At 39.6% G+C, this 72089-nt stretch overlaps 2 protein-coding genes across 3 annotated transcripts in view; one reads left to right on the top strand and one right to left on the bottom strand.

Moving 5' to 3' along the window:
* LOC133122842 (uncharacterized) overlaps positions 1–2310 on the top strand; it is a 4168-nt gene extending 1858 nt beyond the window's left edge. For both annotated transcript variants that reach the window (XM_061233062.1, XM_061233061.1), the window contains 3 exons: positions 1–84; positions 846–1162; positions 1481–2310. The exon at positions 1–84 is cut by the window's left edge. In XM_061233062.1, coding sequence (XP_061089046.1) covers positions 1–84; positions 846–1162; positions 1481–1845 — 766 coding nt within the window. In that variant the 3' untranslated portion in view covers positions 1846–2310. The remainder of the gene's footprint in view (positions 85–845; positions 1163–1480) is intronic.
* Positions 2311–13346: 11036 nt separating this feature from the next.
* On the bottom strand, positions 13347–54890 carry gabrz (gamma-aminobutyric acid type A receptor subunit zeta). The gene is made up of 10 exons (XM_061231216.1): positions 54603–54890; positions 50281–50359; positions 27062–27174; positions 26423–26490; positions 26062–26279; positions 25670–25752; positions 16881–17018; positions 16456–16608; positions 15827–16020; positions 13347–14056 (listed from the first exon to the last, which is right to left on the bottom strand). Exons 2-10 carry the CDS (start codon positions 50331–50333, stop codon positions 13733–13735), a joined length of 1344 nt encoding a protein of 447 aa, XP_061087200.1. The 5' UTR covers positions 50334–50359; positions 54603–54890; the 3' UTR covers positions 13347–13732.
* Positions 54891–72089: the final 17199 nt, after the last annotated feature.

Raw genomic sequence — 72089 nt, 5'->3', positions numbered from 1 at the left:
GGCTGTGGAAAGACTACTGAGGATAGTCACAGCCAAGGGAGGGGCAACTGGTAGATCCATCTGCACAGATCTGCAGGTTCCAATGTAAGTAATGCGCTAATTATTTTGGTTTTATTGTTTCATCATAATGTAAATCCTTGAAGGTTTAAATCTGCATTGGCGTTTTCTGGCTTATTTGACTAATAATTTTAACATTGTAGCCTCAGAACTAGTAAACTGAAACTTGGGGCCTGATTTATTAAAACCTTTAGTTCATGCAAAACCTTCTGGCACATGCAAAACTAATTCAGGTCATTCCATAAAAAAAATCAACCAAAGGTGTCGAGGTTACCACTCCTATTTTGCTCTAACTTTGTTCTTTATATATTCAACAGAGAGCATGCGCAAAACATGATCCTCATTGGATTTGTCATTCTAGAGATTTATGCCAAAGTCATGACGCTTCAAAATCGACACGCACCCCAATTTCCACTTGCGAGTTACTTTTTCTTTTTTTTTTTGAGGCAGTATCTCTAGAACGACTAATCTAATTATGCTAATGTTTTGCATGTTCCCTCCTGAATATATAAAAAACATTAACACAAAGTTAGAGCAAAAATGGAGTGGTCACCCCCCACATCTGAATGACCCAAATCACAACCAGTGAATGGTGCAAAACAAATAACATGACAAATAATTTGTCATACTATTGATTTTGCGTGTGCTAAAATGTTCTCACATGCTAATGATCTTAGTAAATCAGGCCCTTGGTTGTAATAGAGGAAGTGGTTAGTGGTGCCCTTGTATAGTGTCATCTAGGAGTGAAGCAGGAGCTGGGAAACAGTATTGTTTTTGTTTTCTGACAGGTTCAACCGAACTGAACTTGTATTCCTCATGGAATATGCCACCGCTATGAGTCCAGTTGCCCAGGCCGTGAACATATTGCTGGCTGATACAAACACTCACATGGGGTGGCTACTTCCAACAATCAACCAGCTGATCGTCAAACTTGACGGAATCAAGTTGTCGTTGAAGTATTGTCAACCTCTGGTGGATGCTCTAAAGCTGGGTATTGAGAATCGTTTCAGCCACATGCTAAGAAATCCTGAGCTGATTGCAGCTTCCATTCTTCTTCCCAAGTTCAAAATGGAATGGACAAAGGATAAAGCCACAATCCAAATGGGTAAGACATGTCATTTATCATAAGCATCTTTGTATTGGTGTGCACTTTGACAATTCATAGATTGAGAACCACACATTAAACCCAAAGTACTGGGCCTTTTACTTTTTGATATAGAAGGAGGTGTGGTAATGTTGGCTAATTCACAAATTGATTAAACTAAGAATACATCTGTACTTGAAATATAATCAATGAGTCTACATTGCTAATTTTTTGAGCTCAAATAAGAGGAAATTAACCTTAAATTGGAGTTATGGTATGGTAAGAGAGAGTTACACTAAGGCCCTTGGTTGATTTATATGTTCACCTCATTTATTTTAGGCATTGAGTACATAAAGGAGCACATTGAAGAACGCTCACTGCAGCAAGGTGAAGCAAACAAATCCGATCAGGTTGAGGACAAATACTCTTCCTCCCTGAAATCGTTTCATACACAAGAACACTCCAAGCAACTGGAAGGATACTTGGCCTCTTCAGCAGATAACGTGAGCTTGCTCAGGTCTTTTCCAGCTGTCTGCACATTGTTTGAGAAGCTGAACACACCCTTGCATTCCTCTGCCACCTCTGAAAGGCTCTTCAGCATCGCAGGACTTGTCTCCAGCCCCAGAAGAACAAGCCCGGATTCTCACAATTTTGAAAACCAGCTTCTACTAAAGTTAAACCACAAATTCTTCAGCTTCACGTAATGAGATAATTGATACTTAATTTAAGAGATGGAGTGGAGCAAGCAGGGTGGTAGGAGGAAGAGATAAGAAGGGCAGGAACAGGTTGAAAGGGAGGGAGGGAGAGCTGGATGGGTATGGAAGGATTAAGGTTAGAGTGAAAGATGGGAGGGGAGGAAGAATGGAAGGAGTGAGAGATGGAAGGAAGAAGACTATAATGAAGGGAAAGGAAAAAAGAGTGAGATTAAAGGCAGGAATGGAATCGGAGAGAAAAATGGAGGGAAGATAGAAGAAAGGAAGGCAAGAGGGAGAGGGGAATCGAGTGGTTGTGCCATTTTCTTCCTGACCTAATGTCTTTATGATTAGTGACATATTTCTTCCTTCCATTTTTTACCGTCTTTGATCAGCTTCAGAAAAAGCTGTGTCTTTTTATGTTTGTTTGGTCTTTTTTTTAACTGGTGGGTGTACCCAAAATATGTATTTTTTATTTTTTATTGAAGCTGGCTTCTTTATGTTTAATCTGCACAGAAATAAATATTTTATAGATAAGCACCACAGCATTGCATTAGCATCCATCATCCACTAAATGCAGGTAGAATTCAGCTGTGGCATGTAACTCATACTAGCCACTTTGGTGGTTGAGATCATAGATGATCATTGGGGCGACATGGCTCAGGCAGTAAGAGCAGTGGTCTGGCAGTCGGAGGGTTGCCGGTTCGATCCCCCGCCCGGGCTGTGTTGAAGTGTCCATGAGCAAGATACCTAACCCCCAAATGCTCCTGACGAGCTGGTCGGTGCCTTGCATGGCAGCCAGTCGCCATCGGTGTGTGAGTGTGTGTATGAATGGGTAAATGAGAAGAATCAATTGTACAGCGCTTTGGATAAAGGCACTATATAATATGCCAACCATTTACCATTTACCATAGATTTTCTATGAAACAAAATATTGTAGTTTACAAAGGGAAACTTAATTAAATCAATTTGCAGTGGTAGTACATTGATAACTCCCTCAAGCACTGGGTGCACACTTTGTGCCCATCCACTTTGTCCTCTCTAGCTTCGTCAGTGGGAGAAGGCGAACTTGGCTGAAATCAAACAGCTGAAAACGGTGCCGCATACAAACAACTTCAAAGGGTTCCTTTAGTGACGCTCCACGCCAGGGGGAGCACCGATTCAGATTTTTCGGTTCGGAAAACAAGGAAGACTCCTGGTGGTTCCAAACTTCTTCCATTTCACAGTTATTGAGGCCACTGTGCTCCTGGGGACACTCAAAACTTTAGAAATGGTTTTATACCCTTGCCCTGATCTATGCCTTGTCACAATTTTATCACAGCGGTCCTTGGAGTTCCTTCCAAGACTTTGTGGCTTGGTTTTTGTCCTGACATGCAATGTGAATGGTGGGAATTTATATACACAGGTGTGTGCCTTCCTAAACTGTTCAATTCAATTTGCCAGTCAAGTTCTAGACACATCTCAATGATAATTAAAGCAAACAGGATGCACCTGACCACAATTTGGAGTGCTATAGCAAAGGGTCTGAAAACTGATGTAAATGAGAGATTTCAGTTTTAAATTTTTAAAACATTCCAAAAAACATGTTTTGAGTCTAGATTGATGGGCAAAAATGGTAGTTGTATCCATTCAAAATGAAATCTATAACACAATATAGTGTTCAAAAATGTTGAATACTTTAGTTAAACATGAGATCTTTATACAAATTTTACAGCAAGTTTCCTTTTTATTAAAATTTTCTACTGGAAAAGGCCCTGTGAAAAAGTTTGGGAACACTTTTCTTTGTTACTTTTTAAAAAGATGATTACTAAGGCCCTGACCCACGTGACTTACACCGTAGATCAGGGGTCGGCAACCCTGGTCCTGGAGAGCCCCAGGGTGTGCTGGCTTTCGTCTCCACCTCAAAATAAGCAACCGATTCAGACCCAAGAAACCAGGTGAGGTGAGTTAACTGTGCAATCAACGGCTTTCATTGATCAATTAATGCCAAGTAACAACGAAAGCCAGCACACCCTGCGGCTCTCCAGGACCAGGGTTGCCGACCCCTGCCGTAGATACGACAAAGGACATTTATCCTGACTAATTTTCCTGTTGAACTCAATGGAAGAATTATTCAGGAGAAACAACCGTTGAAGTATCTGTTGCATATTAGTAGCAGCACTGTTGTTTGAGGCACTATTGTGTGATACCTTGGACCCTTGATGACTTAAAGCCATTTAGCAAACAAACGTGTTCCATACTATATCAGCATAATTAACAGCCAAATCTAGTCCCACCCCCCAATTCCCATTGCGATCCCTTCAAATGCAAAGAGTTATAGTATCGCTTATAAGACAACCAGAGAATAAGATATCCAGATGTTATTAATAGGTCACAGACATCAGGAAGTCATGGTATGCAATGGATACAAAACATGACTATTTTATTTGATATCATGTTAATTTGTCTCAAACATTGAAATAGGGGGCTATGTATAAAACGTGCTGTAGTTGGATTTCACCAAATATCAAGAATGTTCAAAGGTCAGTCTAGACATTAACCTTGAACTGGTTGGGTTTCCAGTGAGATAATGATCCCAAGGATACCTTGAAATCGACCATGAAGGAAAGACTGATGAAGGTTTTGGAATGGCCACCACAGTCCCCAGGATGAATATTATTGAAAATATGTACATTTCTGAGCTAGAGCTGTTCTGCTAGGAGAATGGGGGAAAAAATCCAAAAGAGAGAATTGGAAGACTCTCTGGCTACAGGAAGCATTTAAAGGCTGTTATAGCAGCCCAAGGAGGAGTTACAAAGTACTAACTGGTGAGGTTCCCAAACTTTTACACAGGGCCTTTTTCCTTTTTTCATTATTTTGAAACTAAAAAATACAAATAAAAAGTAATCTTGTATTAACATTTGAATAAATGTGTCATGTTTAACATTGTACCATTTACAGGTCAGATTCGCTTCTGTTCACTTAGATATTAATTGTAAAAGGCTTTTTGACCAGGAGTGCCCAAATGTTTGCACACTATTGTACATCCATATTGGATGATGCATGTAGGAATCATGTCCTTATTTATACTTACCCATTTATTGTTTAATTTCAAATCCAATGTGCTGGAATACATAGCCAAAAGGAACATAAATTGTACCAACTGTCCAAATACATACTGACTGCACTGTATCTTGTTGTAACACTAACATTAAAATCAAGCTAGCACTTAATGACATAACCCTTATTCTGTCATTTTCCCTCGCTAATGCGAAGATGCACTTCCAGTAAGTTTTTGTGCACCTTTTAAAGAATCACTAGATTGTAGTGAAAGTGTATCAGGTTGTTAAAAATACTCCCCCTTTCCTGCGGTTTTGATTGTTGTAAAAAGCACGATGAGGCTCACTGATACTTACACTCACTGAGCACTTTATTAGGTATTTATTAGACTTATTTTTTAGACTTCTACTGCTATAGCCTATCCATCCAGATGCTCTTCTGCATACCACTGCTATTCTCTTCTGATGTCACTCATTAACAAGGCGTTTCTGTCTGCAGAACTGCTGCTCACTGGATTTCTTTTAGTTTTTTGCACCATTCTTTGCTCTAGAGACTAGTGTGCGTGAAAATCCCAGGCGATCAGCAGTTTCTGAGATACTCAAACCACCCTGTCTGCCACCAACAATCATTCCATGGTCAAAGTCACTTAGATCACATTTTTTCCCCATTCTGATGGTTGATGTGAATATTAACTGAAGCTCCTTACCCATATCCACATGATTGTATGCATTGCACTGCTGCAACACAATTGGCTGATTAGATAATCACATGAATAAGTAGGTGTAATAAAGTAAAAATGTTCCAATAAAGAGCTCTGTGAGTGTATATACTAATGTCTTTTTGATTGAAGTGTGTTGTGAACTCCAGATTTGAACATGTCACTGTGTAACCATTCATTTTCACTAATTTTGCCTGGCAGTTTTCTTGCCAATGTGGCAGCGTACACTTATTTCATCATGCTCCAAACCAGATAAGACTTAAGTCATTTTGTAATGGGTGACTTTCACTTTTACTTGAGTCATTTTCCAGTAAGGTATCTACGTATATTTGTCAGCTATCAACTGTGTTATTATTCTGCTGCCTCATATGCTGTATCTTCCACTATGCTGACAGATTGAGAAAATAAGAGCCTTCTAAAAATAGGGCTTGAAGTAGTATCAGTAAACTCAATTAAAAATAGAAAATATCTGTACATTTGTGTGATGTGTGAGTATTTGAATGTGTAGGCTATATGGATGTGAATTTTGTGGAAGTGGAAGGCCATATTTATGAAAAAAGTTAAGCCAAAGGAGATTTCAGTCATCAAAGATCCCTCAACACTCCACTAAAAGGCACTGAGCTTCAACTGTGCATTTATTAGGAATCCCGATCTCTGAAAATTCACAACTGAACACATGATTAGAGCAAAGAGCATGAATGCATTGTACATCTGATGTGTATGGCTTGACAGGATAATGTCCATGCTTTGAAAATGTGTTTGTGATTGGTGAGGTAACCCTTGATGTATAAGAAATCTGTGCACTGCTAGATTGCGTAATGCTAACACCTAATTCTGATGTGTGATAGGATGGTACAGTACATACTTATTATAAATCTGAGTTGTAATTGGATGGCAAAGTGCAGAGACATTGAATATCTGGGTCAAATGACTGGATGGCACAGCACTGACATATTAACAGCATCTGTACCGTAGAGTGGTAATCTCACTTTTCCCACTTAAATTTAGCCTAAATAAACATGATATTGTGCCCTGGAACAGAAATGAATAAAATACACAGAAAATAATTATTTTGAAAATTATTTTGAAAATAATAATAATAATAATAATAATAATAATAATAAAGGTAAACTAAATTAAATAACAAATTGGGATTTGCTACAGACGTGTGTCAATTGTGTAGTTGTTTTGGATTCAAATACTTTTCTGTGCTTGATTGATCTTTCCTGGTGCAATTCAGCAAATCAGAAGGACCAGAAGGTGGAGTTCACACTTTATCTGGGGATTTAATCGGTTCCAATACTCCCAATAAGCTCAATAAATTGTAGAAATGTACACTGCTCAAAAAAAGTGAACACTTAAGGGATCAGATCTTGATGAACGATTTATTCAAGTTGAAAATCTTTACTGATGTACATTGTATAATTTGTTGAGAACAAAATTATGAGTGATGAGTCAGAGGATAGTGTCCTGGGAGATCTCCTCCCAGACCTGGATCAGCTCCTGGACAGTCTGTGGCGGTACTTGGCGGCATCGGATGCACCGATACATAATGTCCCATAGGTGCTCAAATGGATTTAGGTCAGGGGAACGTGAGGGCCAGTCAATGGCATGAATGCCTTCCTCATCCAGGAACTGCCTACACACTCTGGCCACATGAGGCCGGGCATTGTCCTGCACCAGAAGGAACCCAGGGCCCACTGCACCAGTGTAAGGTCTGACAATCGGTCTAACAGCAGTCAGGGTACCGTTGGCTATGACATGGAGGTCTGTGCGACCCTCCAAGGATATGCGTCCCCAGACCATCACTGACCCACCGCCAAACCAGTCGTGCTGGATGATGTTACAGGCAGCATAACGTGCACCATGGCGTCTCCAGACTCTTTCACGCCTGTCACATGTGCTCAGTGTGAACCTGCTCTCATCTGTGAAGAGAACAGGGCACCAATGGTGGTCTCTCGTGAATGCCAACTGAGCTGCACGGTGCTGGGCTGTGAGCACAGGACCCACTAGAGGACGTCGGGCCCTCATGCCACCCTCATGGAGTCTGTTTCTGACAGTTTGGTCAGAAACATGCACACCAGTAGCCTGCTGGAGGTCATTTTGTAGGGCTCTGACAGTGCTCCTCCTGTTCCTTCTCGCACAAAGGAGCAGATACCGGCACCTGGGTTGATGCCCTCCTACGGCCCTGTCCAGCTCTCCTTGTGTAACGGTTAGTCTCCTGGTATCTACTCCATGCTCTTGAGGCTGTGCTGGGAGACACAGCAAACATTCTTGTGACCGCACATATGGATCTGCCATCCTGGAGGAGCTGGACTACCTGTGCAACCTGATTGGGCTGGAGGTACTGCCTCATGCTACCAGTAGTGACAAGGACGCTAACAGAACACAAAACTAGAGAAGAATCAGTCAGGAAGGATAACGAGAGAGCAATTGTCTGGCCAACACATGCAAAACCATTACCTTTTTGGGGGTTGTCTTGCTTTTGCATCTCCATTGCACCTGTTGTCACTTTCATCTGCACCAAAGCAGGTGAAATTGATTCACAATCACTTGTGCTTCCTAAATGGGCAGATTGATATCCCTGAAGTTTAACTGACTTGGTGTTACACTGTGATGATTAAGTGTTCCCTTAATTAATTTGAGCAGTGGATTTGAATCCAAAACAATCGGTTAATTGAACCAGCTCTGATTTGATATTTGGAAAATTGTCATAAAAAGAACAACTTTATTATGCAAATCTTCCCATTTTGGCATATGATTATACACACATATGTTATATAGAGAGATTGAGTAGATGGAAAATATTTGGTTTTATATGTACAAGGTGCCCATCCCAAGGTATGATGCTTCTCTTGTCCAATATTACCCCCCTTTGGTAGGAACGTGTAATAACAACTGAATGAAGCAAGGAGTGTGGCTCACTGCCCTGTAGAATATCTTAGCAGTTCACAGCCAATTACTGCCCGACCTGAATGTTTTCTAAATATGAGTATTTAACAATTTATTTAGCCACCGGTAATCTGCTTTCCTGTCCCATTTCATTTAGCATCAACCTGTGGTTTCAAGTTACTGTTAGAGGACAAGGGTTGGAACAATGAGAACATGTTGCTGAGTTATTGTACTTGCTATTAAAAGTCCATATTAGTGCTGCATATAAAATCTAATTGTTGCTTATTGTGCTGAATGTATTTTCCCCAGTTATATATCAAGCACTCTCCAACATCAACAAAACAACTGCAGAAATGAAGTTAATAAAGCCAAGTTTTATTACCATTAAACAATAAATTAACATGCTATATTTCCCAACAGTCTGAACAACCATAAGTCTCCTTTCGTTTATTATTCCTCATATAAACCTTGAGGAGTTTGCAGGTTTATCTGCAGCTGAGAACGATACCACCTCCAGGATGGGACAATATGGGCCAGTTTTACAGACTAGGCCCTAGACAAAATAACATTTTGAACAGAGATTCTCCATACAAAACTCAGTTTAATCCAGGACAAAGCTTTATATGTATATGTGAAACTGGCCCTTTGTGTGTGTTTGTGGATATCTGTGGATTTGCGAATGTGTGATTGTGTGCATGCACATGTATGCCATGTATGCACATGCCCTAGTGTTTGTGTCTGAGTTGTAAATGTGTAGGAGTGTGTTTATGTATTTAGTAGTGAGTGTGAATTAAATTGGGTACATGTTTGCATTTGACTGTTGAATAAATACTGGCCTGAATCACACTCACACACTTGCAGGAAATAAGGTGTTTGAAGACAATTTGTTTACATGTAAATGTCTACAGTGAATTTGTTTGTATATTGTATGCCAGGGATCAGCAACTCATGGTCCTTGAGGGCTGAGAACTGCTGGTTTTCCACCCTCCCTTTACCTGGGAGTGATTTGCAAAGACTGTCTGGCCAATCAGTAGCACTAATTACCTGGGGAATAAAGTCAACAAGGGCTGTACTTCAATTTGAGGACCAGAGTTGATGATCCCTGTTGTTTGGGTATGTTATGAACCAGTGGCAACCAATCAAATTTTGACATGCCTGAATTAGCAGCTCAACAAGATCTCTAACTGTTGAATGAGGTGTGCTTTATTATGGTTGGTGTGAAAACTGAAACAGGGTTGGTTACCACTGTTATAAACTTATGGGTAGACTGGATTTCAGTTTTGCTTCTAGATTAATGGCCTTAATGTAATGCCCTTCATAGAGCAGCAAAGTTGCACACTAATTGCCAAAATAACCATGTCAGATAATCTTTTCCTTGACATTTATTATTAAATGTCCACCAACTGTTTTAATGTCCGGATCAGCATCTACTGGATCCAATGTAATTAATTCATAAGAATTTTGCTTTAAATAGAAAGCAGTAGGTCCCCAAGAGAAATCCCCACCGCAGATAAATGGAGGACACACCCTCTGCTCATCCAGACTCACAATGCTCATCCCAGATTTAAGGGTCACTGTATAAAGCAGCCAAGGTCTGGTCATGAATAACCCTTCTCCTGTGCTGTTCCAGAATTAGCGAAATGAGGTGACCTCTATTCCATGGCCTTGGGAAGCTACAGGATCAGGTGTTTTTTGCTTTTTTAACATCTCCAAGCAATTCAGACTCAAGAAAACAGGTCAGGTGAATGAACTGTATTCCACTAGTTTAATTTATCAAATAAATGCTGAGTAATCACAAAATCCAGCAGACCCTGTTGCTTTCCAGGAACAGGGTTGCAGACATTGTGTCTAAATTATACACAAATTTTTCAGGAACTTCAGGAAAAAAAGCAGGCGCATGCATATACGTAACTCATAAGAGAAAATATTGCTGAACTCTCAGAAATAGGAAGCAGTAAAGCGTTTTCAAAAGCAAGCATTAATTAACATTTGTTTCCAATATGATTGTTTGATATTAAATACTTTAAACAGGTTTTCTATTCACCAAAGATAGCTTATTACAGTACCTATAATCAATAGAAAACCAAATACAATCGTGCATAGTACAAAATGATGGTATTTTGCGGTCATATAATCATATAGATATTTCCTCCACATTACACAGGAGAAAGATATTAATAAACAGTGCTGTTATATAATTAACTAGGGTTGCCTGTGATTTCTAAATGCCCTGCTTCTGAAAAAGTTAAAGAACTGGAGAAATATATAAAACAATATTACAACATCTGTGGTCAGAGGATCATTACAAAACATTCAATAAGGATGACATATAACTCTATTCCATTCACTCGCCAAAATGAATTTAAACAAGCAAATAGCTATATGTTTGTTTTGAAATGCATACAAGAAATAAATAAATAATAAAAGTCAAATTGGACTGTTCCCAGATAAAAGCACACAAGGACCGTGTATCAGAGTGGTGCCAAACAAAAAAAAAAAATGTTTTTGATCATAACTTAAAACACCTTAAATAACTGCTAAATTTACAATTATGAAACTAAGAAACAGACATCCACATATTCATCCCTTCTTTGATTGCATGCTCCTAAAGAGATTTTACACCCAAAACACGCACCGCATGCTGGGACTATTTTCCCTCTACTAAGTAGCATATAGAATATTTTAGTCAACAAGGTATTATATAAGTTATACCTCATTAACAAAATGTGCAGTATATAAAATTATCAATATGAGAGATCACAAAATTGCATACTTCACTGAAATATTCCTAATGAAACAGAACCACCCTTTCACATTTTAAAATCTGCCGTAAAAGTTTCAAAGACAACTGTAAAAAGTACGTAAATAATAATCAGAATCTTTGGTCCTTCAGTTTGTTCTGGTCAAGCATAGACAATTGGGATGCAGGTGTGGTGTAACCTAGTGGTATCCTTTAAATCCAAAGAGCAATGTACTTGTAATGCCCAGTGTTAATTCATATTGAAACACAACATAAATTCTATAGAATTGCTGTTAAAATATTTCTGAAGGAAGGCAAAGTTTTCCACTATATATAGACACCTAAGGGAACATCTTTATCCAAGAAATGCAGAGGCGCAAAGACAGTGGCATTTTATCTGCATTATCCAATTATTATGATGGATATTTTATTCATATCTACATTCAAACTCAGTCAGCTGTATAGTGTACACACAATTCTTTTGCTTTATTTTATGCCTGCATTTCATGAACAATTCATTTTGAATTGTTAATGAATTCTGTCATTAGTGATGGCTAATGTCAGTAGAATATGAGTGTTAAATGAAGCACACAATATGGACATGTATAATACTGCTCAGAGCCACTTTGTCTGCATGGAAACATAATCTCTTAAATGTCTTTTGGGTGAGACATTATGCCAAGGATTTGACCCAATGTATTCAAGGCCCTATTGCACTTATCGCAAAGAGCACCCCTGACTGGCAGTGCTCAAAAAATGCTTTAAAAAAATAAACAATATAATAATTGACATAAACTCAAAAATGCCAACTTGAAAAATACTGTACTTTATGTTCAGTTTGGTTTCATCTGACCACACCTTTGTTCAATCATATTTAAAATGACCAAATGAGTAAAATCAATGGTATAATGAATTTCACCAAGTTGCAGGCAATTTTGTTTGACAATCGGTTTGCCTCTACCATAAGGGTGAGACTTGGCTATAAGTGGACTTTCCAGCAAGACAATGACCGAAAGCATACCTCAATACACACATAAATGGTTCTGTGACAACAAAATCTGTTTATTTCGTAATCCGTTTACCGATTTTCAAGAAAAAATAATTTTCCCCTGGACTATACTTCAGCAAATGCAGTTTTGAACTACTTGTTTTTGTTGCATAAATACATCACTAGGTCATTTAAGTACAGAACTAATTTAAAACATGCCGTACAGGGTTTCCTACCCTTTCCATCTAGGTGTCATATTCAGATAACAGACACTTTAGAAATATTGCTGCCTTTGCATAGGAGAATGAATATTCAGACGTGTGTAAAACATCAAGTGAGCGTTTGCGTTGGACTTCATAAACCTGTAATTGTATTGGCTAATGGGGCTCTGGTTAACCAAATTTTTAAATACATTTGCAGGTTACTAAAATTTCCCTCAGGATGAATAAAGTATCTATCTATCTATCTATCTATCTATCTATCTATCTATCTATCTATCTAGGTTTGTTAGGGTGAGTAATCCTTTTTTGGAGAGCTTTTTCAACATCTTTATGGAACGTATGTGAATAAAACACGTAAAGGTTCATTGCCTTTACATTTTGTTTAAAATTATTTTGGGTTTAATAGAAAAGTAAGCTTTTTCTGATCATTCTTGTGTCTGGACAAAAATATGTGCATATTTGGAGAGATTTGGGGATACCTGAGGACATCTAGGTGCAGTTTTGGGAAAACGAATGTGGAATTTGAATGCCTGTAGATATCTTTACCAAATCTTGTACACACATTGAGAGTGCACAAGAGTCAAGTTTGTGCACAAATATAAAGTAATTCCGGGTTGGTCCTTGAGTTAGAAATTGAGATATTCAGTGTTAAACAGTAAAAACATAAGGCGTTTTGTAATTGTTTAGAATTTTTATGTATCTTTTGTGTACCCTGTATGTACATGTCCATGTGTGTGCAGTAAATAGTTTTCCAGATATTGACACTTTCATAGGACTAGCACAAAATAGGCTGAAATTGCCTTCTAGGGGAAGTGTAAAAAGTGGGTTAAATGAATGCTTGATGTTGGTGGGTTCCAATGAAACATTTCAAGTACAGTATCTTTCATATTTGCATATTAGATTTTATCTCAATATAGTCGACAATGCCACTGTACCTATATAAAACAGTGTCTGCATTCATATGAGAAGGAGATCCTAGAGGAGACAATACAGTTGTACCAATATAAAAGAATAATTCTGTATTCATGGGGGAAGGATACTGTTTATAGGAGGCTGTGGAGATCCCAGCTCCAGTCCCAACGTATTGTCTCCATTGTTCCTGCACCTCCCTCTGTGCATCTACCCCTAACACAGATTCCAGTAGCCAGTGACCATGTGCACACGGCTCTTACCTGCCATCTCACCCTAAATTCATGGACAAAATGTGTCCATTCGCAAAATATCTTTCACACCCATAGTCAGCTACATCAAATACAGAAACACGCCAGCACACACACTTGCACACACACACTGTCAAAGTCTTAAAGATACAGATAATATGTCCAGTAGAGGAAGTTAATGAAGATGAAGGACAGAGGGAAAGAGAGACGTGAGTAGTTATCGATATAGTGTGGATTCTCCACCCGGCAACAGTTGAAGAAGCAGAACGCCTTCTGCAGGATGGACATGGTCTTATAGCAGGGGCCCTGTGGCTCCGGTGGGCTCACTGCCATCCGTTCACTTTCTGAGGGGCTCCTCTTATTGGCTAGCGCTTCCTGCTGCTTCCTGACATGGAGGGTGCTGCTGCTAATGGACGTGACAATCCCATTCATCTCGTCCTCCCGTTCCTGCATCTCCTGTCCGTACTGTAGGCAGGGACAGATGCGCAGGTCAGACACAGCACATCCACACTCAATGTCAAACAGAAACATGTACACGCTCACTGCCACGGTGAAGCTCATTTCCTACACAGCAACCCTTCTCGCATCGGAACTTTTAGAAGTTGTGTCATGTTAATCCGACATTCCGGAAAAGTTGCTCCGGCAATTTGCCTCCTCAAGACCTAGGAACATTTACATAAATGTTCTGTTTTGATGTTATAATGAATAGAAAAATGCAACATGAACTGATCAAGGGTGCAAACCTTGACTTCTTATCACCCGTCTAGCTATGTTGCTTTTTACTACTGGTTAAAATACACTAAATTAATTATAATAAACTACAGTAATTAGCTACACATTACATGCTGTCACTATCTGTAATGGGTTGCCTTGCTTAGTTGGGCAGTACCTCTTAGAGCCGATCCTGTCACATTCATGTCTCCCTCGTGCAGTCGATAATCGCTGATTGCATGAGAATTGGGTAATCAGGAACAGGGGTGCCGCATCTACATAAGCCCAGTCTTTCCAAGAGCTGGGGCTTGTTTGTTACTCCTTCATTGATCTTCTGCACTGTTAGTCTTTTATTTTTGTTTGTGCACTAATGTGAGGTGGGGACAGACTAGTATCATTTACCCGTGATAATATTGGATATGGGAGCTGAACACGCAGCAATCCTTCATCATCTTAGGGGAATGAGGACGGTCTGCCTCACTTCACGTTCATATTTTATTTTTGGGGCACAAATGTCAGATATGTGACAGATGGAGGATGGGATTCCTCTGGGAATTGAATCTTCCTTCTCTCTAGGCCAAGTGTTAGGGTTTATTGCACCCTGCGCTGCACGCTTGCTCTCATAAGCTGTTCATCCACCTAGTTAATTTTGTGTCTTGTGTTAACGGCTACCTTTTTCAGTAAGAGTTTAAAAAGAGTTTAAAGTGGATGGTTGAAGTACTGAGGCCCGCTTGTACTTAGGATGATTGGCTCAGACTTCCTGTGGCTTAGGGCAAGTGTGAGGACGATGTTCTCCCTGTTTGTATATGGAACTTTCTCTTGGCGCTGACAGCCACTTTACGTTTGTTTCTTCATAGCGAGGTGTTTCTTTTTGCCACTTTATTCAAAGCGCAGTGTTTTCCATTCTTGTCAGTTTAGTGGTTGAAAGTAACATCCCTATGAGAAAGAGCGTTGTGCACCTTCAGTACCCGGGGATCTGAGGAGGAGGTCTTCATGGTGGATCGTGTAGTTAGGTTACTTCCGCATGGGTTTCTTGGTGGAGACGCTTATACATTTAATTTGCTTCTTAGTGCAGGTCTATTTTATGTTTTACACTAGGTTAGATACGCGACAGAAGGAAATGATTATAAATAATATTTATATTAATATTATGGTAATGTATTAAAGTGTCTAGAGACTCTAATGAATCTAATGAATAACTGCTCAGCTTTGGTCTTGAAAACTGGTGTTGTCCTGAAAACAGGTGGTGGTGGTGGTGGTGAGCATGACTGTAAACAGTACAATTTTGATTGCTAATCAGACTCAACATTATTTGAGACATGGGTGATTAAAAGGTACTCTCCCAGAGTAAAATTAAATTTACACTGAACATTTTGGTATGATGATAGTGATGTTGATTATTTTGATAGGAGCCATTATGATAATGCTGACTGGTGAAGATGTTGATGATGGAGATGATGGACATGTTTATAACACTGATGGTAATAATGGGGGTGATGTTGGTAATGCTAGTTCAGTTCTCACCATTAGTGCATTAGCTTTGTTGGGCTGGTGTAGGGAGCAGAAGTGGGCAACAGCGTATTCAATCAGAGCACCGAAGATGAAACTGAAACAAATGCCCAGGTATACATCAATGGCCTTGATGAAGCAGTTGGCATTGGGGAGAGACGTACGGGCACCCATCATCAGAGTGGTCATGGTTAGTACTGTGGTCACACCTCAAAAAAGACACACAAACAAACAATAGAATGAGCCCTCTGGAAACTTCACTACTACTTGTTTCATTCACATTACATCAATTACATTTTGAGCAGTTGTGCTCCTAAATGATTACATAGAATACGTTTTATTTGCATTGTATGCTTACAGTACATAGCTATAAACCTTTAAAAAAACCTTTACAATAATCTGCAACATTAAAAACCTTCTATGTGGTTTCGTTTCATGTTAATTGAATAGTGTCATTACTTATTTAATACTGGAGTTTAAAATACCTTGCAGACTGAATGCAGGTAGAAGTGGATTTGCTTGTGTTTTTACTGAGCTAAACAAGCCATTCAAACAGAATTATGTTGGAAGTCAACAGTAATGTTTCCTGTGGGAATGGACAGGGATTTTACCTATGAAGATATGGGAAAGCATAGGAATTTTACCTATGCAGATTCGAGCAGGGACGGAGGACTGGCTTATCCAGAAGGAGACCCAGGAGAGCACCACCAGCAGGCTAGATGGGACATATGTCTCCAGGATGAAGTAGAGGATGCTTCTCTTCAGCTCAAAGTGGAAGATCAGTTTGGGGTAATGACCTGGGGGGTTGCGGGCTGGCGTTCGTCACTTTTATATCGGAAAGCTTCTGAAGAATTAGCATATATTCTGAATTGCTCAATGACATTTTCTTTATTCAAAATATAAGGCAATGAGATTATTTTACACAACAGAGCCAGAAACAGATGTAAACATATAAAAATGTAAATAAATGAAACAGAACTGCTAATTTTAGAACCAGTGCCATTTTAAACATTTGAAAAGCCTAAACTGCTATATATTTCTGTATGCCACTACCCCCCCCCCCCAACACCTGTTTCATAGACCGCTTCTGATTCAGACGTGTAGTAGTCCTCCAAGGTGTATTGTGCCAGTTGTAGCGTGTCCAGACCACTGACAGACTCATTTCCTCTTGTCCAATAAAACATCACGTCATTAACATTATATCCCCCTAAACAGAAGAAACATTTTGCTGCAGCAAATCACTATGCCACATACACATATACTCTACAGCAATGGTTCCCAAACTCAGTCCTGGGGGACCCTTGTGTATGCTGATCTTTGTTCCAACCACAATTGCAATCCCAGAACTTTAACAAGCTGTTAATTTTTCTTAATTATGTGCTATTGATGTTTCAAGGGATTATTTACCCTCCTAAACCACGTTATGGCCACAAATAATACAATTCCCGTTCATTGTGCTTATTGTGCTATATTGCAAGCAAATACATAAAAAAGCAAACTAAAGACTGAGGTAAATCAGGTTCCTAATTGGTGAAATTGTGTACACCTTGCCACTAAACCCAACCACGTGGAAGATGAAAATTTCTTAAACAAAGCAAATGATAACGGGCCAATGCTGCAATGTGTTGAAAATTCATGTAAAAAAAAAAAAGGTGTTCAGGAACCTAATTAGGAGCCCAAAATGTGGCTTAAAAGAATAAGAAAAATGAACACTTTGTTCTGTGACGGCAATTGTGTTTAAGCCAAAAACCATCATACACAGGGGGCCCCAGTTTTGGAACCACTGCTCTACAGTACAACACAATAAATCAGTGATAATCAATCAGCTGGTCACATACAGTACCCTCCAAAATGATTCACACCCTTGATAAAAAGCTATATATACAGTGCAGTCTATAAGTATTTGGACAGTGACATTGTTTTGTTGTTCTTGTGCTCTGTACTCCAGCAACGAAACAGTTGAAATATAATTGTCACTGTGTGGTTAAAGTGCAGACCTTCCACTTTCATTTGAAGGTTTTTACATCCATATTGGGTGAGCCGTGCATGAATTTTATACATAGACGCCCAAATTGTAGGGGACCAAAAGTAATTAGTTTTAAGACATGAAACAATTCCTATTTCTCTAAAACTATTCCACGATTCCTAAACTATCAATACAAATCTCAAACATCCATGCCAAAATCAAATTATCTTCTCAAAAAGATATACTCTTCCATCAGAATTAAACTTTGCCTTCATATGGCAAACACACAAGCATCAAAAACACAAACAATGTAGATTATCTGTAGATTATCTCACACCACTGAGATAAATTCAAAGTGAGTGAGGAGTTGTATACTTATTTTTAGATTTTGATATTTGCAGTTAAACTACTAAGAAATAAGGGAGTGTGAAAATTTCCAAATATTTTATTTGCATTACAGAAAATGTATGATGAGTGAAAACTACTGTACAGTAAACAACACAGTTGAAGGAACAAAACAAGGTAGTCATTTCAAAGGAGAGCATTAAAAAAGGAACTCGGTATCTGCAGCACTATGAACAAAACCTGAAATTCATAGAATATTTTACAATTCACACTACTCAGCATCATTGCTGCTGTCTCTTCTCTGGGCTGGGTCAGGCCACAACATTTTATCCACTTCACACCTGATGTTAGCTCTTCCAAGGCAGTGTGGGAAATATGCCCTGGCATGCCTGATCCATCCTTGGATGGATTCAAGCACATCTCCACAGGCCTCCTTCATGGCCCGTACAGGATTTTCCCACACATATGGGTTGCGATTGTACACCCTCCACTACCATGCAGAGAAAAAAAATGGTGAATATGCAGCCAGAAATAACACCAAAAATCTAGGGTGGTCAGTGAACCAGCCACAAACCAGAGCTGCGCAATAGAAACATAGTGGGACTACTCTGCCCGCCCTGGCTCCCCTTCTTCCTGTTGATGTATGCTGTTTTCCATGTTACTTAGGAATGCAATGAGGTGTGCCGTGTTGTAAGGCCCCAGTGTAACATGGCGATAGAGGACGCCCCGCTGGCTAATGGTGGCACACAGAGTCATGTTGCCTCCTCGTTGTTCTGTCACTTCAACAATGGCATGCTGGCCAATGATATTTATTTCTCATCAACAAAGACACATTTTGGGTTCGGCCAGAGCAAAAAGCTAAAAAATTCTCTACATAAAATATTGTATATATATTGTAAATACAGTAAGGTGGGTACTAGAGTATTGATGTTCTGCCTGGCATATAGTGCTATCAGTAGCATCATCAATGAACAAAAGTGAGCCAGGTTCTGTGGCAGCCATACATGTGCAAGCCATAACACTGCCTCCCCCATGTTTGACAGATGAGGTGGCATGCTTTGGACCAAAATGCTTTGTTCCAGAACTGTAACCTGGCCAGTCTATTGTTGAGGTTCTATTGGTGAACCCTCTGAGGTTATGCTGGCATAGTCTTCTCTTGATGGATATTTTTGCTCATTTATTGAAAATCATTTTCATGGGTATTCAGACCTATGTAATACTGTGGCACTCCAAATTGTGGTCAGGTGCATCCTTTTTGCTTTAAATATCCTTGATGTGTCTAGAACTTGATTGAAGTCCACCAGTGGCAAATTGAATTGATTGAACATAGTTTAGAAAGGCACACACCTGTGTATATAAGGTCCCACAATTCACACTGCATGTCTGGACAAAATCCAAGCAACTGAAAACTGAAAATGAGGTCCAAGGAACTCTCTGTAGACCTCCGCGATAGAAATTGTGGCAAGGCATAGATCAGGGCAAGGGTATAAAACCATTTCTAACGCTTTGAGTGTTCCCAGGAGTGCAGTGGCCTCAATAATTATGAAATTGAAGAAGTTTGGAACCACCCGGACACTTTGTAGAGTTGGCCGTCCAGCCAAACTGAGTAACCAGGCCTGAAGGGAGACTATCTCCATCAATTAGGCCTTTATGGTAGAGTGACAAGATGGAAGGCACCTTCAGAAAAAGGCATATGACAGCCCGCTTGGAGTTAAAGGAGCATGAGGAAAAAAATTGTCTCTGATGAGACAAAAATATAACCTTTTGGGCAGAACTGACAGCACGACAATGACCTGAAGCATTCAGCCAAGTAAATGCTGGAGTGGCTTCGGGACAAGTCTCTGACTGTCGTTGAGTGGCCCAAGCCCAGACTTAAACCCCATAGAACGTCTCTGGAGAGACCTGAAGATGCTTCCCATCCAGTCTGATCAAGCTTGAGGGGATATGCCAGGAAGAATGGAATAAACTGCCCAAATCCAGGTGTGCAAAGACTGGAAGCTGCAAAGTACTGAATGAAGAGATTTTGATTTTGAATACATTTGTTAAACTTTCTAAAAAATGTTTTCACTTTGTCATTATGGGTTAGTGAGTGTCGATTGATCATTTTATCCATTTAAAAATCTACAACACTTGACACTTCTTTGGTCCTTATGTTGAGAGACAACAACAGACTCCAAATGCAGGACCATCACCATCAGGCTCAAGGAGGCACAGTCGTCCATGTCAGCCATTTTGTAAGTTCATTCTGTTTTATAGGCTAGTGGTAATTTCTAGCAAATTATTTCATGATTTAACAGAGTTCAGGACAACAAATTAGAAGTCGGCAACATCATAAATATAAACCAACACTATAATCTATAATAATATAATCAACTCTAGACCTTTTCCTAGCTTTTATGCATGAACTAATGATGCAACTTAAGACACCTCTCCAAGAAACATTTGAGCAGCCAACTGTCCAATTAGTTTTGTTCCCATAAAATTGTAGGGAATATGTATAATAAGTATACGGCTACAATTCCTACACTGTTCACCCTATATAGATGTAGAAACCCTCAAATTAAAGCTAGAAGTCTGCACTTCAATTTATTTCAGTTTGAACATGCTGGTGTACAGAGCCAAAACAACACAAATGTGTCACTTATAGACAGCAAATAATTAAAGATAATAGTCTGCCTTTTAACCTCATTATTCATTGCTTAATTTAAAAACCAATATTCTACTGTACCGAGTCAAAAGATCAGAAATTGTACCACTGTCCAAATACTTACGGACTGCACTATAAAAGGTATCATTTTTGTTAATACGTTGTTTTGCCTCATTCCTTATCCCTAGAGGGAGCTACAGTTTCTACATTACATTACATTATTGGCATTTGGCATTTGGCAGACGCTCTTATCCAGAGCGATGTACAATTGATTAGACTAAGCAGGAGACAATCCTCCCCTGGAGCAATGCAGGATTAAGGGCCTTGCTCAAGGGCCCAACAGCTGTGTGGATCTTATTGTGGCTATACCAAGATTAGAACCACCGACCTTGTGTGTCCCAGTCATTTACCTTAACCACTACGCTACAGGCTGCCCCATAGAGGCCCTCTATAGGCACAGCATGGGCCAATGAACCCCTTAATTGTATAAACTCTTTCTCACATATAGTAGTATGGCTTAGGTCTAAAGGAGCATACATTATTGATTTATAGCATGTATTGTTCAAAGTGAGTGAGAGTAATTGTGACTCATTTACTTTAAAGAGCCCATGTCTTGTCATTTGGGATTTCCTGACGTGCGTTGTGAAGCTCATTAGTGCAAAGACTCCGGCAGATGAGTACCACAGTGCTCAGTGGAGGAAATTAACCTGCTACATTCCAGTCCTCAGCAGGATAATAAGGCAAGAAAACAAGAAAGGCTGCTATATACTGTTTGCTCATATTTAGGCTTCTCATCATTTGCTTATTAAGTAGTCACTGTTACCCACTATTTGTGTTTCAATACCCTTCTGCTGCAATACACGATAAAACTCCTACATACTCCCATCACATCTCATACCATTTGTTACTTTCCTGTCCCAGTCTATCTCTCCACTCCCAGAGTTTGCAAAAGGATTGGTGTGATATGGCAAAGCCACAACTTCTAAAACTTGGTCTGTGTGCCTCCATCCTTGTAACTTTTAACTGCATTGTGAAACTGTAACTGCCAATCATTATTAAATAGTCACATGTGGAAAATACACATGAAAATCTAACACAACAAGCACTGCATGCATTTTACTTGTGTAAAACTTACAGAAAAAAGCATGTGTCAAAAAACTATGTGTTTTTAGTTCCTAGCATGTTGGCTGTTCATGTGTTAAATACAGTAATCACCTGTGGAAAACACACATATGAAAAATACACACATGAACTGCATGCAGTGCTTGTGTTCATTTTTCACAAGTATGTTCACTTTTTTCTCATGTGGAAAATATGTATGTGTAACAGTTTGCATTCCATGTGTATTTTTCACTTTTGGTTGTTCAAATGTGGAAAAACCAAAATATGTGTATTTGTCAGAAAACCATGTACTAATACTTCAAATTCCTGATTTGGGAAAAATAAATATAACGTTATTTGTAACAGTATCTGAGTAAACATGATTAGGGACATGGCAAATGTGCTTACTTTCACTTTAAGGAAAGCTATTTTTATTTTTTTTATTATTATTTATGTTCGGGGGAGATCACTGGAAAACATTGTGTCATGACTTTTGATCCTAATGTTTTTCCCAAAATATACTGTCATTTATCATGGGGATGTAAAAGGCACCAAACTGTAGGAATAACACAGCTGACATGCTAATTGATTTTAATGCTGTACAGAGCCTCAGAGAACCAAAGCTCATCCCTGTTTTAAATTCTATTCAGTACTGCAATGGGCTCTGCACAGTAGCAAACTTTCATGAGAATCTCTTTAGCACAAATTGTTTTGTTGCCTCCTTTAAAACATTTGACAAATGCCACCATTACAGCGACAAAGGATTCGGTTACTCCTGTTATAATTTATGAACCAATTATGGTTTCAGAATACAGCTTACAAAACAGTGATACTGGCCAACATATAAAGTGACATGCAGCACATTCAGTACTTGATCATTGAAGAAACCATGCAAAATACCTGCTGGGAGGTTTCATGTAAGATTCAGATGACTTCCCAAAATTTCCTGCTTATTAAGATGAATAAATTAAGTATGACAGTGATTTTTTTAAGGAATTGTGTCCGGGATTCTATTTGAAGCCAGGCCTCGGATAATAGCCGGGGGCGTGGCCGATTCGGACAAATAAAGGCTGGCCCCCAAATACAAGCCGGGGTAATATTGCCTACCAGTAGGGCTATCAATCCATGAGCACTAGAAGACATTGTTTCGATTTAACTCAATGAAATAAAAGAGCTCTTCTTAATATTTTATATTGTTGGTTGGTTTAATACTGTTGCTAATGAAAAGTCGTACACCATGGGTCTCCAACACGTTGCTCTCAAGCTACCAGTCGCTTGCCGCCCCCTTCTAAGTAGCTTGCCAAAGGCTGAAGCAGTATACATTTAAACACAATTGTTGCCGCAAGCCATTCCAGCCTACGAATTTAATAAAAAGTAAATCAGGCAAAATAAAAAATTAACTCAATTTAGGCTACTTGGCTACGCAATAAGGTTTCCATGTATTTACAGCACAGCGCACGTTCAATGAATGAATGAAAGCGGCTGCCTTGGCTCGCAATAAACAGACAGGTGGAAATCCCGACACTCCTTCAACAACATAAAACTTAACAGTGAACCATCAAATACCCCCCAGATTTCAGTGCCCATTAGTCCCAACATTTAGCAATAGAATCAAACAGTCCAAAAGTAAATTAAATCCCAAACCAAAGCGAAAATCTTTTGACAGCCTGCTCCAAACGAAACGCATGTCTCACTATAAAACGCACTTCAGGAAAAAAAGATCCTTAACTTGCTGTTATCTACGTTAATTTGTTATTGTTCATGAAGGCGTGTCTGGCAAGTTGTTATTTTATGGATTCTGGACTTGCATGTGATTTATTGTGTTTGAGAATATTTGCAATAAACTAAGTCTGTTAAGACTGACACTATGACTTACCAAACGGTGTTTCCTGATTAGCCTACACATTGATTTCTGAACAGTTACAGGAAGTGTAGCCTTTTACTTTATTTCTAAGAATAAAATTCTACAACAGAAGCCTAATAAGAAATAAAGGCCTACCTCGAATACAAGCCTGCCCCAAATAAAGGCCTGTGCTTTGTGCAGCCTAAGTAAATAAAAGACCCCGGACACAATTTGAGGATTTACAGTATTCCCAACCTGATCCTGAGACTTTGATTTTGAGAATTTAGTTTGAGGTAGCTACATACTGTATAACAGCTGAGTCTAAGGTACTAGCATTGCCTTATTTAGAATGCCACATATGATAATGTCAATTATTAATTCAACACTAACATAGCATTATACAGTGCAGTCCATAAGTATTTGGAGACTGGTACAGTTTCTCTTCTTTTGGCTCTTTATTCCAGTACATGGCATTTGAAAATAAGCAATGAATATAATATTCTCTTTTATACATAATGCCCCCATTTTAGGGGACCAAAGTAATTGGACAGTCACTTGCTTCCTTTGTGCAGGTACTAAGAAAGCAGTATACAGTATAGTCTTGCCAATCAATGCCAAGATAGCCTTTCGAAGATGCATCTTGCAGATTAGCCCCTGTAACAGAGTAGTCACTGACACATCCACACCTGCCCCCTGAAGACTGGTTCTGATCTGTTGGACAGGTGTTTGGGTTTTTTTCTTCATTATGGCGAGAATTATTCAGTCATTAACTGTCGAGATCTACCAGCCCCTTTGCAATTACTGCGCTCACCAGTGTTCTCTTTCTTCATATTAATGCTCTAAACAGTTTATTTTGGTAAGCCAATTTCTTATTTCTCAGCACCTGACTAATATGTATGAAAAGGATGTAATTCCTACACGGATCACCCAATGTGGATGTATATACCCTCAAATTAACAGGCAACTTTAACCTCATATTGTTCCATTTCAAATCCAACATGCTGGAGTAGACAGCCAAAGGAACATAATTCCTACCACTGTCCAAACACTTACAGACCTCACGGTATGAATCTATCATAAATACACAACCAGAGTATTACTATCAGAGTTTCCATTGCATGATGGCTATTCTGAATAAGTGAGATGCATTATAAGTCACCATCTAGTCAATACATTTTGTTGATTAATGAAGTATCACAAAATTAACTTGGGTAGGCTTCCCGGAAGCCTCTTAATGCTAAGAACCTCTTTAAATGCATCTTACAATTGCTCTTAAAATAACGTGGGTTTCCCAAACACTCTTAACAAAAGTGTTTCTTTAGACACCCACAGCCCACACACTACGCATTTGCTTTTGATGCATGCTTATAATCACAGCCTATAATGGCCAAAAAAATGCAGTAGCCGCATAGTCAATTCCTTTTCATGTATATTGAAAGAAAATATTGTAAAAAATCGAATAAATGCAAATGAAATAAAAATACTGTTATTGATACATGACAGTGTATTAAATAAAATTAAATTATTGATTATGTCACATTGATAACTTATTTTTATTTAACACATATTTTTAGTTAAATTAAATGCCATAAATACTGCAAGCAATAAATTAGGCCTAGGTTTCATTAATAAAACATATTGCTGCGCCCCAATTGTCATGACTGCACTTCAGAGAATCCTGAGTTGGAATCTAATGCATACGAATATGTAGAGGACAGAGTAATGTTTTGAGAAATAACTAAAAAATGGTTGTCTATTTTCTTAAATTTTACACAGTTACAGAGGGTCAAAATAACACTGCATAACACATTTGTATGCCAATTTGACACAGGACTTCGCATAACATTATATTTATTGCATTTTTACTATATTTAATCCCAGCAAATGGGTCAAATTGTATGAATACATGAATAAGTTAGGTGATGATGAAGTGTTGTGTAATGGCAGCGGGCTTACAGCTCTCCAATTGCAGGGTGCACGTCTGCGTGTCCATGGGATACTTGGTCAGATCCATGTTGCAAGCCACTGTTGTGGTAATTCTGGTGTAAAGGAGAAGTCACAAAAGCTGCTAAGCATCACCCTAATGCCCAAAGAATACCTCTCACTTTCACCTGGTATTCCCACAACACAGCCCTCTACTCAACAAAACCATACTGGCCCCAGCATATCCTTTTACTCCCAACCCACCCTCTTTTTCGTAAAATTATCCGCCCCCCTCTGACCGGTGACTTCATATGGCTTGGTGACACTAAACTGAGCCTCTCAGTAGGGTAAAAACAGTGCTGAAGTGTAGCGCATGGTAAAAAATGTTTTGCTTGATGTGGTGATGGAGAGAGGGCCCAGCTCACCTGAGGGCATACAGAACTGTCCCGTTCGGGAAGATTCGGATCAATCTGTTCTCCACGGTGATGTCATGAAGGAAAGATTTCTTGGAGTCGACGATGAAAGTATCTGGAACCCAGAGCAGTTCCACAAGCCGGCCATCCAAGCTCAGGCTCTTATTTCCGTTGAAGCACAAACGCTCATCTGTCCAGCGCTGCCTCAGAAAAATAGTGGCAGTGTAATCCTGTACAAACACAGAGAGAGAGTTCTTCCTTTCAATGTCGCTATAGTAATTGTATTTGAATTATCTAATCAATTTATTCATCAATTTATGGATTAACCTGACTTTTGAATTGATATATTACGTCACTTATTTACAATGTTTACCATGTTGATTTCTGATATTGTGTCAATGCTGGCAATGTCCAGACTCATTCCCACTGTAACAGGGCCATCTGTGAGGAGGGAGGGAGGGAAAGAGGAGAGAGAGAGAGAGAGAGAAAGAGAGAGAAAATGTACAAATAACAAACAAATAACCACACATTACAACAGTGGTATGCAGAAGAGCATCTCTGAACACACAACACATCATAACTCTAAGTGGATAGGCTACAGCAGTAGAAGTCTAATAAATACCCCTAACCCCTAACCAACCCCTTGGTGCTTGGTGAGTGTATATATAATATTTTTACAAATGTTTTATTTTAATGTATAGTTTGTGTTCATTTGTTTCTAATTGTTAATGTTAAGTATTTTTCAATGTGAAATTTATGTTATTTACATGTATATGCTTTGACAATACAAACTGTAATGTTGTGCCAATAAAGCAACTTGAATTTAACAGAAATTTAATTGAAAACACATCAGTGTTCTGGAACCTTGTTGCTTTCTCGTGTGGATGTTACATCAGCGTTGCAATGTTCAGTTCATTCCAATCACATATTTGTGATCTTAAAACGTGTTTTGATCCCGCAATCAGTGATACAGCATATAAGCAATTTGGTACATTCTTTAATCTGTCCTTACTGTCAAAGAATGGCCTGAGGTATTTATTATATCCTTTCATTAGCTTGTGAATTGTGGGGGGCAGGATATCTCCCTCCTTCACTTCAGCATGGAGCAAGGAGTCCTCCATCATCCTGAAAATAGCCAGCACAATCAACCGATTAGACAGTCTTGAAGTCAACCTGTTCCCATATGTAGAAAAAGTACAATAACTACAAAATACTAAATCTCACTCGTATAACCAAAATCTCACCACATGCAAAAACAGAACCTAACTCACAGAATATATTTTAATCACAGGACCCATGTGGAAAACTACAAAAAACTAGCAATATTCTTATCTGTGCAATACAAATAACTACAATAAAAAATCACTACAGTGAGGTGCAAACATTTGGGCACCCCTGTTTTAAATGTATGTTACAATTAATCTGTATGTAATTGAAAGCAAACCTGTGGCCTCATTCATAAAACGGACTTATGATCAATTTTGATCTTAAGTATGACTTACGCAGAAAATCACGTATAAGAAGCTCATCTCTGTACTTTGCAAATTGTAATCTCAGCATCCTATTGTTACTACTGATGAGTGGTTTGCATCTTGTGGTATAGCCTCTATATTGCTGCTCTCAATGGGCCAGATTTACGAAGCCTTTTGAACCAATTTTTCAGGTAGACATATGACGCATTCTGCCCAGAATTATTAAAGTTCACGCAATTAGTGAGGGTCAAATTATGCATGACATTTCTCCGCCTCTATGGAGCAGGCGTAAAGGGAGGCGCAAGACAGAAACACAGATCTCGGCTTTGAAATAATCTTTGAAACAAGAATCACACTATTTCAACCCCCAGAGCAAGAAATCATCAAACAGATTATTAATAGTAAATATTAATTAATAATTGCAGCCAAGCAATAATTAAGGCTGGGTGTTTGCCACAGAAAAAAATGTGAAGCAGTGATAAGTGACTGAAATAACGTGCTCAACCGTAGTGACAGCAACTGAAGTTTCAAAAAATCAGTGTTGCGTTGCTGGTAGTAAAAGAAATATGAGTAGGCTAAATGCAATGATGTGCTGCTTTTAATCGCTTTTGTCCATCGCTGAAAGAGCGTGTGTTTGTTTTGATTAGTTATCCTCAAGAACAATCGCGGAAAAGAAATGGGGCCTGCCAAAAAAGAGAAAATCCCATGAGACCATACAAATAAATATACTTCTGGGAGAAACAAAATATGCACTGGTACCTCCCACACGACATTCCCATTCAATCTCGGCAATAGTGAAGCTCATTCCAACGTTACATCTCGTGTTTAACGAAAATAGCCGCCACAGCTGGAACGTGTACACATTTTGTCCTGTACTGAATACGTTTTTTACGTACCATTCGATTCATGGATATCGCCACACGCAGTCAAGGCATTCAATGCACTAAGCACCTGTTTTAACTGCACTGTTTAAGATCTGTCTCTTTCGCAAAATGCGGTTTATAGGCAGTCCCATTTGCTAATTGCGCTGTAAATAAAACGTTAATTTCAGGCAGACTGCGACCGCGCCAACACACCCTCGTCAGGCAGCTTTTTGTGCTGCGTGCTTTCTGTACATAAATCTGCCCCTAAGTCTCCTTCGAATGGTTGATTGAGATTCCTTCACCCTTACCCTGTAAAGATTGTTTGTGATGTCACTGACTGATGTTTTGGGGTTTTTCTTCACAGCTCTCACAATGTTTCTGTCATCAACTGCTGTTGTTTTCCTTAGTCAATCTGCTTGATGTCTGTTGCTCAGTATACCAGTGGTTTCTTTCTTTTTCAGGACATTCCAAGTTGTCTTACAAGCTATCCCCAATGCTTGTGCAATGGCTCTGATTAATTTCCCCTCTCCCAAAGACAGCTCTCTGGTCTTCATGTCAGTTTATCTTTTCTAACACAAATGCAGTCTTCACAGGCAAAACCCAAGGCTAAAACCAAAATTAGAGATTCAGAACTATTTATTGTTTAACCAATAAATCTAATAGGACACATCTGAGCAACAAGAAACACCTGTCAGTCACATGTTCCAATACTTTTGCTCACCTAAAAATTGTGTTGTCTGATAGAAAAGGTGTTTTAAGTTGTTTAACAAATCTAAATACCAGGAAATAAAAGCTGAAATTCTGATCTGTCATCTCATGTACATCTTTTGACCTTATATTCAACTGTCTTCAGTGTATAGCAAAAACAAATTAACCTTGCTGTTCCAATACCTTTTGAGGGGACCGTATATTTTATTTTACATACAAGGAAACTATTTATTTCAATACATTTACTCATGTTTCAATGTTTTTATATTTAGTAATCTAATTTAATCATATATGAAAGTGGCCATAACAATAACTTGAATAATGTAAGTCATGACATGAATAACAAGAATTTTTAGCAAAATTCAATAAAATAAAACATATAACAAGTTAATATTTGAACCAAAATAATCTTACTAGATCTTTTTCTAGGCTTTTTTCCAAATGGAGAACCTCTCTCATAAATCCAAAATCTCACTCAGCTCACACAAATACAGATGATCACTCACAGAATGTCACTCATTTCACCCACATACAGAAACTCACTCATGCATGCAAAATCAGACTCACACAAATACAGAATTTCACACAAAAATTCTTCTGAAGAGGTACTAGCACATCCATTTCTACCTGATTGTAAAAATCATACATGTTGATAGATATGTTTCCTGAATGACACATATAAAAAACATATTTATTTTTACATGATTATGGCCCCTTTTATATACTCATGTGCAGAATTTGTAAAAACAATACAAGAAACAGAAAATATAAAATACATCCAGTTGGTTCCAGAATTATTGACACCCTTGATAGAAATGAAGAAAAAAGGTTATATTTAGTAAACAACATGTATAATAATCTATATGTTCAAACATATAGGAAAAGTACTATATGCTTTTATTTCAATACGTTTATTCTCATGTTTCAATGTTTTTAGTAAGTAATCTCATTTTTTCTGAAAACATTGGTGTCAAAATTATTGGAACCCCTAACAATTACTGTAAAAAAAATCAAAGTTAAATTGGCAATACAATTTTACTTAACTGAGTTCATCTCAGTCTAACGGAACTATATTGTGTCATTGCATCACTTCCTGTTTCATTGCAGTACAGAAATTAGGTGACTAAGGTGTAACGCAAAAACGACTGAGGTCAGTTTGTCACTATGGCAATTTTATCCATTTAAAATTACATCTATGACACAATAAAGTCTGCAAAATGTGAAAGGGTCTGAATACATTCTGAAGCCACAGTATAATGAACTTCACAATTGAGTTTTATATTGAGATCATATGAATTGTCTAATATGTCACTATATAAAAAAGGGGCCATAATCCTACAAAAAATATGCTTTCGATAAGTTTCAGTTAAAACATACTAATTAACATGAATTATTTTTACATTTTGCATAAGGGTACACATCTCTCCTCCCCTCCAAATATTGCATCCTCTGAACCGTACCATCCCACATGTAGTCACAAGGGGAAATAGCCAGAAGACAATCCTGACAGCAGTGGATCTGCTGTGGTGCTTGTGCATAATCCCCGCATAGCCTCTCTTACTGGCCTCTTCCCCATGGTCGCCCCAATCTGCCTGTCAGGCTCTCTGCTGCAGCTCTGATCCAGCTCTGATCCATATACGTATCACAAGGTCACAGGTTCACCACTCTCTGCATTTACAGCAGTTTTATCACTGGCCTGCAGTGTAGCAGCATACAGATTCAATACAAGCCATCAACTGAAATGACCCTGCAACCCAAAATATACTTTCCCCGCCAAGACAGATTATGGCTATTATAACACGCTCTTCGTATAACATTATACAGTACATCAAAGGTTTGTGATTTGTTTCCAAGCTCTTCCCACTGGCCTTATATAATCTTGCTCTGTTCCTCAGGGTTTTTGTTATGCACTGTACATTTTTCCATGATTCATATTTAATTGTGAACAAAACACCTACAGCATTTACGACACACGACTTAAGCCCATAAAAAAATTATAATATTCAGCAGACAGAAGGCATCTGTGTTTAACCCTTTGACTCCATCCATGTCCTCTGACTCAAAGGATCCACATTTATGTGACTCTGACCCAAAAAGTATTCAGACGTTTCACCAAATGTCACATTTTAATAAATTATAAATTAAGCATTGAGATTTCCTTCCGTGCGATATTCAGAAACTGAAATTCAGAAGATTTAACCCGTGTGTTCTGGAAGTTCCATGGTTACAAAAATGAAAAAAAATTGCCCTAACAAGGCCACATTGCCTTACCATTGGCCTGTGCTTGTAAGTCATTAAAATAGCTGTGACATTTTCTGGATAAAACCCCCACTCTGTTTAACATTGGTCAGGCTGTGAATCTGATTGAAATGTGTGGGAAATGAAGACTAAAGTATTCTCCAACAGGTAGAGATAAAGTAATATAAATATATAAATTGGGAAAATAATATAATAGTATCCAACTGTTTGAGTATTCCAGTAAGCACTGTTGGATGAATAATCAGGAAGTACAACCTGCGTCACACTATCTAAGCACTGCCTGGAAAAGACTGTCACTCAAAACTCTTCATAGGGGACACTTCTTAGAGACAGACCAACACTCACTTTGAAGGAGCTACATTTCAGTGGCTGAAAGTCGAGTAGATGCGCACCAGTCAACAACATCAAAAGCTCTGCATAAAACTGGCCTATATGAGAACGGAAAGAAAAATGCCATTACTGAAAAAGAACAATCTGAAAGTCTTTTTGAAGTTGTCTGAAAGCATTATAGTGACCCGGGTAAGGATGAGGAAAAAGTTTCACTGTGCTCTGATGAGACCAAGCTTTTTGGAAACAATCCAAAGTGCTACAGTACGAGTATGAGCAAACCAAACAATGCCCAACAGTAAAATATGGTGGTGGCAGCATCATGTGACAGGGAATGGCCATCATTTTCAAATTGAAGGACATTGTTTTAGACTACTAAAAAAAACTGAAGCATGGGAAAGCGAAGTTCACCTTTCAGCAGGAACATGATCTCAAGCACAAGTCAAGAGCAGCATTGGAGTGACTCAAGAACAAATAGGTGAATGTCCTTCAGTGGCCCAGATCTGAAGCACTGTTGCAGTCCAACCAGTCATTCAACCAACCTGAACAACTTGGAGCAAAGAATAGGCAAAAATGACTAACAAACAATGTACAAAGCTGGAACGGTAGATAATACCAAAAAGACCACAAGCTGTTATTGCAGCATAAATATCTGCTAATATATTTAGAATAAGCATCACAAAAGTTGTTTTTAGTATACTATATTTTCATATAGAAATAACTTCATTCATGTGATGTAGGCTACAAGTTCTGCCCCCATTCACCCACCCACCAACCATCCCCTTTTGCTCATCCACCTTCATCTCAAGTAAATCACTTTTGCACACCTTGACTACAAGGAGCAAGTGCAGACAATGTGCAGAAGCCCATTTTGGTCACACTTTACAATAAGGTTACATGAATGAGCATGAACTAATGTAGTTGTTGACATGAATTAATTATATACTAATACATGTGTTCACATCAACTATCAGAATGGGTAAAAAATGTGAACTCAGTGATTTTGACCGTGGAATGATTGTTGGTAGCAGCCTGGTTTGGGTATTTCTATAGCTGCTGATCTCCCAGGATTTTCACACACAGCAGTCACTGGAGTTTACTGAGAAAAAACTAAAAACATCCCGTTCTGTGGATGGAAACACCTTGTTGATGAGAGAGGTCAACGGAGAAGGGCCAGACTGGTCGAAGCTGACAGGAAGGTGACAGCAATGCAAATAACCATGCATTACGACAGCGGTATGCATCTGAACACACAACGTGTGGACAGGCTACAGCAGCAGAAGACTTTAGTTAGTTACAACTACATTAGTTAATGCCAACTATGTGGCATCACATTGTAAGGTGGTCCCTGCATAGCCTGTACCTACCAGTCATTCAGTTTTCAAAATGTTCTTACTCATTCTCTTTTGATGAAGTGTTCTTTGGTGTAGAACTCTTTGATAATGGTGGAATATTATAAAACTAATTCCACATTTTATAGTAATTCATGTTTTTATGAATACAAACATAATAGTTGACACTTTGTCAAGTCTTGCCTGTTATAGCCTTATAGAACAGTGTTGAATACCAAATTCAAATTGATTGGCGTACTGGAAAGCCCCAACCCACGTCATCACTGACATTTACAGTGACACATCACATGGAAGCGTGATACACAATTTAGCATGATCGGGCGACCTTAATTTCCAGCCCTGTGTGTAAGACATAAATGGATTGAGGGGGTATGTACAGTAATAACAGGTGTGTAAGGCAGCACTGGATTTGGGGGGGGTACAGTAATGACAGGCATGTACAGTAAGAAAATGCTTGAAGTGAAATCAGTGAATCACGGATGTGGTTCATTCTCAAGGCCATTTAACAATACCTGTTACTCCACATTATCATCAGCCAGAACTGCCTGCCACTGCTGATTACTGTCAGTTTCAGCCTCACCCACGCACAGCCATCACCCGCCTCTGAATCATAATCAGCCCCAGCCCACATTTCTAGCTAGAATGAACAGTTTCAGCAAGACTGCACATTTTCAGCCAGAGCAGAAATTTTCAGCTAGAGCGGGCATTTTCTGCTAGAATAGTTATTTTCAGTTAAGGACTAGCAGGTATTTTAGTGTGGCAGGAGATGGAGCTCTGATTGGGGGATGAAACAGAGCTCATGTTTGGTCATAGGAGCTGTTGATTAGAAGATAAAACAGAGCTGCTGATTGGAGGATCCAGCTACTTTTTGGAGGATGAAAGAGAGCTTCTGCCTGGAGCTAGTCTTCCACAGAGAGAGCAAGACACAGTATTCTGAAACACAGAAATCTTATTTTTTCAGGGGTCCACATTCTGTAAACCCTGTCATATTCCACAAATTCTTTATGGATTAAAATAGGAGTGGGGTTTATCCATAGAGCATATATAGATATGGAGAAAGTGTTCATGACATCACCCATTCATTTTATATGGCTGGTTGCTCACTGCCGCATGAGGCCCATAAATCTATCGATGCAAAGTCAAGCACTACCCTGGGCAGTCCAGCTACAAAGATTCTCCCATTTTGGCTCTGTCTCGAAAGGAGTTAGAGGAAAGAAGAACATTTTAGGAGTATATATTGTGTGTATACCACTATTGCATATTATATTTGTGTAGTTAACCCAGTTGTATTTTGTTTGTTTGTTCATAATCATATTAATATTTTATGTTTTCTGATGTTAGATTTTTGTTTTCTCATGCTATGATATTGGAGTGACAGAAAAATGAATAAGAAGCCTTGTATCACATTATGTGTTGGCTGTGCATTATAAATTACTTTCTTTTTCTCTCACATATAATACAATGAAATTACGGTTTCATGGTTTCTTCATGTATTGAAAAAAGCTTGAACCCATTTGACAACAGGCATAATCCTGGTCTCTTCTGAAAGGTAACCTTGGTGTTTGTTTTCTAAGAGTCAGAATTAAGTTACAGAAGCTCAACCACAGTGAAAGTGGAAGCTTTTTTTTTTTTTTTTTTTGACTGGATACAGTTTATTGTAGCTTTGGCTGGTACGTAGAAACACAATGGAGCCCAGTAACAACACTGGACAAATCCCCTTTAACATTTGAGGACAATATCACAAAAAATTAGCATTATGCATTTTTTTTTCTAATCTATGTCTCCAAAAAGAGACTCCAAAGGACGAATGGAAACTAAATGATATTATGGTTTGTATAAGGTGTAAAACTCTGCATTTTGCTTACTAAACTATACAACAACACAAGGCAAAAAAATCTGTGCTGTTTTATGCAAGCCTTAAAAATTATATACCATTGGAAAAGTAATGCCATTAGCTAGAATACTTTTTAGTAGTCACTTCTATAACATTCCTGTAGTCGGTTCTGATGAGTGGATTTTTTTTACACATAAATGGGTGTAACGCATATGCTCTCCAACTATGTTACAAATACTGGTCAAAGACGGTTGTACTTGGGCTCATCATGTTAGAGAGAGCCTATACAAAACATAGATAATATAATTTCTATGTACAAGTGCTTTTGCAGAAGTATTCATTCATCCATTATCTTAACCCGCTTATCCTGAACAGGGTCATAGGGGGGCTGGAGCCTATCCCAGCATACATTGGGTGAAAGGCAGTAATACACCCTGGACAGGTCACCAGTCCATCGAACAGCAAACACACCATTCACTCACACACTCATACCTATGGGCAATTTAGACTCTCCAATCAGCCTAACCTGCATGTCTTTGGACTGTGGAAGGAAACCGGAGTACCCGGAGGAAACCCACGCAAACACGGGGAGAACATGCAAACTCCACACAGAGAGGCCCCGGCCGACAGGGATTCGAACCCAGGACTTCCTTGCTGTGAGGCGGCAGTGCTACCCACTGCACCATCCGGGCTGCCTTTTGCAGAAGTATACACATTGAAATGGACAACAATGATAATTTCTCCAGAGAAATTCTAAGTAAACAATGGACAGTTCTCTGAGTTAACACATTTGTATAATGAGAAACTATTATGTATTTGGTCAGCTGGAGACTTGTCATGAAAAGGATACTGACATTACCTTATTTCTTGTAATATTTCCAAAATGCAGAGAAGGTGAGGTCCCACCACACTTGTTCTACTACCCACATGTTACAAAATAAGGCACTGTTGTTGCTAAATCGATGTCATCTTAAAATAGGTTATACAGATAGAACCGTGAGTTTTAACACTTTCAGTGGGTACATGCTTTTACCATAGTGATTGAAAATTACACCCTGACAATGAATGAATGTAAAAAAAACACACCGGCCTAGGGCCCAATTCATTCATTCAGACTTAAGGGGTTAAAAACTAAGAGGAGGGAAAATCAGCCAAAATATGCCAAGGGTTAAATGCAATAATCTCAGAAAACATGCCCTAAGTGAGCTGGGTAGCATTGCCCTAGGTAACCTGAGTTGATACAAAGTAGCCTCAGAAAACTTCACCAAAGTTACCTGGGCAGCAGTGCTGTAATTCAGCCTTTCTCAACTGGGGTGCCATCTGGCTCCCATCAGGGGTGCTGTCAAAAAAAATATTCTGACGTTGCTGACATAATAAAATGAATTCAAATTCCAAAAAACTATAGTTACGCAACTTATCATGAAAATTCAGATCAATAGCCACCTCATATATCATCAAAATTTGTCTCACATGACCCTTTTCCCTATATCACAACATCAACGCCAGGGTCAGCACATGACTATGTAAATAGCCTACTACAGTGTTTTTTTGCATTACAAGAGTGTTTCTTGAAGCATACAAACTGGCATGGAATAGTTTTTGAAAAGAAAGGCTCCAGAATCAGATAACTCTGAATCTGAGTCATCAACTTTATCAACCCGTGGTAGCTCAGCAGTGAGGATAGTAGAGGCCAGCAGCAAGACAAAGAAAAGACAGTACGATGACAGCTACTTGTCGTATGGTTTCAGCTTCTCCCTATGTGCCTGGTATGCGGTTGTCAAACCAAGCAATGGTTCCGAGCAAACTTAAAAGACACCTGACAACAAATCATCCATCACTAGCCAGCAAGGGTGCAAAATTCCTATAGGTTACTTCTGGAACTGTTCAGGCAGGGGAGGGTCCCTGTCACAAAGACCGATCGGAACTACTAGCAGACAGAGGGATGTAATAAATGACAGGCTTTAATCGTAATTCCATAAAAGCAGGTCAGTGCACGGCAAACAGGGTAATACAGGTAAGGCAGTTTCATAATAGTTACAACCTGGTAGTCAATCAGAGGAGGGCAGGAGAACAGGAGGGCTGAAGGGCAGGAGACAGGTCTGGAAGACAGGAGGCTGAAGCAGGGCTTGGACGGACATGGGACTCGGGAACAGGAACTCGGAAGGCAGGTAAGGAGCAGGATGGATTAAATGCTAGACAGTATGAGGACACAAGCTCAAATACAGCAATGAACAAGGAAACATGTAGGATTATATACATGACTGATGATGAGACAACAAGAAACAGGTGAGATGAATACACATAAGGTAACACATATCTGGTGCGGGGGTCATGGACATGTAACCGGGCAAAAGAGAAAACATGAAACGGAATATTAAAACAGAGAATATATATAAATGAGGGAAACCACAGAAAGTTCTGGAGCAGAAATATGGGACATAATGATAAAATCTACCCCTGCTTGGGCTGGACATCCCAGAAATATTTTATTTATTTAACATTATTTATGTCCGGAACTGTCCTGTACAGCTTCAGCACGCTTGGAGGAAGAGAGACTGGAACTGCCACTACTGCCGACTTCAACATCCCTTCTCCGGGTGCAGGAGGTTTTTAAGTCTTTTGACTCCTTGGGTGTGGTGTGAGTTGTCTGTCTGTAGGGCAGTATCTGGAAGAAAAAAAATCTTGGAGAACAGAATCTTCAGTTACCAGGTCTACTTGCCTCTCCACCGTCAGCAGCCCCCAGGCATGCAGCACACTGCAGAAAAACTCTGGCAGCACATCTATGCTGAGTATGGAGAGGTCCACACCAAACAGCTGCCAATCAAGCCCACCACAACCTGTCTCAGTAACAGGAAGTCTCCCACTCTCCAGCTTAGTTCTGTGGCATTTAACAGTCTTTGAGCAGCCTGCAATCCGAATGTAGCCACCCTGCTGTTAAAATCCACCAGACCCTGAACCCACCTGCCCGTCTCTGCTATTGGCAGGTACAAAATTTCCAGTGGTATCTGTCCCAAAAAAAGGTCTCGAGCTCTCTTAGCAGTCCTGCAGGAGGGTGCAGTTAGGGTAGCCTGTGCGACAGCATGGAGGTCACCAGACTATTCATCACCAGGAACCTTCCTCTACAACCACCTCCACTGAGACAGACTCGCTTTGACCACGTCCAGCACCATGAAGGTTTTCATGTTAAAATCTTTCTTTGAGTTTGACAACACTGAAATTATGTACAGTCCCCTCCAAAAGTATTGGAACAGCAAAGTCAATTCCTTTGTTTTTGCAATACACTGAATACATTTGAGGTTGAGATAAAAATATTAACACGAGAGTTCAGAATTTCAGCTTTTATTTCTTGGTATTTACACCTTGATGTCTTAAACTACATCAATAAAAATTAGTGAGCCCACTCCAGAAGCAGCCATGTAAGCCCAAGCCATGACATTTCCTCCACTGTGCTTAACAGATGAGCTAGTATGTTTGTTTTGGATCATGAGCAGATCCCTTCTTTCTCCACACTTTGGCCTTTCCATCACTTTGGTAAAGGTTAATACTGGTCTCATCAGTCCATAAAAGTCCATAGAACTTTTTTGGCTTATCTCTGTACTTCTTTGCAAATTGTAATCTCGCCTTGCGATTCTTACAACTGAGTGGTTTGCATCTTGAGGTATAGCCTCTATATTGCTGCTTTCTAAGTCTCCTTCAAACAATTAATTGCAATACCTTCACCCCTGCACTGTGGATATTGTTTCTAATGTCACTTACTGATGTTTTAGGGTTTTTCTTCACAGCTCTCACAATGTTTCTGTTATAAACTGCTGTTGTTTTCCTTGGTTGATCTGTTTGATGTCTGTTTTTCACTACGCCAGTGGTTTTGTTCTTTTTCAGGACATTCCAAGTTGTTGTACAAGCTATCCCCAATGCTTGTGCAAAGATTTTCCCTCTTTTCTAAGCTTCAAAATGGCTTGCTGTCCTCCCAAAGACAGATCTATGGTCTGAATGTTGGTTTATCACAAATACAGTCTTCGCAAGCAAAACCCAAGGCTAAAACCAAGAGTAGACATTCAGAACAATTTATTGTTTATAGGTACAATAGGTAAGATTTTTGTGTTAAAATATTGTTACAAGACCATTGTAAATCCCTTCCTATCATTGAAAAAGGCTCACTGACATGTTGACTCACCCTCTGCCTGTGTTTATAGTCCCTAAATTTGGGTTTCAAAATATTCAGTTGACTGGCACTCTGAACCAAAACATTGTATATCTGTACAATAATTAAAGCTCATTGGTTGAAAATTGGTTCTAATTGCAACAACCAATGGTGTTTCAATGTCGTGTTTGTTGCTGCAATTCCTCTCTTGACCATAATAAATTTCTACAACAACAACAACAACAATTTCTATAACAACAACTGAATAATTACATTAATTCAGTCACATGTTCCAAAAAATTGGGTGGTCTGATACAAAAGGTGATATGATCTAAGTTTAACAAATCTAGATCACAGTACCAGGAAATAAAAGCTGAAATTCATCTTATGTACATATTTTGACCTGAAACTCCATTGTAGTCGTGTAAAGCAAAAATATCTTTTAATGGTTGACTTCACACGCTCATACATGGCAGTTGGTGGCAATTTGAACTCTCAGAATTGTGACTGCAGCCAGGTCAATATTTTCGCTGGACACTTGGTATGTCCCACCTTATAAGTCCAAAGTCCCTGGTTACTTTTGAATAGTTTAAATGGATTTTGACAATAGACATGTCAGGCTTCAATCATGTTAATGCTTTCGAGTGTGCGCCCAAGTTTAGGTAGCAAATAACCGTGTTGTACACTTCTAACATAATTTACATAGCAACTGAACTCTCAGATCATGCGGAATCACCGATAGCGGGCAAGAGAAATTGATGTAAATTCAGCAAATGTATAACTTTTAAAGCTTTAAATCGATCCTATGGTGGCACTTGCGACATACATTTTCAGTGTGTGCTATTTGCTTATGCTAGCTACTCCAGTAAAGGCTTAGAACACACCAGCACTTAGTTCTTGAAAATTTGATCACCACGACTGTGAAGTAAAAAAGTGGACAAATTACGTTTTCCGTGAGAAATGTATTGGCAAACTCACTTGCACACAGAGCAGTCTACTTATTTTGTAACATGTGGGTGGCAAACCAAGCGTGGGGGGACCTCGCCTTCTCTGAATTTTGGAAATCCATATACACAAAATAAGGTATTGTCCTTTGACGGCAAGGGTCCAGTGCACCAAATGCATAACAGTTTCTAAACATCAAACAAAAAGTTTGGAAATTTGTGTTTGGTAGATTATTTCTCTGTTGTAACAATGCTTCTTGGCAATACATTTTATACCGTTGAAAAGCCTGTTTATTTCCCTTTTAAATGGTGCCCCATTTGTAAGGAACATGCATTTGTGGGATGAGCAGCACAGCTGAGTATGTGGGTAGCGCTCATGTAAAATTTGCCAAATCTTCTCTGCCAATGCCAAACAGTTTATTCTGCTGTTGCTATTGACTCTTGTTTGGTTTTGTTTGGTGGATTGGATGTTTGAAGTCTATCCGTAACAAGGAAGAAACAAGACATATTGGCAATTTTACAATTTATTCATTTAACAAACAGTCTCAGTAGCATGTGGAAGAACTATACACACTCACAACAGCCTGGCACCTCCTCCTCATGCTGGTCACCAGCCTGGTCACACACTGCTGTGGGATGGCGTTCCACTCCTCAACCAGGATTTGTCGCAAGCCAGCCAACGTGGTTGTGTTTGTCACTCTAGCACGAACAGCACGCCCCAGCTGATCCCACAAGTGTTCAATTGGGTTGAGGTCAGGACTGTTGGCAGGCCATTCCATCCTCTCTACTCCCAAATTCTGGAGGTAGTCTCTGATAAACCCCGCTCCGTGGGGGCGAGCGTTGTCATCTTGGGGGATAGAGTTCGGTCCCAGACTGTGGAGATATGGGATTGCCACTGGTTTCAGAATCTCATCTCGATATCTCTCTGCATTGAGATTGCCTCCAATGATGACAAGCCTAGTTTTTCCAGTGATGGAGATGCCACCTCACACCATCACACTGCCTCCACCAAAAGTTGTTACTCTATCGGTGCAGCAATCAGTATAGCGTTCTCCCCGTCTTCTCCACACTTTGACCCTACGATCCAACTTCCGTAGGCAGAATCTGGACTCATGGCTGAACATAACGTTCCTCCACATGTTCAGGTTCCAGTGCAGGTGTTGCCGACACCAGCGCAAATGGGCCTGATGGTGAAGGGCAGTCCTGGCAGGCCTCCTGGCAGCCCTATGAGCCCGGAGACTGGCTGCGTGCAGTCTGTTCCGGATTGTCTGGGCCGAAAGCCGTGTACCATATCGTCCTGCAAACCTTGACTGCAAATCTGTAGAAGACAGCCTACGGTTCCTAAGTGCTGAAAGGGTGAGGAACCGGTCAGCACCTGGGGGTACCGGAAGCTCAAAACAAGACTCAATAGCAACAGCAGAATAAGCTGTTTGGCATTGGCAGAGAAGATTTGCCTAATTTTTCATGAGCGCAACCAACATACTCAGCTGTGCTGCCCATCCCACAAATGCATGTTCCTTACAAATGGGGCACCATTTAAAAGGTAAATAAACAGGCTTTCCAACTGTATAAAATGTATTGCCAAGAAGCATTGTTACAACAGAGAAATAATCTACCAAACACAAATTTCCAAACTTTTTGTTCGATGTTTACTTATGAAAATGTTCTGGAGAAATGTTGATAGAATTTCCATTGTTTGCTCTGGAAGAGTTATCATTGTTGTCTGATTCGCTGCTGCCTACTTCTACTTGTACTTGTATGAAGGAGTGCGATTATCTATCTTTTGTTTAGGCTCTCTCGAACAGTATCGGTAATCCAGTTGCCCAGTAAAAGCGTGATCCCCGTCCGTGAGCAGGAATTACAATAAAACTTCAGCTCCGCCTAGAACAGGCTAGTGGTATGGTATTAAAGTGACATAAGTCCACTCACATTCATTTACACCAGGGCTGTCAAACTCCAGTCCTGGAGGGCTGCAGTGCCTGCTGGTTTTTGGTGTGTTTCAGCATGAGAGATACATTTCAAAGTCTTTCATTGGCTAAAGGGTCCACACACCTTGTTCTCAAGGCCTTAATTGTCCGCTGATTGAAAGGAAACCACAAACGCCTGTAGACACTGTGGCCCTCCAGGACTGGAGTTCGACACAGTCTGGGCCATGTTTGCTATCCCATGATAATATCTTTTTATCTCAGAAGTTTCTTTGCTGCAACAATATGCTTCTTTCTCTCGCTACCAAAAGACTCTTCAACAGAAGTAGAATTATTGGGAAAACATTTAAAACCATGATTCCTACTTAGCCCCCCATTTCCCACCCAAAAGAAAGTAAACTGAGCTCAATTGGGTACAAATTTGCTTTCCGACAGTTTTACAAAAAACAAGCTAAAGCTTGACACCGGCTCTGCGCACTCGGACTTGTCCTTCCCACCCACGATTCTTAGGAAGAGAGAGAAAGATGCACAGAGTGAGAGAGAGGTAGACATTTCTGGCTCCGTCTGCTCACAGGGCTTGAGGATGAGAACAGATGGATGGATGACCAACATCCACCCCCCACCCCCCCTTTTTTCCCAAACCCCCATGGTGCCTTTGATCTGAACCAGATAGTCCCCACCCTGCCATCTGAAGAACACACTGTGAGGGCAGGATGAAAATGAGTGGCCAGTGACCAGGACCTTATTCGAGAAAAAGCCCTCCAGCACCGTGTGACTCTCACCACAGTTACACCACATGCGTCGCATGCTTACACAGGTTACATTAGTGACACATTTTATTTGCATTCCTACAGCATGTTTTCCAATACACTACAATACACTAAGACAAATAATACTCGAAGCGTAGTTTGCTGGTGCTGCATTATATCCACACCATGTGGCCACAATGTATGTGCCACATTTTATTATTAGGCATGCAGTACAGCACATGGCTGGACTCACTACAGCTTAAATGCGAGTACTCTTGTTATGCTTCACTGAAAGAGTTGGTACACATGTTGTTCAAGTGCATTCGCTACATGTGTTTTACAGTTCTAACTTAATGATTTTTTAATGATAGCAGAGAAAGCAGAGCTCTATTCAAACGTCCAGATAAGCATGACTTAGTCAACTTCTGACTTAGGTCTTTATTTTGCCAATCATTTTAAATCTTAAACTTCAATATACAGTATACAATGCAGAAATATACATTTCTAATCAAGTATTTTCTAATTGAGGATGTTGCTCATGTATGTGTGTGTGTGCGTGTGTGTGTGTGTGTGTGTGTGTGTGTGTGTGAGAGTGTGTGCATCTGCGTGTGTTTCAGTGTGTGCATGTATGAGATAATCTCAAACATGTCCTGTGTTGTCAAGTAAACAAAAAATATAAAGTGTTACAGACCAAACTTTCTCTGTCCCTTCTCTGTTCATGATTGGGACAGGATCTTTTTTGGTGTAAATTAAGTTTAGGTCCAGACCTTTCGGAGAAAGACATGCTATGGTTTTGAAGCCTCTTTCATTCATTTGCTTCATGTTCATGTCCACAGTAATTACTGATTACTGTAAAGCAGTGGTTCCCTAACTTGGTGCTGGGCTTCCCCTGTGTATGCTGGTTTTTCCTCCAACCACAGTTACAATCCCAGAATTTATAAAATTAACTTTTAAGGTGTTAATTTTTCTTAAGTAGGTGCTTTTCATGTTCAGAGGGATTATTTACCCACTTAACCCATATTTGTCAGACATGCAGTGCAGCCTGTAAGTATTTGGACAGTGACATTTTCTATTGTTGAAACAGTTGAAATAAAACAATGGTTAAAGTGTTAGTACAGCCTGTCACATGCCATAACACACTCAGGAGAGGGTAGACGAGCTGGACACAGGGGTATATCAAAAGTCCAGACTGCACCGGTGCCTTATTTATACACAGTGGTTCAGGGAAGGGAGAGAGAGTGAGAGCGACTAATAAGCAAAAAGTAGTTGGCCGTCAGCCTCACGGGATCAGGACTAAAAAATAAAAAAATTTAATAAGAAAGGCAAATAAAAGCAAACCGAACTGCAGCTTTTCACATTTTCACACAGTTCTCTCTCTCACGGCTCTCTTTACCTGGTCTCAGATGCCTACTAGAGAAAATAGCAGACATTTAACAACCTGGACTAATTCAAAGCGTAGTCTAGGTGTGTGCCTAGGCGTGATCCTCTAATCCCCTGATTCTTTCCCACAAACAGTGCCCTTGCCACACAGTCTTTTTATACATAGACCCCCCACAATTACGGTACCAAAAGTAATTGGACTGCTCAAATGTTTCCTGGACAGGCGTGTTATGTTTCATTGTTAATTCATGCATAAAAGAGCTAGCAAAAGGTCTAGAAGTGATCTGCATTTGGAGTCTGCTATTGTCTCTCAACATAAGGACCAAAGAAGTGGCAGTGCCAGTAAAGCAGGCCATTATTAGGCTGAAAAATCCAAATAAATCAATCAGACATAGCCAAATAATTAGGTTTGTCAAAATCAACTGTTTGTATTCTTAAAGAGCAAGAATGGACTGGTGAGCTCAGCAATGGCAACTGATTTGGTTGACCAGGGAAGACCAGTGTATTGGATGACAGAAGAATCCATCGAATAGTGAAGAAAAATCCCTTTGTAACTGTTCAACAGATCAATGACAATCTCCAGGATTGTGTCAAAGATGACCATCAAGAGAAGACTATGCCAACATAGTTCACCACAAGGGGTTCACCACAAGATACATTACAGTAATGGCATTTGACAGACGCTACAGGCCGCCCTAACTGTACCATAACCACTACAGATACAAACCCCTGGCTTACTTACATAAAAAAAACCTTTATAGTTCTGGTACATGTACCAGTGCTGGAAAGAGGAAACTGTGGAGAAAATGGAACAGCTAATGGTCCAAAGCACCCCCTTCATCTGTCAAACATGGTGGACATAGTGTTATGGCTTGGGCATGTATGGCTGCCACTGGAACTGGCTCGCTTGTATTCATTGATGATGTCACTGCTGATGGCAGCAGCAGGATGAATGCTGAAGTACATCTTGTCTGCTCAGATTCAAGCAAATCCATCGAAACTGATTGGACAATTCATCTTGCATCTTTCTGCTTATTATTATTCATTCAGTATTAACATGTGTCTTTTTTATTGTGCCCATGAAATAATGCAGACATTCAGTCCATGGCAATGCTTATTTGCAATGCAGGGTGTGCTGCACACCATTGCAGTCACAGTATGCACCACGCTTTCCCTCCAAATACTCCCTCACCCAACTCCATCATGCCTCTATACCTTCAACTGACAAAATAGCTGAAAAAAGTTGATGCAGAATGCAGACAATTTCAAGAGATATGAGACCAAGTATCTCTTACTGAATATAAAGAAAAGCCCATCTGTCTTATTTGCCTGGAGACAATGTCAGAATATTGCTTGCGACATCATTTTGAAACCACACTCCAGCAGAAATATGGAGACATGGACAGGCTTCAGAAGTATACCAGAATATACCATCGCTAGTCGGGTGGATGAACTTGCTTCCAATGAACCAGCTGAAATCCATGAAAAAGTTTGATGAATCAATGCTTGATGAATTTTTTTTATCTGAGCAAAGTATAATTTACATGGAGTAATAAGATTGACTGTCGAGACCAGAATTGATTTCTATTTAATATTGATTATGTCCTATCTTCCCCCACCTGCTACAACATGTAGACTCCTCTGACTGATCATAAACAGATCTCACTAAACATATTACAAGGGAACAGGTCAAATCTTTTAAGATTAAGCCAGATCTTTTAACTGGAAGTTCAACAATTCTTTACTAAAAGATTCACAAATCACTGCTGATGACTTTGGCTGAAAATATGATGCAATTTACTGTAAATGGGAAATGTTTATATAGTTAAGGTTAAGAGATAAGGTCACTTAAAACTGAAATTAAGAACAAGCTTAAAGTATTAATGAACAAAGATACTCTTTCCTCAGGAAGAGTCAGAGCCAAATATACACTCTGTGAGCAATTTATTATGTAAACCTGTGCACCAGCTTGCTAATACAAATATTTAATCAGCCAATCATGTGTCAGCAACTAAATGCAAAAAAGCATGCCGATGTGGTCAAGAGGTTCAGCTATTGTTCAGACCAAATGTCAGAATTGGGAAGAAATGTGATCTAAGTCACTTTGACCGTTAAATGATTGTTGGTGGCAGACAGGGTGGTCTGCTGATGCAAACTGCTGATCTCCTGGGATTTTCACACACACTAGTCTCTAGAGTTTGCAGAGAATGGTGTGAAAAAGAAAAAAGATCCAGTAAGCAACAGTTCTATGGGAAAAAACGCATTGTTAATGAGAGAGGTCAGAAGACAAGGGCCAGACTGGTCGAAAAGTGAAAGAACCCTATATGTGGGTTAGGTGTATGTAAGCATGAGCCAGCTGATCATAATTACATGTATTACTATGGTATTATCGTGGAAGAAAAAACAATTATGAAGTAATTATTGTAGCAACCTATTAAAATAACAGCTTTCTATGAATCATTTTACAGTATATGCAATTACATATTATGGAAAGCAGGTATAACTTCTACACTGTGGAGCCAGTTTTTGGCTACATGGCCCACTAAACTGTAAGATGAATATGAATAGATAACAGTTCAAGCATATACCTCCACTGTTTCTAAGACAGACAACATTTTATTGAGGTATAAAAACATGCACTTTATGTCAACCTTTGAAACAAATGAATTAAGATCACCCCATAAGTATAAAAAAATAAGCAAAAAGAAACATGGTATCATGTTATAGGCTATTGCCTATTAATACACTGGTTTAAATATTCTCCTTGAAGTTGACTTAAGAATCAATGTGTTTTCATTACTGTTAAACAAAAAAATAGGGTGTTCACTAAATCTGTATGGCCTGTCTCACTTATATTGACATTAGTTGTTTTTTGCCAACGTAAAAGGTTAATAGAGCACGTGATTTGAAGCCTGTGGAGCTAGTTTTGGCAGACAACTTGAGAAGTGCCGCCCACTCACATGATGCTCATGTCTAATGGGACATGCTATATAAAGCATCAACCTTACCCGTTTAGGCCCTTGCTCATTTTGCACCTTCTGTCATGCTCTGCTGCCTGCTAGCTGCTGCCGCATCAGCCGAGATGCCATCATACAATGCTGCCCTGCTGCCTGGTTCATTCTGCATGCTAAAGCCATTGTGCTGCCTGGCTTCCTGCTGCACTTCTTGTTTTGAAATGCTTCCTTTGCCCATATTGCATTCTATTGCCACTTTCGCTACCTGCTTTTGCTCAAATTATCCTACTATTCCTAATTCATACCGTCAACATTTTTTTGCACTCCCACAACCACCCCAGCATCCACCGGTGAGCTCTGCTTCTCAAGATCCCCACAAGGGGGGAGGTTTGTAGCCATTCCCTGTTTTGGCAGGTGTTTCAACAGGGAGTGATGAGAGGCAGAGCCGATGCCAAAGTTTGCATTTACATTATACCTCAATAAATATTGCTTCATTCATCATGAGTTGTCTGACTGAACTTCAAACTTCAATTTCAAAACCACTAACCATGTTCAAGATTCTATCATTCTTTCCCTCTCATCTACTAGCACTGACCAGTCAGCTAAATTCAAAGTGTAGGCTGCAACTCTGTCCAGAAGAGGAGAAGGCAAATACAGTACAGAACATTTTAGAAGATACACAGGAGGAAGTCGACATCACTACAGAAGTTTTTCAAGCAGTTCAGTCATTCTATAATTGAAAGTACACACATGACTGCATCCTAATAGGCAACATTTACATAATAATAAAAATAATAAAAATGGTTAAAAACCCATCACCACAGTCATGGGAAATTAACCATTTGAATTTTGATGTGATGGTTATATGGTCTTGACAGCCTGAGATATAACCCTAGCTAATAAACCCAGTAGCACTTTCCTGGTCTGCATGTTCTGACACTGAGAATAGTTGAGCAAAACAAGGTGATAAACTACAGGATGCACTGGAGAATCTTATTTCATAATGCACAAGCTTGATGGGAATCATTTGCCTCATTTGTCCTGATCACACTTGTACATTAGGTTCACTTGGGATAATATAATGTATAATACAGAATGGATATACTGAGGGAAAATTGTGTTCAGTCTCTCATTTGGAATGTGATTGCTCCATATTTTTCTTTTGTTACTCACTCAGATAAATGCTTAAAAGGGACCATTTATAAACATCTCTGAGGTTTCCGGAGAATTCTTTTGTTAGATACCCTGTACAAAGTATGCAATGGATGAATGTACAGTAGTTGTAAGACAGAGCATCACAGTTGCTTTGGATATGCCATGAAACTGAATCAAGGCATTGTGTAATTTAAATGAAAATGGCTTCATATTTAAAGTTCGTATTTATAGTTATGATGATATATGGTTGATTATATAAATTAAAATATAAAGGGTTATATAACACTTTCTATGAATTGTCTGTTCCAGAGCTTCATAGACAGTACTGTACATAGCACCTTTATATGCACCTTCATATATGCAACATAAGCATTAAAAAGGTAGGTAGAAAAACTGTTTGGGTTGGGTTAATGAAGTTGGCTAGCTACCACAAATGTTTACATGGATATAATCTAATTTGTGTAAAATCACATACTAGTGTAGCGTGGTTAGCTCAGCTAATTTGCAGTTTGTAGCAGGTTGCTAGCTACCACAAATGTTTACATGGATATAATCTAATTTGTGTAAAATCACATACTAGTGTAGCGTGGTTAGTTCAGCTAATTTGCAGTTTGTAGCAGGTTGCCTCGACAACGCTCCCTGATGACGTAACCCTCAAATTCAAAAGGACGTTGTTGCCCTTGGCTAGGGGCGAATTCGTCTTTAGCTGACTTGGTAACACGTTTGTTCAACAAATATTTGGACGAGTGAGAGGCCGGGGTTCAAATCCCACCTCAGGCAGTTTCTCACCCATTACACTTGCACCAACTGATGTCAATGACTCCCCAAGAGGGACATGAGTGGCTCTTTATAATTGGGATACAGCCTAAATTTACTGGGCCATGTTTGACGACATCACAGTAACATCCCTGCAGTCTCTGGGAAAAGATCAGGCAGCCACATCCATCCCCTGCAGCACAGCCATTTAGCTGCCAGTCTACATGAAATAACCTACCTCCTGTTTCTCCTGATGTTCATATTTATCCATCCGTACTCAATCATAATATAACATGGGTATTGTAATGCTCCCTCTGCCTCAAATAAATCCCTTTCTTTACTCCACTCATCATCTGCGTGCATTGCACTTTCTTTAGTCCATTAAACACCTCTACAAACTTTCTGTTCATCTTTTCTGAGAGAAAGAAATAAGTGAAAGTTATGACAGCTCATGTCAGCAGAGTAGCAGATAATAACCAGAATACACTTGCACATTGTGTGGTTATAATATAAACAAATGCTAATTGTTGCAATTATCAACAAATACTATTTGTGACCAAATATTTTGAGTCCACGTAACACCATTTAGACCTGATTGGTCATTTTGAGCTGTTATGTTGTCTTTCAAATCTTGGAACTGCGAACCGACAATGTATATACAAAGATAAGATGGCACTTCTAATTAATTCCGATGAAAACACCCAGGGAGGTTACCAAAAAGTGACAGCTCCTCAATACATTCATACAGACATATGGTGATCTTGTAAACACCATACACCAAGTAGGAACATATTAATATCAGAAAATAATAGACTCACACACCTGCTTGCTCCAATGAAGCATCCAAATAATTATTTTTTATAATTTTCTTTTTTGTATATATTTTAATGACAAGTGGATGACTATATGCCCCTCCCAAGAACAAATTTGGATCTACCCCTAAAACATCACTTTTATAATTCTATTAACTGCAAAATGTCAAATGATTTTCTGTCCTTTCCAGAAGGAATAATTTCATTTGTTATTATTGTCAAAGTAATCCTCTTTGAGATCGTCATAATAAGGCCAATATGCTGGAGGGCAGTAGTTCCAAAACTCGGCCTTGGGGGACCACTGTGTATGCTGGTTTTCGTTCCAACCACAGTTGCAATCCCAGAATTTTAACAAGCTGTTCTTTTTTCTTAATTAGGTTTAGAGAGATGATTATTAAGCCACATTTTGTCTTGCATGCCATGAAGAAAGTCCCATGTTCGCATTCTGCTAATTGTTATATATGTTGTAAACAATTACAGAAAGAGAGGTACAAAGTTCTAGCAAAGCAATTGTTGTTGGAACGAAAACCAACATGCACAGGGGTCCCCAATGACTGTGTTTGGAAACAACTGCTGTAGGGGACTCTGCAAGAACCTTACCTGCTGAGGATTATGAGCTGAATCAGGGCTCCTCTTGGGGTACAAACACGCATGGTTCTCTGTCTTTCTCACTATTTATCTGGAAATGAAGGAACAGAACACAGTCAGGCTTGGCCATCAACAATGAAAGATGATATCTATGAAGGGTCAAGGTTCATGCTGCAACCAGGAATCCATCTTTAGCGCTGCATAATATGGGAAAAATGTAGTGTCTGATTAAATGTTTTTGATCTTTTCACATAATCCTGGAGCTTTCGATTTGTGTTCCATACCAATCCTAGTAAAACAATTGCAATTGTGGTAGAAGTTATTCTTAGGGTTTAACTTGGTTGAACTATTTTTCCAAGCTGTTCCCATGTGACATGGTGTATGTTTTTGCATAATTATTGGATGGTGTTGTTAAATGTTAACACGGAGAGCTGGGGTTAGGAACCTAAAATCACCTATAGTCTACAGTATATACACTCAGTGAGCACTTTATTAGGTATTTATTAAGTATGACTTATGCATGTATGTTTTAGACGTATTGGTCTCCTGCTGCTTTAGCCAATCCACTTTGAAGGTTTGACACATTGTGTGTCCAAAGATCTGTCTGACCCTAACAATGCATTTTTGCCCACAGAACTGCTGCTCACTGGATGTTTTTTTTCACACCATTCTCTGCAAACACTAGATACTGTTGTGCATGAAAATCCCAGGAGAATCCCAACAATCATTCCATGATCAAAGTCACTCAGATCACATTTTTTCCCAATTCTGACATTTGGTCTGATAAATAGTTGATTGATGACATCTGTATGCGTTCATGCATTTAGTTGCTTCCAAATGATTGCCTGATTAGATATTTGCATTAACAAGCTGGTGTACAGATCTACCTAATAAAGTTCTCACTGAGTGTATATATATATATACACACATACATACACACATATATACATACAGTGGGAGCAATAATTCTTTAATTATTTGATCCCTTGCTGATTTTGCAGGTTTGCCCACTTACAAAGAATGGAACGGTGTAGAATTCTAATCACAGGTACATTTTAACATTGAGAGACAGAATATCACAAAATAATCCACAATAACAACATCATATGAATTTTATAAATGTATCATCATATTTTTGCATGAAATAAGTATTTGATCCATAGAACAATAGGACTTAATACTTGGTGGAGAAACCTTTGTTGGCAAGCACAGAGGTCAGACGTTTGTTGTAGTTTTTCACCAGGTTTGCACAGATCTTGGGAGGGATTTTGGTCTACTCCTCTTTGCAGATCCTCTCCAAATCCTTAAGGTTCCGAGGCTGTCGCTTGGCAACTCAAAGCTTCAGCTCCCTCCACAGATTTTCGATGGGATTTAGGTCTGGAGACTGGCTAGGCCACTCCAGGACCTTAATATGCTTCTTTTTGAGCCACTCCTTTTTTGCCTTGGCCACGTGTTTTGGGTCATTGTCATTTTGGAAGACCCATCCACGACCCATTTTCAGTGCTCTCACTGAGGGAAGGAGGTTTTCACCCAAAATTTCCTGGTACATGGCCCCATTCATCCTCCCCTCAATACGGTGAAGTCGTCCTGTCCCCTTAGCTGAGAAACACCCCCAAAGCATAAGGTTTCCACCTCCATGCTTCACAGTGGGGATGGTGTTCTTGGGGTTGTACTCAGCATTTCTCTTCCTCCAAACAGTTGAGTTGATGCCAAATAGCTCTATTTTGGTCTCATCTGACCACATCACCTTCTCCCAAGCCTCCTCTGGATCATCCAGGTGTTCTTTGGCAAACTTCAGACGGGCCTGTACATGTGACTTCTTCAGCAGAGGAACCTTGTGCGCGCAGCAGGATTTTAATCCTTCACGGTGTAGTGTGTTACTGATGGCTCTCTTCGTGACTGTGGTCCCAACTGCCTTCAGGTGATTAACAAGCTCCTCCTGTGTAGTACTGGGCTGATCCCTGACCTTTCTCATGATCATTGATATCCCACGAGGCGAGATCTTGCATGGAGCCCCAGACCAAGGGAGATTGGCGGTGACTTTGTGTTTCTTCCATTTTCTATTTGCTCCAACAGTTGTTAACTTCTCACCAATCTGCTTGCTTATTTTCTTGTAGCCCATCCCAGCCTTGTGCAGGTCTACAATTTTGTCCCTGATGTCCTTAGACAGCTCCTTTGCCTTAGCCATGGTGGAAACGTTGGAATCTGATTGATTGTGTGGACAGGTGTCTTTTATACAGCTACATAACGATGTAACGAGTTGACACAGGTGTTTTGGGTAATGAGTTGAGATTAGGAGTGCTTCTTTATGGAAAACGAACTGGTCTGTGGGAGCCAGAATTATTGCTGATTGGTAGGGGATCAAATATTTATTTCATGAAAAAATATGATAATAAATGTATTAAATTTATATGATGTTGTCATTGTGGATTATTTTGTGATATTCTGTCTCTCAATGTTAAAATGTACCTATGATTAAAATTCTACACAGTTCCATTCTTTGTAAGTGGGCAAACCTACAAAATCAGCAAGGGATCAAATAATTATTGCTCCCACTGTGTGTGTGTATATATATATATATATATAATCCATAATGCAAGTTATTTGTAAAATACATTTCTGGCTTATCAATATTTTTAAGATTTTTGTTTTGACCCTTCCCTTCAGCCAAGTGGGTGCTATGATAATATGCATTAGCATTTTTTATCATATAAGAATAGTAATTTTTTGGTTTTTGTTTGTCATTTTGTGTCCAATTGTCACATCCATAACGCTGGAATTGCCCAATTAGACTAAACAGGGGACAATCTCCCCTCAAGCAATGTGGGGAACAAGTCCTAACAGCAGCACAGATCCTATCGTGGCTACACCAGGCCTTGACCCACCAACCTTCTGGGTCCCAGTGATGCACCTTAGACACTAGGCTACAGGCTGCCCCATTGAACCAAACTTCAGAATTGGGGGGAAATAGGGTCAAAGTGACTTTAACCATGGAATGATTGTTTTTCCCATACGGGGTTTCACAGAAACTGCTGCTCTCCCAGGATTTTCATGCACAAGTCTCTAGAGTTCAGGGCTGTGCAGAGACCATTTGAGGGGCAGGTGTTCAAAGTGAGAAAAGGGCACATAACCTATTTTACAGCACCCATTTGTTGTACAGAATATATTTTACTGAATTGAATGAATGAAAATGAATGCCAGCAGCAATATTACTACAAATATTCTTTTTAAAAATTGTCAAATCAAAGAGGCACATTGGGCAATTGGGGCAAAAAGGACAGGTGCTCAGGCACCTGGAGCCACACCCTCTGCACGTGCCTGCTAGAGTATGATGATATTTACAGAGTATGATGCGAAAAAACTAAAAAACACATTGTGCAGTTCAGTGGGTGAAAGCACCTTGTTAATGAGTGAGGTCAGAGAAGTATGGCCAGACAGGTTCAAGCTGACAGGAAGGTGACTCAAATGACCATGCGTTGCAACAGTGGTATGCAGCGGACCTCTGAACACACAACACGTTGAACCTTGAAATTAATGGGCTATAGCAGCAGAAGACCAATAAGTTAAAAAATAAGTGTAATAAATACCTAATAAAGTGACCACTGAGTGTATACATTTTTGCTTAAAAAATTGTCAATCCACAAACGCGTGTTTACACAAGGAATTACTTTTTTAGAAAGATACATCTTACAGTCAGCAACCAAGAACAAGATCTACTGTATATTCCCTCAATAATCCAGACTCTAGCGTGACTGTACACGCTATTTTTGGCTTAGATTTGACTTAACTTAACAGGTCTCGAACAGGTCTCCACAAAGAACGGTTTTACATAACGAGGAAATGAGCAGTGAACTACTTATTACGGGTGTATTGCAGATATGCGTGTCGCACGCTTTAGATCCCAGTAGAGAATCCATTTCATATACTTCTACCGATAAATTCTGTATCCTCCTGAGAATTGGCTGTCTATGTCCACCTGAGGCTGTTCTCCCGGAGTGCTACTTGTTGTGAGAGAGGCGTCCTGCTAAGAAGGAACTGTCAGGTAGTTGTCCAAAGGGGCAGTATCGACAAAAGCGGTGTGTGCGTCCGTGTCTGTGTGAGAGAATGAGACAACAGTTCCCTTTCCTTTTCTCCATCTCTTTTTTTTTTCTTCAGTACGCGCGTGTGCATGTAAAAGATAACGTTAATCTCTTAGTGACTAGCTTCCATGTATGAATTGAATGAAACACGCAGTCACTTAACATTTGCTTAATTGCTTACACTGATAGATAGCCTAGATAAAGCAATCTACTCAAAAGTTAAACTCTGTTGGAGATTAAATGTTTGCCACTTACCTACACGTAGCGGTGTGTCGCAGTATGCATTTCCTTACAAAGTCCAGCTGCGCAAAATGCAGGTGTAATCATCTAGCCACAGATGTCCAGTGATCAATGGATCCACGCTGATAAGGTTTCCTTGGAAATAAAATGTACCTATCGCCTGTGCTGAAGTGGCCACCGGTGTGCGTACATTCGCCAGCAAAAACAACTGGTTGTGTCAGTGGTGCCACTGCGTGCTGTGCTTTCTCCGCGAGTGAGGGGAGGGGAGAGCGCTGTGACATGCCGATATCTCACTTTATCGGACCTTTACCTACCATGACTGACACGGAATAACGCTTCAGTTTTCAACATTTAAATCACACAATATATTGGCCAATAATAAATCAACCCACCAAGCAATAAACCAAGTCACACACCAAACAATTAGAATCCATCTAAGTTATATTTTGCGCATTATGATTTCAGTGAGCAACCGAATAAGAATTCGTTTAATGAACGAACTAATGAATTTCTGGCCTCTAACTATATCTTAACTCAGTTGCGGACTGAATTTCAGAACGTATATTCCCTGATAATATTTGCAGGTGTGTAAATGAAGGTGCACAGCACAGGTGTGTTAACAGGTATAGCAATAATGGATAAAGATGGATCTTAACACCAGTTTGTACATTTATGAGTTTGAGGCCGAAGGCTAAGGATTACATTAATGTGAACCCAGACCAACATTTTCTAGAAGTGCCTGGGAGTCACAGCAGCCAGACCTGAGTCTCAAGAGAGGATATTTTCAATTTTCTGAGACGGGTGCGTGGGGGTTGGACCCAAAATGCACGACTCAGAAACAATGAGCTTTATTCGGGACGAATCCCAGGAGAGTGGTCAACACAAGCAAAGTCCATACACGAAGATCCAGCCAAACAATAAACAAACAAAAAGCACGGTGCCGAGGAAAGAGGCAAACTCGTAGTCGGTAGACGTGCAGGGAGGTCCGGTAGCAGGAAAGCTGTCAGCGGGGCTGAAGTACAGGCGGACGGCAGGCAGGGTCGTAGTCGTGGGCGATGCGGAATTCGAAACCATAAAACAAACAGCGAGGCAAAAGTACAAAATCGGTAGGCGAGGACGTGGTCAAAACCAAACGGTGGTCAACAAAACAGAAATCAATGGTCGGTAAAACAGACTTGGATCGTAACGTGTAATCAATAATGTAAATGCTCAAGAGGCATAACAAGAGGCAGATAATTTCGCGAAGAACAGTTGCGCGACTGGGCTATAAAAAATGCGGGTGTAGACAGGTGTAGACAATTAGTTTAGAGAGCAGAAAGGAAATGAAAAACAGGTGCGATGGATGACGAGTTTAACAAGGTAATTAGTAATCGTTAGTAATAAACCTATCCTGCCCTAGCATTAGTAAATTAGTAAATGACATGCACGAGAAACGTAAGGTAACATGAACACATAATTAGTTTGTTAGTTCTACCCAATCCTGATCTAGCGTTAGTAGTTTTAGTAAATAGACAAATGGAAACAATTAGGGTGTGAATGACAGAAAGAGAGAGAGAGAGAAAAGGCGGAACGCAAGGTTTGCGGAAAGACAAGTAAAAGTGTATGTTTAAACAGTAACCAGTCTACGTAGCAATAAACATGAATCAAAACATAACACAAAACGAAACTAAGATGATAACCACTCAACATAACAAGGTAATATAATCGTAACGAAACATAACTAGACATGACGAGAAAATAAATCGTAACAAGAAATAAACTAAACAACATGACGAACCTAGACTAACATAATACATAAGACAATACGTGACTAAGACAAAATGAATAAACATAAAACATGGCAAGACAGACCTGAAACGTGACATTTTCCAATTTTCACACTGTGAAATCAACCTTACAACAGTCTTATTCATATCTTGAAATGTTGAAGTTATTTCACTACAAAGAGGCCTATTATTGCAAAACTATTTCCAGCATATTTCCTCAACTTGTCAACTCAATTTTCTTTAGTTCAAAACACATTTTCCATAAGCACACAAAATAAATGTTATCACAATCAGAATAAATATTTTATTACAAGGAAAATCATATGTTTTCATCCCAGAGGGTCCTTACATTACTTGGGTACTGGATTGCACCATGTAATCAGCTCCCCCCACCCACTTGGGAAATCAGTGATGAGCACAGGGAGTCAGAACACTGACAGTCAAGTGGGAAGAGTGCCGCCTACAGGGCCACAACACTACTTCCATCAGATTCCTGTTTGTTTACCAGTGACACCCTGTCTCCGATATTGCCTGCGCCAGTAAAACCCTTAATAACATCTCAATAATGTCAGTTTTCATTAATACAATCTCAGTAACAACCTACTGTATTAATGCCCTGGGCACTATTTCTGACCGGCGCCTGGCATTTTGCAAGCTGTCGCAATGGCAAAGAGGTATTTTTGTCATGGATTAGCGGCACCTGAGCCCTTCTGTAATTTTGTGAATCACCATGTGCCAAAGTGGGATGAGAGCTGCTGGTCAGGTGTGCCAGTGAAAAGCAGTTTCTCATGCAGCTGATCGATGAGCAATTTTCCGGTCAGACTAATCGCCATGTGTACCTTCGCCACCCGCCTGCTCAATCCAGGTCAAATGAGCAAGTCACAGTCTATGGCATATTGCTAATTTTGGGGCTTGCTCATACAATGCACTTATGTTCAAGCTATTCAAAACCAATCAGTATTTCTTGTGATTCGTATGCGGTCCAGCTTGTCTTTGATATACAGTATATCCAACAAGAAAGAAAAATGCATACTTTGGATTATTGTTAATTGTTTTTTTCTTTATTTTAATTTTACTGTTTATTTCTGTTTATAATTGTTTATGTCCTATACTTCTTACACCTGTCTGTAATGAGAAGAATGACAATAAATGCATCTAATTGTAGCAATCTTTTCATTTTAATTGAGTGACTGTGGTTAAAATAACAGCTACAGGTGGCACGGATGGTGCAGTGGGTAGCACTGCCGCCTCACAGCAAGGAGGTCCTGGGTTTGAATCCCGGTCGGCCGGGGCCTCTCTGTGCGGAGTTTGCATGTTCTCTCCGTGGGTTTCCTCCCACAGTCCAAAGACATGCAGGTTAGGCTGACTGGAGAGTCTAAATTGCCCGTAGGTATGAGTGTGTGAGTGAATGGTGTGTGTGCCCTGCGATGGACTGGTGACCGGTCCAGGGTGTATTCCTGCCTTTCGCCCAATGTATGCTGGGATAGGCTCCAGCCCCCCTGCGACCCTGTTCAGGATTAGCGGGTTAGGATAATGAATGAATGAATGAATGTTTCAGTATTTCCAAATATACGTCATTCATTTGTACTTCTGTGCACTTAAAATAAGTATACTAAATCCCATATACTTATAGTAGTCTTTTAGTTTAATTATGAAAAGTATACTTTGTTTTCATTCCTGGATAGCATACTACAAGTATACTTTATGAAAGTGTACTTTAACTTCACTAAACTTGTAGTAGCTTTGTTGTACTTTAGTGTACTTAAAATACTTTCAATTCTTAGTGCCAGAAGAACTTTTTTAAAAATGAATTTCCCCATTGGGATTTAAACAACTTGTGATTATAAGAAGCCTGTCTTTAGTACAATTACAAGTCTTCAATATGTTGTACATTTATGCCTCTTCTCTCATTCATGGCATTCTGGCAGGTTGGTTTGAATTGTACCAATTACATTAATTTACAGTAACAGTCAAAAGTTTGGACACACCTTGCCCTTTTCTGCTTTTTCTGATTGATGACAAACAGAGGAAATAAGACATCAAACAATTCACATGTGAATTCATATACGAATGGGAGAGCAGGATTTGGGAATCAGTGTCTGTGAAGGGAAGAGAAAGTGAAGAAAAAAGGGGTAAGCACAGAGAGGGGGGCGGGCAGAGGGGTTCCTGAAAAAGCTGCGGATGTTTGCAATCTTCTCAATGAAGACTGCAAAGGCATCAGCAGTGAAGGAGGACTGAGTTGGCAGAGGAGAGAAGACAAAATGGGGAACAGTTGATAAGGGTTAGAAGTGGACTTGTGAATTTTGTTTTCATAATAATCTACCTTGGCAGTGGTGATGGCAGAAGAGAATGCCACCAGGAGAGACTGGTATGAAGAAAGGTTAGACGGGTCACTGGATTTCCCACACTTCCTCTCAGCTGCTCGTAGACTGGCCCTGGAGGTCCGTAGCGTGCCAGACATCCATGGATTGGGAGCGGAGGATCATGCAGGGCCTAGAGACAAGAGGACAGAGAGAGTCAATGCTGAGGAGAGAGAGGAAACAGAGTGGAAGATGTGGAGTCAGTGGGGAGATTGGAGAAAGATTCAAGAGGAAGGTGAGAAACAGTGACTCTGGGAGCTGGAGAGGAAGGTGACAGAGAGCGGAGGTTACAGTGGGCTGTAATACTGGGGGTGGAGGTGGGGGAGCAAGAGGGATGGAGAAGGAAATTAAGTGGTGATCAGACATATCCAGGGTAACAGTGGGGTCAGAAGAGGAGCAGTTCCTCATGAAGATCAGGTTTAGGAGGTTGATGACAAACAGACAAACAGCCTTGTGGGTTGGGGAGAATGCTGCAGGGAGAGGTTGAAGGAGTGGAGTAATGGTGGGAAGGCAGCAGACTGGGAGACTTCCAGGTGGATGTTGAAGTGTCCCAGGAGGGACACTTCAACTCAGGTTACAGTCACTATTGAGTGTCAAGCTCATCAAGGAAACTATTGTGTACCCCTGTGTATGTTTGCATTTGTTCCAACCACAACTGCAATCCCAGAATTTTAATAAGCGGTTAATTTTCCTAAACTGGTTGCTTTTCATGTTTAGAAGGATTATTTACCCTTTTAAGCCACATTATGTCAGAAATAATAATGCATGCCATGATGTAAAAATGTCCCATGTTCAGGTGTTTCTTGTGCTATATTACAAAAACTAGGCTACAGAAAAAGAAGCTACAAAATTATTTAATTTATCAAGTTAAAGACTAGCCCTGCGATGGACTGGCGACCTGTCCAGGGTGTATTCCTGCCTTTCACCCAATGTATGCTGGGATAGGCTCCAGCCCCCCTGCGACCCTGTTCAGGATAAGCGGGTTCAGATAATGGATGGATGGAAGTTAAAGACTAATGTGAATCAGTAGGCTCCAAATTGATGGAAATGTGGACAAACACATGGCCACTAAAATAACCAATTGGTAGAATGAAGAATTAAAAGACAGAGAAAATGATAATGAGCCAAACCTGCATTGTGTTTAAAAACATTTTTTACTTTTTTTAGGAACCTAATTAGTAGGCATAGGAACATTTGTAGCTATTTCTGACATAATACGGCTTAACATGTTAAATAATCCATCTGAAAATCATGTGAAAAGGAAATTAAGAAAAATTATACCACGGGAAGAAAAAATAACAAAAAGAAAACAAGGGGGAAAGAGGCACAGACACCTGAATGAGGAGCAGATTGACCAAATAAAAAATCACAGACACCGAAAAAAAAAAAGCATGGACCATTGCCATTTTATGCTAATTTGGCATACCAGCTAATTTTGACAGCTACAGTGCTGTAAAACTCAACAGAATACTGAAGTTTTTCTATGCTTTAGTTGAGAATGGGAAGTTCTTTTTTTCTCAGCAACAGGGAGAATTTTTTCTCCCATTACCATTGTACTTCAATTAAAACATTTTCTAAACTAAAAATGTATTGTCCATAGCTACATTACTTTGGCAAGTTAGTTGTGGTATAAGCAGGATAATACCCTATGAATGAGTTAGTTATGAGAAATAACTGCCCTTCAGAGTGGTAAACCGTGGTAGCACCACACTGTCGATTAGTTATTTCCTCATAACTGACTTGTTCATAGGGTATTATCTGTTACTTAACAGCGTGTTCAAATTCTGCAGTTGGAATTGTGGTTGGAATAAAAACCAGCATCCACAAGGGTGCCCCAGGACCAACGATGAATACCCCTGGGCTAAAGGCTATTGACTGTACAGCCCTGTTGCCATTTTTTATTGTGTTTTTTTGTTTTGTATTGTTATTTCATCAATCATGGCTTCATGCATTTATTTTCAAGTATACAGTTCTATGCAGTACAAGTATTAGGCACAATTCTATAAAGCATAGATTCCTCGCGAAAAAATCAAATTAAAAGTTTCCGTCAGGTTCTGTGATTTTCATTGTCTATTTTTGTCTAAGTTGTTATCGTTTCCGTGTATTGTTACTCTCCATGCACATTGTAGTCTGTTTCCTGGTTTGTTCCATTCATTCATTCGTATCACCTGTGTCTTGTTTCATGTCTCCGCCTCACCACTCCTTATATGTACTTCCTTCCTGTCTACTGTCATTATTCCCACGTGTGTCTAGTTTGAATTCTTATTAGTTAGTGTATTTAAAGCCTCTTTCCTTGCCAGATTGTTATCTGTCCTGATCATAATCTCCAGCGGTATTTACTGAGTGATTACTGTTCTGACCTGTTTTGTCCTAGACCTTTGCCTCATGCTTTATCCGTCTGTTTTGTTTTGATCCTTAGTTTAACGACCAGTTTTGGCTTTTCAACTTTCGTTTCTGGATTCTGTTTTTGTTTGGCTTGCATGTTTGTTATCGACCGTCTGCCTGTGACTTCAAATTCATTTTGGATTATCCCTGCTATCTCTGTTTGCTGGTGTACTGACCCTCTGCCTGGACACTTGTTTATGAATTGCCTATTCCTCTGTTTGCTGGCTATCAACCCTCGCCTGTATACCCTGCCACCAAGTTTATAATAAAAACTCTGAACTCAATTCTGTGTTCTTGCTACTGTGCTGTTCTTCTGAGCCCTGGCAGTTTCTTCATATTGAAAATTGTACTATAAGCAGCAGTTAAAAACTAAATCAAATCAGTATTTGTTGTCACCACCCTTCACCTTTAAATCTGCATCAGTTCTATTAGGTAAACTGTCCTGCAGTTTTATAAGATGGCTGGTAGGTTCTTCCAAGCAGTTTGGAGAACTTGCAACAATTTTTCTGCGTGCTTCTGGCTCCGTGGGCAACCCAGACAGCCTCAATCAAGTTTTTATCTTGTTACTTTAATTAAGAAAATACAATATGTTATATGTAAAAAAAAAAATTGCTAATTGAAATTTGCTCTTTTCTACTGACACAGTAACGCAGAAAACTAAAAATAAGACGACTAAAACAGAAATAAAAGATATTAAATTGTATTTTAAAATCTAGGGTGCCTAAGACTTGCACAGTACTGCATGTGTTTAAGTATATGCATAGTACATTGAGACACTTATATATACTTATATATTTCTGAGTGCAAATAATAAGTACATTTGAAATATACTATTTCCAACCTATGTTTTTGTGCTTAGTGTATTTGAGTTTTACTAAAGTAGTAATTAAGTTGTAATTAGTGGACTTGATTGTACTAAATGTATCATTTTATTTTATCATTTGGCAGAGAGTAAAAAGTAAAAGAAATAAGCTTTTGGTAGGCAGGGGTAAATGCAGTACCGCCAAATGGAATCTTATTTGCACATTAAAGAGCTATCACTATTAAAATATTAATGCTATTAAAACATTTGAGGCAGAGAGAGAAGAGTCAGATAGGAAGCCACAGCCCGAAGCAGAATGAGTCTCTGCTGTTGAAAGAAACCACTGCACTTCCTACACTAACCAACTCTACTCCAAACAATAATACTGTCACTCTACTTTACTCTACTCCATTATACTCCATTGCGCTCAACCCTACTCTACTTTATTGGTTATCAAAGCTTATACAGTATGTCATGTATTATATATTTATCCTGCTGGATATTTATTGAGGCAGCAGTGAGATCTGTGTGAATGCACATGTGAGCCGTAATAGAAATGCTGAGCGTCTGGACATCCATATGTCATATCCTGCAGCAATGTGCAAACTATCAGTTCAAACACTAAAATTGGTACAGAGACTTATGTAAGGGAAGAAGTGTTAAGGGTAAATAAATGCAGAACAAGAAGCCCATACATTTTTTGTTGATGTAAAAATAACCTTATTCTAGCAAGTCTGTTTCTTCAACAGTGCTTCTGTGCTCCACACATGCAATGTGTTAGAGTTTGTATGTGAGAAATGGGATACCTGAGATACATAATGGATGTATTTCATTAATATTACTGCAAAGAAATTATGTTTACAGTAACTTACTGGCAGCACAGAAACCAATACAATACTGTGCATTTGCAATACATTTACTGTTATCCTGATTTAAAGAATGTTACTAATTAAAGGATATTACTAATTTACAAAAACTGCTAAAAGCTGTATTTTTATCTTAAAGTAAATTACTGTCAGCTGATATGCTTGCCAGTTAATGTGAATCCAATAAAACATTTAAGGTAAATTTGCATAAATATTTTACAATGTCCCTTTCCCAAGACTACCAGAGAAGCACCCTGCCTGAGAATCAATCCTGGATTATACATTCACTAAGCACTTTATTAGGAATACTGGTGCTGGGTAGGGCCTCCCTTTGCTCTCGAAACAGCCTCAGTTCCTCTTGGCATAGATTCCACAATGTTGGAAACATTCATTTGAGATCCTGGTCCATGTTGATATGATTGCATCATATAATTTCTGCAGATTTGTCAGCTGCTCATTTGTGCTGTGAATCTCCCATTCTATCACATCCCAAAGGCGTTCTATTGAATTCAGATCTGGGAAGCCCACTGAAGAAAATTTAACTCGTTGTCATGTTCATGAAACCAGTTGGAAATGACTTTTGCTTTGTAACATGGTGCATTATCATGCTGCAAGTAGCCATTACAAGATGGGTAAATTGTGGCCATGAAGGGATGCACATGGGCAGCAACAACACTCAAATAAGCTGTGGCAGTCAAGCAATGATTGATTGGTATAAACAGGCCCATAGTGTGCCAAGGAAAAATTCCCCACACCATTACAGTGTCGAGGACCCGGCCCTAGGCCCCCCTGATGAGAGATTGACGGGGGATGGGTTAGAAAGGAATGCATTGTTAACCCCTCGCACACGCCATCGAGGTGGTAGTAAGAACGCCCGTAAGAAGAAAAATATGTGGTTCAGAGAATGAGCAGCCATACTTGTCAGTAGAGGAGTCTGAAGTCGGGGGACTTAGATTTAGGGTTTTAAGGAGCAAGGTTAAAGTTCTGACTGAGAATACCCCAACCCTACAGGGGAGGGGCACAATGCCTGGCTAAAACAAAAAAATAAATAAATAAGGAAAACGGAAGGGATGTCAATACCGAAAGAAGATTAAGAGGCTTTAAGGGCCTTCCTGATTATAGCACAAATAATTTTTCGGATAGATTCAAAGGACTGACTATAGAAGAGTTGGTGGATGATTTACACTCAGCTATTGGCTGGATGTCCTTTGTAGATCCCTTAAGGCGCCGCGGAGAGGGGCACCTGAAGAGTGTGTTGAGATGGTGGAGGGCACTAACTTCTGGCTTGTATGAAGTCAAAGTTTGGAGAGAGTCCAAGGAGAGATTATGACAGGGAGACAAATACCAGTGATGAATAGGTTCATAAAAAAATTACATAAGAGCTAGTGTTTTTCCACTCATATATTAAGATGGTGGAAATTCCCAAACTGGAGGGGCACATGACATAAAATATTGGGGAAATTTCTTTTGAGGTATGAGAAAATGACAATTGGAAAAACAGAAATAATTAATATGATCATTAAAAAACAAGTTACATAAGAGATAAATGTCTTCCCGCTTGAAATATTGGGGACATCTCTTATCAAAAAGGTAAACTTTTGTATGCAAAAAAGATATAGAAGGAATAAGCTTTTAGACCTTAGGGTGGGATCTTAGAATTTTGCTTCAGAAGATATCTACGAGCTGTTGAAGAGAGAGCAACGCAAGACAGTCAAGCTGGAGTGGCGCGCTCCCTCTGCGTGCCACTCCAGGATATGGATATGGAGAGAGGAGTGACGTACGCGGTGCGGACTCAGCTGAAGAAAGAGCCACGCAGAACAACTATAACCAAGCTGGAGTGGTAATTATAATCTATATTACTTGTAGAAGTAGGAAAGGTAACACATAAGTTTCCTTTTATTTTAATATCTTTTATGTCTCATTAAGGTACTATATAAGGTAGAAAAATGTAGAGAAGTTATCATAGTTAGATAAATATAATATTCAAGGAATAGTTTCTTTTTAAAACGTCCAGAAGGGGGAGCTAAAGGATAAGGCTAAGGCCAAAGAGGATGGATATTGGAGGGGTGTACCTTGATTTTTAAACATCATGGTGGAAAGGTAATTTAGAAAGAGCTAAGAGGGGTATATGTAACTTGCATGTGATTAGCAAACTGCAAAAGATGATATGTACACTGTAATCTGTATAACTCTATTCTTTTGATTGATTATAATAAAGTATATCTTACTATAATCATATGTGATAAAGAGTCTTTAGAGGAATACATTGAATACAGGACATCGATTACCAGATTTGCATCACACCCTTCACTTCGAGACTGGGCTGGAAGTTCAGTAGAACTTACCAGGGCTCCAGGACGTTCGGAGTACTTGAGTTCGTCCCCGAGACACCTCATGGTGAGGTACTGCTCGTGGGAACGTGAGGTCTGAGCTCGGCAAGGGGTCCGTGGCTCACGACAACAGCACCATCACCAGCCTGGACTATTGACACAAGGCAGGTTGGGTCCATGGATCCATGCTGTTGCTGCCAACTTCTGACCCTATCATCTGTATGCCTCAGCAGAAATCAAGATTCATCAGACCAGGTAATGTTTTTCCAGTCTTCAACTGTCCAGTTTTGATGAGCCTGTACCCACTGCAGCCTCAGCTTTCTGTTCTTGGCTGACAGAATTGGAACCCCACGTGGTCTTCTGCTGTTGTAGCCCATCTGCCTCAAGGTTCGACGTGTTGTGCATTCTGAGATGCTTTTCTGCTCGCCACATTTTTTCCACATTTTGATGGGTGAATATTGCTGAAGCTGCTGACCTGTATCTGCATGATTTTATGCACACAATTGGCTGATTAGATCATTTCATGAATAAGTAGGTGTACAGGTGTTCCTAATGAAGTTCTTGGTGAGTGCAGAACCATCCCTGTTGCCTAACTGCTAGAACAATGTATCTGTCAGGGTCATGAACAGAAGAACCAATAGCAGACTCAAGGATGAAGTGAAATGGCAGGCTTTAATGCAGGACAGGCAGTGGTCAAGAGCAGGCAAACAGGTTCAGCGGAGATAAACGAGTTTGTAGTCATTATAACAAGTCCAAACACAGGTAGGCAGTTCAAACAAAGGTACCAAACACAATCGAAGAATCAAAATCCAATAGTCCAGGCAAATTTCGGTAACAGGTAATCCAAGACATAACAGAAGGCAAATACAAAAGGCAGAAGTCTGGGTACACAAAGGACCAGAACATAGAGCAGGCAGGCAGAATGGGAAACAAAAAAACAAACAGGGCAAAAGAGCAGGCAGGAAATTAAGACAGGGAAACCGTGGCTTGAACTACAGGGAACAAGCATACAAGCAAGAAACAAAACAAAGTAGCCCAGACTAATGATGCAGACAGCCTTATAAGTTACACTAATGAAAAGACGATGGGTAACAGGTGAGACGATTGACAGGAAGGAAATACATACACTCACTGAGCACTTTATTAGACTTATTTTTTAGACTTATTGGTGCTTCTGCTGCTGTAGCCTATCCACTTAAAAGGTTTGACGTATTGTGTGTTCAGAGATACTCCTCTGTATACCACTTAATGTGTGGTTATTTGCGTTACTGTCACCTTCCTGTCAGCTTTGACCACTCTGGCCTCTCTCATTAAAAAGGAATTTTTGTCCGCAGAAATGCTGCTCACTAGATGTTTTTAGTTTTTTGCACCATTCTCTGCAAAGTCTAGAGCCGTTTCTGAGATATTCAAACCACCCTGTCTGGCACCAATAATGATTCCACAGTCAAAATCACTTTGATCACATTTCTTCCCCATTCTGACATTTGGTCTGAAAAACTTCTGAACCTCTTGGCCATGTCTACATGCTTTTATGCATTTAGTTGCTGCCACATGATTGGCTGATTAAATATTTCATTAACAAGCTGGTGAATATGGTGTGGAGAGTGGAGACATATAATGGGGAGAAAGAGAAAACCAGGACTGGAGCAAGAACACAGAGACCACATGGGGAAAATTGGCAAATAAAACTTACAAATACATAACACAGGGATAAGTAGAGATGATCAGAATAAAGGCAAGGAACGTGACAGTATCAGTGTTGTGTCACAGAACTTTGGGTACCCCTGGTCAAAAAGCCTTTTACAATTCATATCTAAGTGAACAGAATTGAACAGAAGTGAACCTGACCTCTAAATGCCACAACATTAAACGTGATAAACATAATACATTCTTCAAATTTTAAAGCAAGATTACTTTTTATTTAATTTTTTAGTTTCAACATAATAAAAGAGGGGCGGCACGGATGGTGCAGTGGGTAGCACTGCCGCCTCACAGCAAGGAGGTCCTGGGTTCGAATCCCCGTCGGCCGGGGCCTCTCTGTGCGGAGTTTGCATGTTCTCCCTGTGTCTGCGTGGGTTTCCTCCGGGTACTCCGGTTTCCTCCCACAGTCCAAAGACATGCAGGTTAGGCTGATTGGAGAGTCTAAATTGCCCGTAGGTATGAGTGTGTGAGTGAATGGTGTGTGTGCCCTGCGATGGACTGGCGACCTGTCCAGGGTGTATTCCTGCCTTTCGCCCAATGTATGCTGGGATAGGCTCCAGCCCCCCTGCGACCCTGTTCAGGATAAGCGGGTTCAGATAATGGATGGATGGATGGATAATAAAAGAGGGAAAAAGGCCCTGTGCAAAACTTTGAGAACCCTGTCAAACTTTGTAACTCTTCCTTGGGAAACTATAACAGCTTGTAAACGCTTCCTGTAGCCAGCTTAGAGTTTCAATTCTCGCTTTTGGTATTTTTCCCAATTGTTTCTGGAAGAACACCTCTAGCTCAGAAATTCTCTTCGGCCTCCTTGCATGTACAGCATGTTTGAGATCTCTCCACAGATTTGGGGACTGTGGTGACCATTCCAAAACCTTCATCCGCCTTTGCTGGAGGTACTTCATGGTTGATTTTGAGGTATGCATTGGATCATTGTCTTGCTGGAATAAAACCCATCCATCTCTTCAACTTCAATGTATGGACTGACCTTTGAACATCAGCCTCTAGAATTTCTTAAAATTTGGTGGAAACCATTCTTCCTTCCACTCGCACATTTCCTGTGCTCCTAGCTGCCACACAGCCCAAAAGCATAATGGATCTACCTCCATGCTTCACAGTTGGCACAGTGTTTTACTCCAAACATACTTTCTTTGGTGGTGGACAAAAAGTTCAATTTTGGTTTCGTCAGTCCACAACACATTGTCCCAAAAGGCTTCAGGCTTCTCAATGTTTTCTTTTGCCTACTTCAGACAGTTAATTTTAAAATGTTTTTTACATTAATGGCATTTGGCAGACGCTCTTATCCAGAGCAACATACAGTTGATTAGACTAAGCAGGAGACAATCCTCCCCTGGACCAATGCAGTGTTAAGGGCCTTGCTCAAGGGCCCAACGGCTGTGCCGATATTATTGTGGCTACACCAGGGTTCGAACCACCGACCTAGCAGGTCCCAGTCATGCACCTTAACCACTACGCTACAGGCAGCCCAATTTTGTGTTGAGGTCAATCTTTTTGGCAACTCTGCAGCTCTTTTGCAGTGATATGTTGGTTCCTCTGAGCATTTCTCACCAGGTCATTCTATCTGAAACCTTTATTGGTCTACCAGACCTTGCCTTGACTTCAACTGTCCTATTTATCTTCCATTTTCTAATAATGTTCTGACAGTGGAAATAGGTTGTTTGAAACATTGAGAGAGTTATTGTAGCCTTCTCCTTCTTGGTGGAAATGAACCATCTTCATTCTGAAACTGTTTATATGAACCCATGGTTGTTAACACCAGTCATAACAGCCACTGCAGTTGGATACATTAGAAGACATGGAGTCACCTCAGAATAAAAAGTTAAGCCCTGGAATTATACTCGACTCATTGAAGCCCCAACAAGTAAATCACCTGTGTCTGGGGCCTTAGTAAAAATAATCGTTTTAAAAAGTAATAAAAAATAATCTTAAAGGGTTCTGAAAATTTTGCACAGGGCCCTTTTCTTTTCTTTTTTTATGATTTATAAATGAAGATTTTTTAACTCTGTACCATTTAGAGTTCAGATTTGCTTTTGATCACATACAGAGTCACATAACAGACATTTAAACCAGGGGTGCCCAAAGTTTTGCACCCTACTGTATTAGAGAAGGTCTGTAGTCACCTCTCTATCATGTGGACAAATCTACTCTAACTCTACAATATCTGCACAGAGATGTGTCAGCTGCTTCCCCACCCTACGATCCACAGACAGCTGCTCACCTTTATGTGTGTAAAATATGACAAAGAAGTCAATGCATGAACTGCAATATGGAGGTATGTTTAAAAGAAATGCGAGAACAGTGTAGAGCAAGTGAACTGGTAGAACAGTGTAAAACTGGGGCATGTACAGTACTGTGTCAGACTGCATTAATGGGTACCATGTAAAGTAAGCAAATAAATAATGTAATGAAATAAGTAATGTACTAAAAATAAAAATAAATACAACAAAAAAGAAGAGTGCATGTTTACGGATCAACGGGGAATTTGTGCCCCGGAGCATTGTGCGCTGCGGCAGAAAATAAGGAGGTGAAGAGAAGTTTATGTCTTGTTTTCACATTTTTATTTCAGTTTAAATTACACATTACAGCTTACTATTAAAAAAACATTTGCTGTGCAATATTTAGTCTCACTGGCCCAGGGTAATACTAATATTTGGAGTAATTCTGACTCAAGGAAAACAAACCCCAAAGAGTTACCTTTCAGAAGTGATTATGCCTGTAAAAGAGTTCAAGAATAGTAACCATTTCATTTTGGGTATGTAATTTTTAAGCTTGTTTCAAGAAAAGGGACAGCACATAAAGGAAATCAGGGAAAACATGACATTGTCAATAATAGATTTATAACCATAATCATGATGGTTAAAAAGGCAAAAGCACAATGTGGGAAATGTTCATCATTGGGTAACCAAAAAGACTTCAAATACTTTACTATGGGTCTTTTTTTGACCTCTCCTTTATGGGGAACTTCTCTGATACTTCCCGATTGGGTAGTCAGTACATTCCCACCTGTGCCCTCCCCACTGCAGTTCATCTCTAAAAAAAACAGCTCCTTATTCTGTTGCCATGGGAACTGCTGAAAGTGAAATGGCAGATGCTTTATTTTCAGTCTGTGATCAAAATGTGGGACCTGCCCAGACTGAAAAAAATACATACATGCTGACTCGCTCTCCTCCCTTTTTCTCCTTCTGACAGTCTGTCCTTCTGTTCGTGCTGTTTTCTATCTTCCTTTTTTTCTCAAGTGTTTCCTTCTCTTCCTCTACATGTATTTCTCTTTCTCTCACATGTACACACACACATCTCTGGCTGTCTGTTGTATCTGGTGATGACCATTACTTGTGAGTTTTTTAGTTATTATAGAGACCAATCCTGGAGGCAGGACTATGGTCGCTGGCTGTGCGCATGGAAACGTGGGTGGTGTGTCCAGAGGCACTGCTTTGGGCATGCCTCTTTTATGTCTCTGTATCCAAAGTAGGGCACATTGTCCGTACACTTTTTAAATCCCTTTAAACAACTCTTCCATATTAAAGAGTTAATTTGGCACCTCTTTAAGGTGATTTTAAGTTGGTCCTTGTATCTTTGTTTCAGTGTTGGCCCTGGTGCAATTTTGAAGGGGAGGTGATTATGATGGAGGTAAGACTCTATGCTAATGAAGTTAGTGTGTCGGAGGATTTCAGTGGCACTCAACAGAAGATTCTCTGGAGACTTTTGATGTGGAATGTCTCCAAGCTGCTTACATTTCCACTACAGTATATGAGGTCCAGGTTTCACACCGTGATAACAGGGTGGAATTACAGACAGCCAAATACATATGTATTTTGGTGTCCAGGTTGAGGTTACTGCTCTGACATACCCTTCTCCAGAATTGACTGAATGCAGCTGATGCTTGCTTGAGGCAGTTTGCATTTTGTTGTCTATGGCGCAACTCTGTGTCAGGAATCCTCAGGATGCTTCCAAGGTACCTGAATGTGGTGACAGTGAATAAATAGCTGTTTTCTATTTTGAATTCTGTTTTGAAGGTTGTGCCATTTCAATAATTCCTCTCTATTTTGAAGGCTGTTGGAATCTTAGGTTCTATCTGAAGCTTTTCTGTTCTTTTCTATTTTATATATAATATATATTTGACATATTATAGCTCCGTAATTTATTACATTCATTCAGAGGTAAAGAGTTTAAAAGGTAGCACACTGCTAACATAAAAGGCTGCTGTTGGGGAAAACATGACCCGTTGTAAACACACAGCCATGTGCTTCAAATACCTATGGTACAGAGCTCATGTTAGACATAAATGATCCAGGATTAAAAATGCCCAAGTTAATTGTAAGGACTGAGGATCATGATTTCGTGGACATGGACATTATTTTAGCTAGAGGTAAGGTAGTACATTTTTCTGTACAAAATTTCGCTTCATTTGTTTGTTGAAGTTGTTCGTGGTGAAGTTGCTTATGGTGGATTTTCTAGATTGCTGCCACATTAATGTAGCTAGCTAGCTAGCTAGTGAGCTTGCTTGTTATGTCCTATCGATTTTTCTGGTCAGATTACCTGTGATCTGAAGTGGTCTGAACACACGGCTGAAAATCCTTCATCTCGAGCCATTCTTCACCTATGTTTAACTACTCATAGCCTCCATTTCTGGCTCTTCATGTTAATCTAACAGTACTATAACGTTAAACGCTCCATTGCCTCTGTGTGTGGTCACTGGTCACACAAGTGTTTGTGATTTAGGGTATGCTATTTCAGTGATTTTTATCTCCATATTTTATTGATGTAACAAACTTTGACAGATGTGTTGCTTAAAAGTATAGTGCTTTCAGAAAACATGGGTGTGTGTTTAAAGAGGCGAGTGTGACGGCAACACGGATAGTGGTTCTGATATGAATGTTGTGCACACATCTTTTTAAATAGATGGTTTTGGTTTTTAATTAATATTAACCAGATGAAGATTTAATAGAGATGCATAACAAAGTGCAAAACTGCAGTAGTTGTGCTTCAGGTGAAAATAATGGTTTCAATGTACTACGAATCGCAATGTAGTACGGGGGACTGTTTAAACGACACCACTTCCGTGTTACGTCATGCCCACTTCCGAGTATGAGTAACGAGTAACGGATGATATAATTGGTTTAGATATTACCAACTACAGTGTTACTGTTGTTGTTTTATCTTATCCTCTCAGCTAGTAGCGTTATCTGGATGAAGCACACAAGGTTGGAGAGCTGGCTAGAACAAGTGCGTGCATATACACATTATGTTCATGTTTATGATTCCTACATTTTGATG

Source organism: Conger conger, chromosome 2, assembly GCF_963514075.1.
Source record: "Conger conger chromosome 2, fConCon1.1, whole genome shotgun sequence".
Lineage (NCBI taxonomy): Eukaryota > Metazoa > Chordata > Actinopteri > Anguilliformes > Congridae > Conger > Conger conger.
The sequence above is the reverse complement of the archived record's forward strand: the minus strand, read 5'-3'. Positions and strand labels throughout refer to the sequence as shown.

Coding starts and splice junctions, on each gene's coding strand:
- gabrz (XM_061231216.1), bottom strand. CDS start 50,333: ATGCGTGTTTGTACCCCAAGAGGAGCCCTGATTCAGCTCATAATCCTC. Junction 25,753..26,061: donor ACAGTTCTGTATGCCCTCAG/GTGAGCTGGGCC, acceptor CCTTTACACCAG/AATTACCACAACAGTGGCTT. Junction 14,057..15,826: donor ACAAAGCTAATGCACTAATG/GTGAGAACTGAA, acceptor CCCTGCCTACAG/TACGGACAGGAGATGCAGGA.